The following is a 72,089-nucleotide window of genomic DNA, read 5'->3' on the forward strand; positions in this document are numbered from 1 at the left end:
AAACAACGGACAGCAGTACCGCAGGATCTCCTGGTGCATCAGCCTACTTCCCTACCCAGCAAATGTAACCAGGAAGACACTCAACTAGCAACTGACCAATTTCCTACATGCAACCAGCTCCAGCCAACTGGCACCAGACCGTTTTACACAGTAATCACACCACTGCAACCGTCATCATTGCCAACAGCAACGACTACTTTGCCCTGCTCACCAACGGTGAGGCTACCACCCTTGACCTCTCAACGCCATTCTACACCATGTGCTACCACACTGTCAGCTCACACATCTCCAACACTGGTATCCAGAGGAGGGCCCAGGATTCACTCAGGAAGTAGCTCACCAGCAAGGCCCAGGGAGTCTGCCTCCACCCTGCAACATGTAGTACACTGGGGTCATCTGGCCCATGCCACAGGGCTCTTCTCTCAGCGTGACGATCTTCAATGTCTCCATGACGCCCCTCTCCACCATCACATGCACACTCAACCTCATCATCATCTGGTATGCCATTGACACCCAGCTGCTCCTCAAACTCACCAAAGAGACATCCATTGCCAGATCCAAACTTCAAGAAGGCATGAGATCTGTTGATGAATGGCTGAACATAAGCCATCTGAGGCAGGACTTGGACGGGACAGAGGTCATCATCTGAGCATTGTCCCCTTATGGCTGGGTCAACTCCTTGCGTCCCACTGGTCTGTGCACCGCACCAGCACCCAGTGGCCACGCAGGCAAGCTGGTGTTCATCATGGAGACATCGCTCACAATTAACATGCAACTCACCAACATCTGTACCTCATGCTGCAACACCCTCCACATGCTGCTGATGGCCCCCAGATAGATCCACTCCAAGGCAAGACAGACCGTCCCCCTGGTCCAGGACACCAGCCGGCTCAAATACAGCACCGGCCTCTACAGAGGACAACAGCAAACATGCAGGAGAACTTATCCACATCCAGGGTGCATCCGCACACCTCATCTTCAACATCCCCCGCCCCAGCCACATCACCGTCCACCTGAGAGAGGTACAATGGCTCACTGTGTGCTGCAGGATCACCTTCAGATTCCTCAACCACACTCAGGAGGCAGTCCACAACCCCAGACCCAAACCGACCTTGGACGTGTGTCATCCAACACCCCGTTGGCCCCACTCCATGTAGCCCACCCTGCCCTGGCCACCATTCATCACATCCACATGACCTCTGCATGCAGGAGATAGTTCTCCCACCTCGCAAAACAGACCTGGTACTGCCTCCCCGGGCACATCAACATGACCCATGACCTCTACACCTTCATGTAACTCTACCAAATTGGTCTGTCAGAGCAATATAGCAAGCCCCCCCTCAGCAGCTTGAGGCCATCATGGGTGAGTGTTAGGCACCATGTCTGTATTTTGTGATACATTGTGAGCCATGTGTGTCCTCGACCGGACTCAGATCCAAGTGTATGGATGGCTGGAGTTAGTTCCACACTCAGGCATACTTTAACATATCCCCACACGTAGGTTGTGGACTCATGCTAAATGACTGCAACATGAAATTTCAATTATTAAATTTTTATTTTCGAGCTCTGGGGCGTGATTTGTGCACAGAAAATGGGGAAATGCAGGGACCATAGAATCCAAAGTTCACAGGGGGAGATGGGATCCTTGGCATTTGAAGTCATTAGAGTCAAGCCCACAGTGTTTGGCATCATTGGTCAGACTGTGACCAGCAAGTCCATGTGGCAGATGATGTCAGTCAATGGGGTGATGCTGTCGCACATGAAGGCCAGGTGCCTGGCCAGGTGACCAGGGAGATGTGGATGGCCCGCTGCCTCTCACGGTCTTTTCCGTGGATGACCAACCTTCCTCCGAGGACCCTCAGATGCAGGCCTTGACGATGTTTGGGATGCTCCGTCGGACAAATCCTCCTCCTCCCTCCCTGTGGCTGGTGCTGGTCTGCGCCTGGTGTCACAGGGAGGGTTGCCCATGTTGTTGGCGATCCGACGGAGTGAATGGCTTATGTCTCTTTGCACCGCCAGGAGCTCAGCCAGTCTTGCCTCCATCCGTCCTTGGTGTTGTTGTTGACTGGCGTGTTGCTCGGCCTGCTGGGTTTTGATCTCTGTGAGGGTCACCACTACCTGGCTGATCTCCCTGGTGTCACGCCGGTATGCCTCCATGATGTTGCAGATGTGTGACATACCAGTCCCTTCAGCTGGCTGGTCAGGTTCTCTGCTCCGCCTGCCTCCACTCCCGCCACCCCTGCCCACACGAGCCGGGCCTGCCGTTGTGGGCACATCGGGTCGACGGGACCCCTGAGGGATGGCAGTGGCGGTGTTGTCTGCCTCCTCCTGGGTGCCCGCCGCACCTTGTCCCTCCTGGTCAGACTGGCCCTGTTCACTGTGGGCAGGGCTCCTGGGTGTCTCCTGTGATGTGGCAGGAATGGGGGTGGTGGTTGGCACAGATGTTCCTGAACCAGGTGCTGCAGGGGCTTGGACACCAGAGGGTCCAGGTCGGTCGGGGTCATCCGCGGAGTGTTGAGAGGCATCGCTGCTGGTGGGATCCGGTTCCTCCCGAGCCTGTGACTGTGATTCTTCCCCCCCATTGTTGGGGGGATGTTCATCACGTTGCCCTGTGTGTGAGAGAGGGACAATGTTAAAGCTGTTTAATGCAACATGCATGTTTCATACACATTCAAGTTGGCACAGTTCCTTCAGGTAGTTGTATGTGCCTAGCATTCTCCTCAATGTTCACTTGTGTATGGGTATGTTGCAGGGGACAGATTGATATGTTCACCTGAGTCTTTGACATGTCCATTTGTGGCTTGGGTGCTTCTTCGGCTATGTATTGGTGTTGTTGTGTTACATGTCCATTGTGGCAGTGGGTAAATCCATTGCCTGTCCTGGTGGTGTGTGCTTGTGTAAGTGGTGTGTGTGACAGGGCCTGCTGGTGGGTGTAGTGTGATTTGGCACTGGGGCTCCCAGGTAATGTAGCTGTCCCCCCATGGAGAATGCTGCCATGACAGTGAGTGTGAGTTCCTATCCTAGATATCTGACCTTGTTGTGTTGGTGTTTGTGTTTGCACTGGTCACAGGAGGGCCTTGTGCTGCCTACACCAGGGCCGAGTGTGTGCTATCTTGTCAGTACTTTCCCAATCCCTGGGCATTGCGCATTGTGCATGGGTATGTAGCTAGGCCATATGGGATGAGGGCAATTGTGTCTGATTTGGAATTCAAACATGCGTTTTGGTGCACCCACCACTGGTCTGCGGGGCGCACCACCTCCAGCGATGTTTGTCTGGGCGTGCTCTTCATTCATTTTTCTCTTGACCGCCCTCCGCAGATCGTACCACCTGGCTTGGCATTCATTCCTGGTCCGTCTGATGGGAGCGACAGCATTCACCCTCTCGACTATCCTCTGCCACAGGCGTGATTTTTCAGCTATGCTGGTCTGTCTGACCAATGTTCCAAACAGCTGTGGCTCGACTCTGATGACTTCATTGACAAGGATGTCCAGCTCCTCCCTTGTGAACTTTGGATTCTTGTCGGTGGGCATGGTGTGGGGTGAGGGTGTGGATGGTTGTGGGTGTGTGGGTCTGAATGTGACGGTGTGTGTGTGATTGTGGAGAGGGGGTATGTGTGAAGGGGTGTGTGTGTAGGTGTATATGTTTAAGTGGATGGGTGCAGTGGTTTGTGTGTGCTCTGTAGCAGTGGTGAGTCTGTTGCAAAGGCTCATGGTTTGTGTGTGTGGTCCCTTTTTATTGGTCCATTTGTGGGTGGGGCTCAGTTTGAATTTTTGGTGGGTGTGTTATAAGGGGTGGTTGTGAGGTTGCCCCTCTGTTTGCCTGTTTGGATGTGTCCAGGTCAGTCCTTTTCATTTTTTGTGCAGTGTAGACGTGTTTTGTGGTGTTGTGCGTGTCGAATAGGCCCTCCTTGTGCTGTTTTACAGTGTCCGTGGTTCTGTACGGTACAGGGGTACGAGTCGTACAGCCACACACCCAGATGCGTTGTGTATGTACGGCGTGTACACGGACATTGCTATGTACGGTGGGTACACCCCTTTGCTTCTGTACGGTGCGGGTGCGTAGACCGCCATCGCGTATGTACGGTGTGTATCCGCAACATCGCGTACCCGCAACATCCACCGTACGGTGTGTATCCGCAACATCGCGTACCCGCAACATCCACCGTACATACGCGATGTTGGGGTTACGCACCGTACATTCGCAATGGGGTTACGATGCGTACATATGCGCTGGGGGTACGCACCGTACATACGCGCTGGGGGTACGCACCGTACATTCGCACTGGGGGTATGGTGCGTACCTACGTGCTGGGGGTACGGTGCATACCTACGGGGGGTACGGTGCGTACCTACGCGCTGGGGTTAAGGTGCGTACCTAAGCGCTGGGGGTACGCACCGTACATTCGCCGGGGGAGTACGGTGCGTACCTACGCTCTGGGGGTACGCACCGTACATTCGCACTGGGGGTACGGTGCGTACCTATGCGCTGGGGGTACGGTGCGTACCTATGGGGGGGTACTGTGCGTACCTATGTGCTGGGGGTATGGTGCATACCTACGCGCTGGGGGTACGCACCATACATTCGCGCTGGGGGTACGGTGCGTACAAACTTCGCTTCATAGCAGACAAAGTCATTCCCCGTGTACGGGACGTTTTCCGTACAAATCGTAAATTGTAATACCGGTCCGGATCGTACTAGTACGGTCGGACTTCATTTTTACGATTTGTATGGAGAAGTGTCCGGGTCCGTCTCGTACTAATTTTCCCGCTACGATTCGTACGGATCGGGCCGATCCGTATGTACTTTTTCCCGTACGGATCGTACTTCACGGGTCGGACGTGACTTGTGCGATTCTTACGAAAAAAAATACGGATACGAGTCGTACGGGAAAAAAAAATACAGGATCGGAATCGACCCCTATATAATCTCAATTAAATAAATATTAATAAATAAAAAATAATCATTAATTTATTATAAAATAAATTACTTCCCACCCTATTCCTCTATAAACCCACAACCCGCTATGGAACTAAAAAAACGCAACATTTTATTAAAATAAAATTGATAACTACTAAAAATGTAACTTATATTAAAAAACAAACAATACTTATACAAAAGACATGCATCACATACATTTAGAATATGAACTAAAACACATAACACTAATAAAAAGATCGATATTTTAAACAACTATATTTTTCAAACGATATTAATGACTTCTATATTTTTTTAAACGATATTTCTTACCTTAAATTTGATATTCTTGACCACGATACTCTTGCTGTCGATATTTCTGTGTCATGATATTTCTAACTCGATATTTGTGTAAGTCGACATTTTCAACTCGATATTCTGTATGAATACTGGGCACTTCAATATTACAGAAGGTCTCCACAGACCCTTTACCACTCCTTCTATAATGGTGAAGTTACCACACCCATATTATCCTCATGGGATAGGAAATTCTATTAGTGTTTTTTCCACTGTGAGATAATCCTCGAACAGATAATTTCCAGCATCCTCCAAAAATCAGAGCACCTTCTATTATTACCCAATTCTAAGTTATCTAAATTACCCCCAGATTCTTTGCTTCTTTAGTAAAGGTAATAATATGTAAACATGTAAACTGTTTTCAGGGTCAAACAGGCCTATGTTAAAACCTGTTCAGAGTTCACTAGTGATTGTAAATTCTCCAGTTGATGAGGGAAGTATTAAATCTAGACAAAAATCTACAGGGTGTAATTTCCTCCACCATCTTGATGGCTGTTTGATATATATATATATATATATATACAATAGACTGTGGGAGGACAACGGTTTTAGCCCCATCCGGCATGAGGCGACTCAATTGCATCCATTTAGCCCGTAAAAACCTCAAATGTCCAGGCCTACCTGCATTTCAAAAAGTGAGTATAGTTTACAAGGTCGCTCATTAATCATTTAACAACAAAGGGGCTTATTTATGAGCCCTTGCGTCACTTTTGCACCGCCAGTGTGTCACGCTTTGTGACACACCAGCAGGGTAAAAAATGTGTCATGTTGAGTCATATTTACAAAGTGACGCATCTAGGTAGATGCGTCACTTTGTAAACCCCTGCGCCACATTATACCTGCGCCAGGTATAATGTATGCAGGGTGTGCGTTCTGACGTAAGTAAGCCTCATAGAAGTGACACAGTGAAATCTCTGAGATTTCACTGCGTCACTTCTAGGATGCAAATGTGCCAATATCTTAATAATAAGGAAATAGATGAGGTTGTCGACGTTTCGGTCTTGTTGGTGTATGCATCCGTTAGACCAGCTTCAGGGCAATAAAAATGGGCTGTAGTTTGACCCCTGTGTTAACAAAATATTGATTGAATATACAAGACCGAAAAGTCGACAACCTCATCTATTTCCTTATTATTTAATTTTATCCTTTTGAAAGTGTTTTCTGTTTGAATCAGATTCACTGTTCTGCTTATGTATTCTTGGTTTGCATACAAGAATGACTAGGAGGCACTAACTGTAGTGAATCTTTGTGTAAACCTGGGTCATTTCTTTGTTTTGTTTCAATCTTTTTGTACCCTTTATACTAAGATTATATAAATTTGCTTAATGAAGAATCCACACCTGTTGCATTAGTATCTTTTTGTATATCTTTTAAAAGAAATTGAAAACTGAAGTAGCGATTGTTTAACTGCAGGTTACCGGCTAGAACCTTGTTAAATTATTGTATGAATCATCAAACTAAGGGGGTGATTATGATGGCGGGCGGATCGCCACCACCTGGCCGGCCAGCGGTGGTGATCTGCCCGCCATCACAACCACATTTACCCCCCGCCATATTACCATAGCGGGGGGTACTGCGGCGGACGGCGAACTCGGGCATAATATGGTGGTGGTGCCTGGAAGGCACCGGCATCCATATTATGATGCCTGGTGGTAAAGGCCTTTCCATGGAGGCGATGCAGCCATGGAAAGTCTGGTGGGAATTGCTTTGGGGGCCCGTTGGGGGCCCCCAGGGAGGTGGGAGGATGGGGGCTGCACTTGGGGGGGTACCTATGGTACCCCCGTCATTGCCATGCACAAGGTGGCAGGCACCACGTTGTGCATGGCAATGCACAGCATGCCTCTGTGGCATTGGGGCGGGTGCTACTTACAGCAGTACCCGCCGCAATGCTGTAGATGCAGAATGCAACCGCCAGGATGGCGGTCGCATCCTAATTGGTGGTGCGGGACTGCCACACCGCTAGCAGCCGGTCCCAGCACTGCTAGGGTGGCGGGCGGACTGAGTTCAATAGTGCTAGGAAAAGCCAGTAATGTGCCGTATAATGTTAAATACGACGCATTCCTGCCCTTTCACGCAGTGCAGCAAGGAGGCATGCTGCATTGCATTGCATTAAAAAAATATAAATATGGGCCAGGGTGTTTTAAAAACTGGTGTAAGCATTGCATTATTTTATTGAGTGAGATACCTTCATTGAGTGAGAGGCTTTCCATGTAATTAGAGAAATCTTAATACATTTTGTAACTTCTGGAGCTTCTATTTATGCTAATTCTTTGGGCAACAATTTACATCATGGGTCCGATTTCAGGTTAGTTAGACAGACATTTTTAGCAGCCATTAAATGCAAGAACAGTCTACTTCTGAATCGGAGAACTCCTAACTCGGACCGCTCTCTCTGACGAAGAAGAGGTCCATTCCATGTCAACCATTTGAATCTTTATAATTCTTTGGAGCTAGAACTGGTTGATTGAGTCACAAAATATTATAGTAAAAATGATGCTAGAAGAAAGACACAAAGGTGTGGAAATTACTAAATAATCTTAAGCAGTTCACACAGTAAAAGTGATATGGTTAGCAATACTGTTTGTTTTTCCTGTTAGATGATTTTCCTATATTTTTTATGTGCTCTTAAAATTGTCTTGGGGCTGTGTCTACCCTGTCTACTCCTCACAATATCTATTATGATATAAAGTGCTTTTCAGCGCCAGAGAAAGTTTAGCTAATGCCATGATTACAGTTTCCGTGGAGTAGAAAAGGCTATTTACCACACTTGGCAATGTGTGTGGTTTCCAACTTCGAAATGTGGAATAATATGAAGGGTCTGTATTAAATACTTTGAATTCCTAATGGTTTCCTTTTCTTTAAGCCTTTTTCCCTGATAAAGTTCAGAAGGTTCAACCTGCCAGAATATGAGTGGCAATTGTCACACAGCTCGTAATTCAAATCCCTGTGCATACGTCTGTTTATATGGAGATCAGAATTTAGCCCTGTGCTTGTAATCATGGTACTTTGGTAAGTCCTAGCATGAAGACGTATTACCCAGCGCCTCCAAAAATTCAGAGAGAGCTTCTTTCATACCTGGTGGCAATAATCTCCTTTTGACTCAGAATGTAAAGGCCACCCATATTTTTACTGCTGTGTATGGTCCCATGGTAATTCTTTATCATCTTATATAGTGATGTGGACAAAGCCTACTGGGCCCAAACCTTCTTAAACACCTCACATGACCAACAATTATAAGTCAATAGGTTGACAGGTCTACATTTGCCACTGTAAAGCCACTTACTGTCAGGCCATTTGGACGACCCCTGTAATATGGCAAAATATGCTACACTCATTTCTGAGATGGGCATAATGGCATACAGCATTAGAGATAAGCGGGGCATTCCTACATTCTACATTATTCAATAATCTGAAGTGTCTCAAAATCTTTAGGAAGTTCTAGAAATAAACAAGCACAGCTTATAGAATTTGCATGTACCACTGTATTACAATTATTAAACATGGGCATTTCCCCAGTTATCCACTGGTGGTTAATGAATTGTCAACAACTTGGTTGGGCTTTCTCACAGATTTTTTGGAACACGCTTTGGCTTTAAGTCACACCCTACTTTCAAACATATCTCTGCAACCCACATAAGCTATGGTCAGCTTTTACCTTTTTTCACATGAATTTCTTCTTCCAGCGCACAATGCAGCCACATACTCAAGCAGCAGCTTTCTCAACGTTAACGGTAGCGACTTGCCGCGAACGCCCATGTTGAGAAATCTTGTCGGGAGTCGTTCTAACACCTAAAAATCGTGCTAGGGGATGCAAATTCTCACTTGTATTTGCCAACTTAATGTTGGCGAGCTGTACATAAGAAAAAACTCAACTGTGCAGCAGTTGGTGCAGTTTTGCCGGTTCTCCACAGTCTAAGCAGAATGCGGAGCGGGAAAAACTCTGCGAACTCCAACGGCAGAGCAGACGTTTTCATCCACCCCTAGTGTTGCTAAGAGGACAAGTGCTTGAAAGGCGAAAACTCCATGCATGTAGAGATCAAGTCAGGGTAATGGAAACAAACAATGCCAAATATGCTGTACTTAGATTGAAACAGTGATATGAGGAGGAGGACAATAATGCTGAAAAGTGTTGTTATAGAAATGTAGATCAAGCATTGTGAATGACAGGGTGACATGCATAAGGGACTTCTAAAGGAATTTTAGGAATAGAAACTCAAAGATAGTTTTAGGGTTGTTATTCTTATCTTTTTCAGGCGGAGGATGTGTCCACTACTCAGATTTAGGCATATCTTAACAACGTGAGGGTACAGAAACTATCACTGGAGCACAAAGTACTGCTTGAGCAGCGAAATAGAGTGAAGAAGGTAGTTTTCATTATTGGAATACCTAAACCAGACAGGCGATGGATTTTGATGGTTTCAAACTACAATTCTACAAAAACAAATTGTGTGATGTTGTCACATATTTTGACTCATATTTTTAACACTTTTGACAAAACTTGGTCCTTAGAACCTTCAGTGACTGAGGCTGTGGTTATTTACTCTTTACAAGTAAAACACAAAAGTTGAAGTGTGAAGGTCTGAATTCTGTGGTGCGTGTCTAGATGCCTCTGTAAATCTAAACAGTAACAGTGTATAAGGGTATGCCCATGTTAAGAGGCACCCCTTTCTAGGATACAGGGGTCCTCACCCCCTGAGGTGGTGTGCTTCATCACTGGGGGCCCGATTCACAGAACTAACTTAAGTAAAAATCCGAAACTTACTACCATTTTGGTATTCACAGAAGGCACTTACTCATTTTGGTATTCACAGAAGGCACTTACTCATTTCGGTATTCACAGAAGTTAGGAGTCCTAACTTTAGGACTCCTAAATGCCTTCTGTGAATACCGAAAGTCTTAAAATTAGGATTTTTCTCAGTTTAGTAGTAGTATAGTTAGGACTCCTAACTTTAGGACTCCTAAATGCCTTCTGTGAATACTGAAAGTCTTAAAATTAGGATTTTTCTCAATTTAGTAGTCCTAAATCTAAATTTAGGACTACTAAACTGAGAAAAATCCTAATTTTAAGACTTTCGGTATTCACAGAAGGCATTTAGGAGTCCTAAACTTAGGACTCCTAACTTCTGTGAATACCGAAATGAGTAAGTGCCTTCTGTGAATACCAAAATGAGTAAGTGCCTTCTGTGAATACCAAAATGGTAGTAAGTTTAGGATTTTGTCTTAAGTTAGTTCTGTGAATCGGGCCCTGGGTCTTTACAGAGATCTTTTTATTCTTGGTTCTCTACCCAAAGGGTAGGTCAATTCCCCCACTGTGAGATGGCCACTTATGTGCAGAGGACTCAGTGGTTCAAGATTAGCCCAGTGTGAAATGTGTGAAATAAAGGTGACTGGGAGTGTCACAAGACTCTGATTATAAAGAAATTAAAGACTGATTTTTACATAGGGATTGAAGAATCCTATGTGTTAGACGCTGTTAAAAGGATACTCAATTTACCGACCTCAGAAGGGTGAAATGAGTCCGTTTTGCTGGGTTTCAATATTGTGACTTGCACATCAATCCATATCTGAATGACCAGCGTTTAGTTCACTGGGCCATCGTGCTGAGAGTAGGATCTGATCTCCTCTTTGCACTGTAGTCGCGCTTTACATATTAGGAGTCGCTATGCCACTGGATTGAAGTTAGCCTGATTGATGAGGGGTGTTAACTCAAAACCTGTCCCAGAAGGCTTGTTTTCCAGTCCAGGGAGGACCTGGCCTGGCAGTTCAGGCTGGACTGTTCCCATGAGGAGCAGGGTCAAGACTGATTTGCATATGGCTGGCTACAAACTGGGGTGGAGTAGTGAGCAAAACAACTATGGATTTAACTCAGATCTGTGACTTGAATGAATGTTTGACAATGTTCAGCATTTCTTCCACCATCTTTTTGTGGTCCTATAACAGACGAAACACAATCCTCCTGTCTTATTGTCCTTTCACAGTAGTCCTTCCATGTTCTTGAAAACTAAAGTTTGATTGCTTTGTTGTGGTTTCTGGATTCCACTCCCAGCCAATTTGAAGTAATGCTGCCTTTAACAGTTTTCAAAGGATGTGCTATGCCAAATTGACAGTCTCACTCTGACAAATAACAATCAATGTACATTATTAGAGCATTAGCATGGGTAGAATACCATCCATGTCAAATTGTAATAAGTTAGAATGCAAACCTGTAGGCTCATCTGAGGAACATAGCTCAGCTCCAGACACCTCAGAAGTTCAGAAAAATGCATAAATTATGCACAAATGTTTCGTTTTACTTATAATTCTTTTGTAACGCTAGCATCAGCAGACAACTGCCTCACATGCTTGTGGAAAAGGAGCGAAGTGAACAATGGTGAAAAAAGGAAGACATAACACTGAATCCAGTTCATATGATGGCTCTTAATGCGTTTTTGTATTACTTGAACATGGTCTTGCATAGTTCACAATTATTGGCTTATTAGCCTCCACTTTTCTAATGTAAAGTCACATAGTTTTTCACCCTAATCTCACACTATTTCCTCACAATAGCCACTATTTCCTCAGAAGGGCCATTTGGCAATAAATTGAATATGCCAAATTCTCACAAGTTAACTTCAGCACTGTTTCACTTGCTACTTTACAACTGGTTGGATGATGGCGTTCATATTTTTTGTCACAATTTAAAAGTCCTATTTTCATTATGAAAAACCACATTCAGAAAACTATACGGAAAACAGGTAGACTATATATGCTACTATTTGCAAGAATTGCGGGTGGCTTTTGGGAGAAATACTTTGTAACTTCTCACATCCCTGGTACTTTACTTCACTTTAAAGAGGTAAAGATATTAAGGAGGGAGCATTCCATGTGAAATATAGCAATCTACCACCAGCACTTCAGTTGCAGTTCGCTCAACAACCTTTTTCCATATTAAAAGTGACGCACCAGCGGCGCAAAGGACTTGTAAATAAGGGCCCACATATGCTTAGCCAGAAAATAAAACATGTAACCACAAATGCATGAGAAGCATGAAAGTATTTTGATTAGGAAGATAACATGCCATACCCACCTGAAATAAAGCAGAAGCAATACTTGGGAGCAGTTTCCATCTGACTGGAGCACTGTCCAAAGATGGCGGCTCCTAGTGCAAAGCGGTTCCCAGATAATACATGCAATTGTTTTCTTCCACTTCTTGTCAATTTGACAAGTGAATGTAGATTTCCTTTTGCCTTCGGGGAAGGGTCCTGCTCCTTTCTTGATTAATCTGCAGATTGTTTATCTTAAGAAAGCTGTTAAGGGCATCTAACTGTTCCTTTAATTATTTTTTTAGTTCTGTCGACCAAGATAGCATCCCCTGAATATGTCAATACTGGTATAATTGTTGACCTTATCCTAGGAGATAATACATCCTCTAAATCCAAAGGCTGATCAAAATCAGATACAGTAAATAAAGGTTAAAAAGAAGTAATTCAGCGCAGAGGGTTTAGTCCGCCTTATGACTAAGGATAGCCGCTTGGATTTCTCAACACAGCTGCCCTCAATGCTTCTACACTCTGAAGGGTTTTCACAAGTGATGTGTTAAATTACATGCATAAAAATAAATTGAAATCAATTGTTTTAAAGACTAGTTTGTAAGAGATCTTCGTGTTGGCCATTAATAAGGGAAACACAGTGACTATAGACATTCCTTGTGTTAAGACCGAAATTAATAGAAAAAAAAATATTATATTTCTGTAAAAATAGCTACCAATGAGAAGTGGGTAGATGGGCTATAGTGCTAAGGTTCGGGTACTTGGAACCTTGAGACTGAGTTATAATCCTGGCTATAGCACTTGAAAAACAATTGTGTGATTTTGGGGCAAATCACTTTATTTTTTATATTGTCTCAAAATGTTAAAATGTGTAATATAATATGGAAAACCCAATTCCTGTAGCATTTCAGTTGAATGTTCGGACATGCATGCCAACACAGGCAGGAGTAGTTCCCCACTCGCCCAATGTTGAATGCGAGTAATCTCACATTTGCGTTGCTCCTGTTCCAATTAGATGTTCTCTGAAACATAACATATCTAGGGGTAGTTTTTCCAAAATTTGGCGCTGGGTTAACCATTTCAAAAGTTTTTTTTACCAATTTACCCAGAGAGTAACGCGGAAGCAGCACTAAGCGCTGCTTTGCGTTACTTAGCCTCAAGGGAGCGTTACATGGGTGGTACATGGGCGTTCCATGCGAATACTCATGTCTTTTAACACAAACCCGATCTACAAACAATTGTCGAAAAAGTTTAGCTCTATAAGTTAACACTATCTGAAAAGAGGCGTTAAGAGGAGAAATGTTTTCATTTCTCCATTCATTTCCATATTTGCATGCGTGCTGCACTGCACAACACACATACAAAGAGGGAGAAGTGTTTGAACTTGTCTAGGCATAGTATTTTGTACAGGAAGGCTATCCTTTCTGTACAAAACCTGTGCTAGACTCAGGCATGCACCTTAGGGTTATGGTGCTTAGGTGTGTGCCTGATTCACGGCAGCTGAAATTCGCGCCAGCGCTAGAGAAAGGGGAGGAGAGAGCCATATCGCTGTTTGGCGCTCTCCTGCTCCTTCCCTGTCACGCAACGCAGTGCAGCATCTTTTAGGGCAGCATTGGGTGCATTTTGTTCAAAATCTGCTCACAAATATCTAACAAATAATTAGGACAAAAGCGGCATATTGAATAACATTTCCATGGACTCCAGCACAACACCACTCAAGTTTGCTCTGCATCGTTGACCTCTTTAATGTGAGTAAATAAAAGCTACATTCGCATCGCGTTGTGCTGCGCCAAGCAAGTGCCATGCACACAACCGTGCACACTTAAATGTAATCAAATTTGTCATACAGGATGTCTAGTAAAATATATGTTGTGGCATTGGTGTTCACACCATGGGACCTCATCCATATTTACATCCAATAGTGCTGGAACAATTTTCAGATTGGGGCTGCTGCCATCAATGTTACAAATGCAAAAAGAACAATTGATGGACAGAATGCAGAACAATGTCATAAATTCACCCCAGTACAGAGATCTGGGCCCAAATCCATCTTTTTTTGCTCACGATGCCATTCCAGTTTGAACCAAGCTATATGCAAATCATTCTTGACCCTGCACCCAATGGGAACAGCCCAGCCCGAACTGCCAGGCCTGGTCCTCCCTGGACTTGAGACAAGCATCCTAGGACCGGTTTCGGGGTTTCACCCTCATCAGCCAGGATAGCTTTACTCCAGTGGCATGGAGAGCACGGGACCCACGTCTGGGTATACCTGTCGCACTCGGGGTGACAAATACAAAAAGAACAATTGATGGACAGAATGCAGAACAATGTCATACATTCACCCCAGTACAGAGATCTGGGCCCAAATCCATCTTTTTTGCTCACCATGCCATTCCAGTTTGAACCAAGCCATATGCAAATCAGTCTTGACCCTGCGCCCAATAGGAACAGCCCAGCCCGAACTGCCAGGCCTCGTCCTCCCTGGACTGGAGACAAGCATCCTAGGACTGGTTTCGGGTTTTCACCCCTCATCAGCCAGGATAGCTTGACTCCAATGGCATGGAGAGCACATGACCCATTTCTGGGTATATCCGTCCCACTCGGGGTGACATGTTGAGCAAAAAAACAATGGATTTAGGCCCAGATCTCAGTACTGGGTTGAATGTATGACATTATTAAGAGAACAATTAGAAATTTGTCAGGAGACAGAATGACATTTGACCTCTGTCTTTGAATGCACAGTAAAAGTGACATGGCAACTTGTCAGTGATTCCAGTGTCCAGGTCTTGTGAGAGACCTTGCGGGAGAGCGGGAGAACGTGGAGCGGAGGAGCCAGGAGCAGCGAGTCTGCATCAGGACCCGGGAGCCAGAAGCCGCAGGCAGCCGCGGGGAGCGAGGCGCTGCGAGCTGCATCTGGAGCCGCGTGCCATGTAAGGAGCCGCGAGCCGCATCGTGACTGAGAAATGAGCTGGCATTGGAACTAGAAATAGTTCTACTGAGAGACTGAGGACTGCCGGAAACAACAACCAGAACAGCAGCACAGCGATCAGTGAGTGGTGAGTGGTGAGGGGGCCACAGCACAAAGCATCGGGTGAGGTGAGTGAGTGAGTGAGTGAGGAGACCTGAAAAAACTGAACGCTCACTGCCCCTCCCCCTACCCTCACATCCCTCTCACTCCCTTCACATTCCCCACGTAGCCCGGACCCTGCTCTTCTCTGCTCACCCTCACCGAAATATTGCTGAGAAAGGAGAAAGGAGAGAGACTCTCACTAGGAGGGTCAGAGGAGAGCAGGGCATCTTGCTTGTGGTTTGTGGCTACCAGTTGTTGGTTTGGGGTAAGCTGCATGGCAAGAGAGCAAGCGGGAGTGCACACAAGCACAAAGGGTCAAAGGCGTAAAGGCAGTGCCACAACGGTGAAGGCTGCAGGAGTCAAGGCACTCCGCTTTTGGCTTGGCTTAGCCTAACTGCATGGTGAGGAGCGTGGCCTAGGCAGCGCACGAAGAAGAGTGCACACAGGAAACAGTCCAAAAAAACGAAGGGAGTTATTTTTACAAATCCCTAAATACCTTCTCCCGGTGCGGGGAGGATAATGCTTAAGGGAAAACATATTAAACCAAAGAGGATGGACGCTGACTTGATAAAGATGCCTACAAGTGTCAAACAATTAGGGTCACAAGGAGCACGGCACAGAACTTTAGACAAGAGTCACACACAGTGAGCCCCCTTTAACAACCCCCTCATCAAGGGCTCATCACCCATTATTTTCAGATGCCGGGCAGCTCGCCAACCACTGGTATGCCTGCCGGGGGGACTGAAGAGACGGAAGAGGTCACTGCGAGTAACCCCCAAGCATCGTGATCCGGCCAGGCACTTATCAAGCAGCTCAACATAAAAAAAACCCTATCTGGGGGAGGTAGCCACCTCCTGCCCAACGAAGGGGACCAGGACCGGGCGCGGGAAACATGGATACAGGGAGGTCAAAAATCGCCCCCTTCTAGTGGGCGCAAAGTGCGAGATGCAGAGGAAAACAGCATAATACATAAAAAAAGGATTGGCGATTCTGACCCCGGGTGGCTCGCAACAGTCAAAGGGATCGAAAGGAAGCCCATTGACGCAATACACAGCCTTTCACCGATCAAAGCCTTGATCCATCGGCCCTATGAGGAAGATATGCCGGAAGTCACCGAGGGCAAAGATCCGACGCATACCAGTCCCCGAGACATCTCACGATTAATCTCAATGGCCTCATCTACTGTACGCCGACATCTTGACTCACCAGAGATAGGAGATCTCACCAACGCCTTTTTACAAAAATTAGAACAAACAATTGAAAGGACTTTGGACCTTACCCCCCTCCTTATTGGGAGAGGGGACGTGGTGGCAGATAATCTGGTCAAAGAACGAGTAGGGATGTCTCTATCGACACTCCAGAAGGATCGAGAAGAGCAAGAAGACACCTCCCTTTCGACAACCATCAGAGAAGCACAGAAGTCAATAGCCAAGGCCATGATATGGCAAGCAACTAAAATGGAAGTGAGGAAAATAAAATATCATGAGGCCTATGTGTCCCCGTGTGTTCCCCCACACTCATGTGCACATACATGTCACCTACGTATTTCCCCTCCATGGCCTGTCTATCATGATGCTCATGCTATAACGTGGCCTGCCATAATCCAGTCTCCCATGAGAGAAACGACAAATCTGCTCTGAGGCCTACACGTTTGCATCATGTTTTCCTGCATTTCCATTATTGTGGCCCAGCCAGAGCCGAAAAGAAGCTTCAGGCCTCAGAACGCTCTGAAAGCTGTAGCTGCGTATCCTTGGCCTTGCACACTTGGGCCTCAGCCAAAGGGGCCCTGTCTGAGACAGTATTGAGCACGGTTATCTGCTTACTCCTACAGAAACCACATTCCTGCCTGGAGAAGGAGGGATAAACATGACATCTGCAAAGGAGAAAGCCTAGCCTTTCTGTCTCTTTTTGTGTGATTACAAAGCTCACGTCAGTGAAAAGCCCATAGCCCCCGTGCAAGACTTCAGCAGTAAACGAAGAAATAAATGCCACATTGGCCCTTGGTGATGGGCAACCTATGTCACGAATTAGTCCCTGCTCCAAACTATAGATATCAGATAATACGAGATGTGCTGGTCACCCTGACACTGAAGGTCTCACTTCTAGACTACAGACTCCCCGGTTGCATAGCAACCCTTTTACACGTCAGTTACACGTCATGCTCGAGTTGAGCACAAGTAAGGCAAAGTTCCAGTAAAGTTCCAGCTGATCACGCAACCCCCTCTAGGCATCCACCCACCTATGACACTTACCTATTATCATCAAGTGGACGCCCACCTTCACGCCTACTTACACGCCCACATGCTCTTATCTCATTCTCTCTTGCTCCGCCTGAAGCGCTCTTGCTTACGTATATTATTACAAACATATATATACTGTACTCTGTGAATAAAGTTTGAGAATACCTTTTTGAGAACCCTGGTCCTGATCCCTTGTGGTGATGGAACTATTCTCCCTATAACTCGAGTTATTTGAATAAAGCCCTTTTGAACCTAATACCACGGACTCAGCCTTTTGCTTCATGTATAATTGTATTGATATCTAGAAATTCCGAAACTCGTAATAATTTATTTACGACATAATGGCGCCCGAACAGGGACACATCTCCTTCCCCATGCGCCGGAGATGAAGGTCCAGTTTTGCCCCCTTCCACAGCCGTGACGGACTTCGAGTGTACACGACGCGGGTTTTCCCGCCAACTCCCTCAGGCCAACGAAGGAGACGGACTGCGACCAGGCATCCATACGAGGCGGTGAGGATTGCGGATCGTCCCGACCCAGAGCCCACCTGCGAGAGAGCTGTGTCCGAGGTTTCAAGAGATCCACCTAAGATACGCCATTCCCTGCGCAGCGTCAAGTTTCCGAGGCCTTCAAGTTCAAGTACAAGTTCTGCTTCCCGGTGAGTTTCTCATGGGGGTTGCAATCATGACGGGTTCATTTAATGAACACGGTAAAGACGTGTCTCACTTGTGAGACCGGTATGTTCAAGAGCATGCGTTCAAGAATTAATGTTTCCAGATTTAGAGGCCAAGTTTTCAGGTGCACCGATATAACTGTATGAATGTTATTGTCTTAGTCAGTTAGGTTTAAATGTGTTAGGTTTGTGTGTAAGTTTGCTGCATTGTGATTTTTTTTTTTTTTTTTTTTTTTTGTTCATTGTGATTTTTGTTTTCGGTTACATTCCAACATGCCGTTATTTTCGAAACTGCGTAAGATAGGTACCAGGAAAGGTGTACTAGAGGAACCAGTTAACATTCCGCCTAGAGACACACCTGGACATTTCATGTACTGTAAGCATGGTTTAGATGCCGTGTTGTTTTTAGAACTTTGGGTGGATTACACGAAGGATTTAGAGACAAAGTATAAATGGCCCATTATGGGAACGTGGGATGCGGAATGCATCATGAAGGTAGAGGAAGAGATACGGAAGAGAAAATCTAGACCTGCTCAGAAGGATGCCATTGAGTTATGGCGCAAGGAATCTCATAGAAGAACAGAGAAAGAGTTCCACAAAGCAGAGAGAAGTAGACAGGAGTCCGAAAAAGCAAAGGAAGAAAAGTTACAGGAAGAAGGGGAGCGGGTAAAAAGAGAACAGGCTGAAAGAGAAAGAAATACTGCAGTTGCTGGTATTTATCCCGTCCTTTCAGAGGAACTAGCAAAAGTGGCCCCAGTAGAAAAATTAGTTAGAGTGCCACCGCCAGTACCCCGAAAAATAAAACAAACAGCATCCGACACGTTCATTAACAACTACCTAGAGGAACCCCCACCATCATACGTGGACGGAATTTTCCCTGCACCCCCAACACAAGAACAACTCCAGGAGCTCGAGGACGGCGGGGAGGGAGGATCCGGGGCAACATCAGGAGGGGGACCGACAGTAAAAGTAGCAATCTCCGAATGTATATATGACCCAGATCCAGGAAAGGGCAGAATGCTCGTGTTTTCATTACGGCTTAGACGAGCAGTCGCAGATTTGGAACAATTACCAGATATGGATCTACATCTAAAGAAAATGTACACGTTCATAAGAACAGGGGAAGGTCCTGAATGTATAGCAGAAGCCGTACAAAATAGAAAGGTAATTATTAAGAACTATATCCTTCGCTTCCTAATTAATTGTCTGATCAGAGAAAAAGACAAAGGTGATGGTGATGTAGACCGTTGTTATACTGGTTGGAGTGATCGCATAGATGCCGGTCAGCATGATAAATCAGGCCAAACAGACAACATGTTGACCAAAATCCGGAAGGCAATAATAGCATCACATGAAGGAAGCCCGCATGAAACAGCTGAGTTATCTTCTGATGACGAAGCAGGGGACACAGACAGAATACATTATGTGGGCCGTGCCCGGCGATTCGAAAGGCCCAAGGGCCTCAATCACCGTAAACAGGGAACTGCCATAAAAGAAAGATATTCCCTTGAAAGTTTGTTCCAGATCACCGAAAAAGCGGTGAATAAATGGCTGGGTAATGATCAGCCCCTCACCCCGACCGAAAATGAATTAGCACGATCAGCTACCCTGTGGATATCCCAATATGATACATATAATAATGATATCGTAGCCCAAACGTTCCTGAGCCTCCCACCAAACGAACAGCGCATAGCTGGTGTTTACATGGTCCAACATTTGATCACGCTATATGAGAGTCAATATTCTGGTCCTGGTCTGTTGTATAAATTGCTGGACGACATAATACTAGACAGGTGGATGAACATGGGTACTGAACTGATTAATGTCATTCTGGATCAGCGACACAAGTATATAGTATACGTAACTAGATCCCTGCTTCCCGCTCCACCTCAGGTTAAGGAACAGTCGTACGACAAGCTGAACCCCCTACGAGAGGTTCATCCTGTAAAGGATGCAAACAATGAACTGCAACGGGTGTATGTCTACACCCCCTTGTCAAAATTAGAGATACTGGAAATGAAGAAAATGTTACCATCCCATGATAAAGACCCGGGGGGTTTTCAACGAGAACTAAAGGACATTCTTCGCCTAGGAGAATATACATATGCTGACATTCTAAAGTTATTAAAAGTACTATTGCCCGCTGGTATTTACGAGAAATTGAAAGGACAGGACTGGGAGGTAGGAGACAAAAGACTCAGTTGGGATATACTGGAAAGAGAGGAGGCAGGAAGAGGCCCGGGGGTTGGTCTAGGTCCTCGAGCTAAAGACCTACCTGAACTCCTTGTACAAGTTTTGCCCAGATTACTAATCACCAAGAAGGAAGACTGGGATGCTATTTCGGCCTGTAAACAGAAACCAGACGAAGACACTAGCGATTTTTACTCTAGGTTCGAGAAATGTTTCACTATCAATAGTGGTCTTAAGCCCGGTAGTGATTCATATCCCCATCTTTTCGTGAGCAAACTAGTAGAAAATTCCCTACCAGAAGTGAAGTATAGGGTACTAAAGGTTGAGAGTACTTGGCAAGCAAACAGCCCTTCACAAATGTTACAGATGTTACAATACCACCAGAACAGAATTAAAGAGGAACACGAACAGGATAAGAGACGCATGAGAGACACAAAGATGAAGATGCTGGTGGCCCAATCAACACCGGCAAATACAAACACGAACAAGAATAGCACGAAACAAAATACTGGGACCTGTAATTATTGCAAGAAGCCAGGTCACTTCGTAAATGAATGTGCGGTCCTGAAACACAATATAGCGATAGGTAAAACTAAGCCACGATCTTACCCTCCCAAAGAAAATAACACACATCAGACATCAGACACCTTTCCACCACCGCCGCCGCCTGTCCATGCACCTGCACCAGCCCACGCCACAGCACAAATGTATGAGCACGCTCAGACTAACTATCCAGAATACCAAGCATATTCGTGAAAAAGCCCAGAGAGGGAATTCGACTTGCCCCTTATTCCAGTTCCTGTGGACCAAGCGGGTCCCTATGTGCATGCACGTTTACTAGGACAGAATAAAAAGTTTTTGATTGACACCGGGGCAAGTAGAACTACCATCAGTCATTCTGAGGTTCCAGGGGCACCCCTCTCGGGCTCAAAGAGTATATCCCTGGGCTTTTCAGGAAGGCCTATTATCAATGAGGTTTCAGAACCAGTCTCTTTAGGAGTCGGTCCACTAATACATACAACTGACTTACTGCTTACTAAATCATGTCCAGAAAACTTACTTGGCATAAAAACATTAAAGGAACTGGGAGCAGTTATCTGTTGCTCGCCAGAAGGAGTGCGACTGTATTTACGTGATTTCAAGGGACATTTTGTTATGAAAGACGTTGACATCAGGCTTCAAAATGTACCGCAGCACCTATGGGCACAAGGCCCGACTGACGTAGGTTTCATGAACATTACACCATACCAGGTCACCCTCAAGGAAGGAGTGGTGCTGCCACGGATTCGACAATATAAAATTCCACCTGAAGCTGAAGTAGGGTTGCTGAAAATTATCGATGAACTCATTGCACAAGGGGTGGTGATAGAGACAGAGTCAAACATATGCAATTCACCTGTTCTTCCTATTCTTAAAAGAACTGATCCCAATGCATCACCTATCTATAGATTAGTTGTGGACCTGCGAGAATTAAACAAATGTGTGGTGCCACAGTACCCTGTGGTCCCGGACATTTCTTCATTATTGACTGCCATTGATGAGAAGGCTACGTTCTTTACAGTTATTGATCTAAAGAACGCCTTTTTCAGTATCCCAATACATCCGGACAGCCAATATCTTTTCGGTTTCAGTTTAAAAGGCCGCAGCTTCAGATTCACAAGAGCACCACAGGGCTTCACGGAAAGCCCTAGCATCTACAGTCAGGCGCTCAAAAGACAACTAGACAGTATTCATATGCCTACCACTACAGCACTGATACAGTATGTAGATGACATTCTCATTACCGCACGATCGGAAACTGACTGTGAAAGTGCATCACTCACTGTTTTACATTTCCTGGCTGACAAAGGGCACAAAGTGTCCCCTTCGAAGTTACAATTCTGTGAACAGCAAGTGGCGTACCTTGGGCACTTGCTATCCAAGGAGGGTAGGCGACTAACACCAGACCGTATTCAATTGATTTCTGGTCTTTCACAGCCCAAGACACAAAAGGAGGTACGTGCATTCATTGGCCTCACTTCATATTGCAGACAGTGGATTCCCCAGTATGCTCACATAGCCAAGCCCCTAATACAATTGACGACACAGGAGGTAGCTTCTACTAAAGTCCTCCCTTGGACACAAGAACACACTGTGGCATTTGAAGAATTAAAAAGAGCTTTATGTCAAGCACCAGTTTTAGCAATCCCTGATTACAACAAATCTTTTATGCTTTTTGTGACAGAGCGGGATGGAACAGCACTATCTGTCCTCACACAAGATCATGCAGGAAAACACAAGCCCTGCGCTTATTTTTCTAGTACATTGGACCCAGTAGCACAGGCTTTGCCTGCGTGCCTAAAATCTGTAGCAGCAACAGCCCTAGCCATAAGACAAAGTGACTCGATAGTGCTGGGCCACCCCCTGACAGTACAAGTACCACACGCAGTAGAGGTTCTCTTGAACCGAACACAAACACAACACCTGACTGTAGCGAGACTGACAGGTTATGAGTTGACGCTATTTCAACCACACATAGAGATCAGACGATGCAACATATTGAATCCTGCTACTCTTTTGCCCTCCAGTACAGAAAACGTTTCCCCACATGACTGTGTTGAAGTAATACATACCGTGACGAAACCAAGACAAGACTTGACAGATGTTGCACTCCCAGACCCTGACCTAACACTCTATGTTGACGGCTCATGCCTGAGGACGGGGGCGGGAGAATTAGTGGCAGCATATGCAGTGACCACTGCTACTGAAAACATAGAGACTAAAAGAATAGACATACTGTCAGCACAAGCAGCAGAGCTCATCGCTCTGACTCAAGCGTGCATAAGAGCTAAGCACCTGAGAGTAAATATTTACACTGATTCACAATACGCATATGGGGTAGTTCATGACTTCGGCGTCCTATGGAGGGAAAGAGGGTTCTTGACTTCTCACGGGGCCAAGATACAGCATGGCCCCCTTATTCATGCCCTTCTGGAAGCAATACATTTACCAATAGCCATAGCTATCCTGAAATGCAAAGCACATACTAAAGCCACAGATACCATTTCTCAAGGCAATGATCTGGCAGACCGAACAGCTAAACAGACAGCTCAGACCCCACTAGACATGACGAAATCACAGGTACCATTAAGGTCCAAAGCCATGACAATTAGGGATCCTTCCAAGGATGTACAAGACATACAGACACATGCTACTCTAGACGAATTAAAGAAATGGTCGGACCAAGGAGGGGTACTGACTGATCAGGGTTGGATAACTAAGGGCAAAGAAACATGGTTTCTTCCTGATTCAATGGTACAAGTGATCATAAATACCGCACATAGTCCTGCACACTTAGGAGAGAGAGCAATGCTAGACAGCTTACAGAATATTTGGTTCAACAAGCACCTGCGTGCAGCAGCGAAACAAAAAGTCAGAACATGTATGATCTGTTGCCAATTCAATCCAGGTAAAGGCATTCCGATGGAACAAGGTGGTTTCCATCCACCTGACCATCCTTTCGAAGTCCTTCAAATGGATTATATCCAAATGGACAGATGTAGAGGTTACAAATATGTCCTAGTAGTAGTATGTTCCCTATCAAGATGGACAGAGGCCTATCCAGTCCCTGATTATACTGCTGTGACTACCGCCAGACAACTGGTGAGAGAATTTTTCCCACGTTATGGATTACCGCGTGTCGTATATTCCGACAACGGTCAGCCTTTCTCTTCTGAACTCATGAAACAAGTGTCCCTTCTGTTGGTATACCTGGAAGTTCCATTGTGTACGACATCCTGAGGCAGCAGGCCTTGTAGAAAGACATAATCAGACCTTAAAAATAAAACTAGCAAAGATTTGCGCAGACAAAGGTGTGGATTGGATGGTAGCCCTGCCGGTTGCCCTCTTTTACATGCGAATGGTAGCCCATTCTAGAACAGGCTTATCTCCCTATGAAGTGGTCTTTGGTAGACCACCGAATATGTGGGGCACTCCAATGCCTAAAAAGATCACTGATGTTGATAGTAACATGCTGACAGATTACCTGGCTTCCTTGATGTCTGCACTACTCTCTTGTCGTTCGCAGGTTGCTGCCGCCTTCCCTGACAACACCCAGGTCAAGGAACATTCCCTCGCTCCTGGGGACTTTGTTCTCATAAGGAACTTTGACAGAACGAGCCCTCTTGAGCCAAGGTGGAAGACGCCTAAACTAATATTATTGACTACGAGGACCGCTGTTAAAGTCGAAGGACGAAAAGGATGGGTCCATCTACATCATTGCAAACGCTACTTTGGGAATAACGATTCGTTTAAAAAAGACATAAAGACTTCAGACTTTGAGCCCCCTTTATTAGAGGAGACTCCCCAGCAGACTTACAAAACCAAACTTAGATCTAACAAGTCAGAACCCGTTTGATCAATTAAGTCCACTAGGTGGTGAAGCGGTTGAACATGTATTCTGGCTCGCATAAGATCTTGGATACCGGAGATGAGAAAAAGAGCAAGGTGAAAACCAAATTCTGTAAAATATTACGTGGTAGATGTATAGTGACTCTGATATTTTTATTTCTTCTGTGCATCACGATGATATGTATCAGCTTAATACTACATGCTATTTTTCCTCCTATTGCCTCACTCTTACACTCTACCAATGATACCATGAAGCACACATTCAGTGATCTGCCATCCCATGAGCTATCGTATCGACTTGCCTTACGCAACAATACTTTTATCCAGATGCTGCACCATTCACATCAGACTAGCAATGCTACAGACTGCTGGGTCTGTGGCCGACTTCCCCCGTATCAGAAGGTGAAGGGAGTGTTGCCTCTTTTCCCTTTTCCATTCTCCCATAATGGTTCTTGCGGAGCATGGTTTGCCTTAATGACATCCATCAACGGTGATGCCAAAGAATGTCAAGATAAGGAATGTAGGGGCGACTGGGTATGGGGTAACTTGAACAAAGTCATGAATAAAGCATGTTTCCCAGATGAAGAAGGTCTTCCCCAAAGGAAAGGTACCGATCTAGAAAATGAAGAGTATCTGCAAGGAAATGCGACCCTTCACTTTATAGTGTTGAATGTCAAGCCCATACACAATTTAGGTCCATCCTCAATCACAGTCCTGCCAGTAAAAGGGAACTTGTGTGTCATAAAAGAAGGCTCTGTACAGTTGGGGCACAACGAGTGTAACACTATACTAGTGTTCAAAGACAAAGGAAAGTCTTACTTCAGAGCATCACGACACACCTACTTTATTTGTGGCCAGACAGCCTATGTATAACTGCCCTTAGACTGGGGTGGGATGTGCTATATATCATTTCTCCTACCACCCGTTTTCTTGGCCCCATCGAACTATCATCAAAATCTTCAACTAGCACTTATCAGGCACAGACGAGGGCTCGATGCCTCTGGCATTGACCAGACTGAAACAGCTTGGGAACAATATACAGATTTCAACAAAGGATTCTTTTTCTTCGTAGGTCCCGTCCAGAATAGTAAACTTATCCGCAGACTAACAAGGATTCTAGAAACAGTTGCTAATGAGACTGCATCAGCCCTGGGGAACTTGACCCAGGAACAGTCTGCTATGAGAATGGTCGTTCTTCAGAATCGTCTTGTTCTTGACGTCATCCTAGCGGATAGGGGCAGGGCCTGTAGGGTCATCGGTTCCAGCTGCTGCGTTTTCATACCTACTAACGCACCGTCTGTATACAAAGCAATAACAAGACTCCACAAGATTGCCCAAAGCATACACTAAGACCCAGGCACGTGGACTTGGTCCAGTTGACTCTGGGAAATAATATCAGCATGGGGATGGAAAGTGTTGACGGTCTGTGGACTAATACTACTGATGATATTCAGTTGTTGCCTATGTCTGCAGTGTGACCCGGCCATTTGCGGCCTGTGTGCTACTGCATGTGTCCCACATCCCCATTTACAAAGCATTGAAAATGGAAAAATAATGCTGCAAGAACAGATTGACTGTCTAATGAGAATAGATATGACGTAAGGGTCCACTAGGGGACAAGGAGGGAATGAGGAAAATAAAATATCATGAGGCCTATGTGTCCCCGTGTGTTCCCCACACTCATGTGCACATACAAGTCACCTACGTATTTCCCCTCCATGACCTGTCTATCATGATGCTCATGCTATAACGTGGCCTGCCATAATCCAGTCTCCCATGAGAGAAACGACAAATCTGCTCTGAGGCCTACACGTTTGCATCATGTTTTCCTGCATTTCCATTATTGTGGCCCAGCCAGAGCCGAAAATAAGCTTCAGGCCTCAGAACGCTCTGAAAGCTGTAGCTGCGTATCCTTGGCCTTGCACACTTGGGCCTCAGCCAAAGGGGCCCTGTCCGAGACAGTATTGAGCACGGTTATCTGCTTACTCCTACCGAAACCACATTCCTGCCTGGAGAAGGAGGGATAAACATGACATCTGCAAAGGAGAAAGCCTAGCCTTTCTGTCTCTTTTTGTGTGATTACAAAGCTCACGTCAGTGAAAAGCCCATAGCCCCCGTGCAAGACTTCAGCAGTAAACGAAGAAATAAATGCCACATTGGCCCTTGGTGATGGGCAACCTATGTCATGAATTAGTCCCTGCTCCAAACTATAGATATCAGATAATACGAGATGTGCTGGTCACCCTGACACTGAAGGTCTCACTTCTAGACTACAGACTCCCCGGTTGCATAGCAACCCTTTTACACGTCAGTTACACGTCATGCTCGAGTTGAGCACAAGTAAGGCAAAGTTCCAGTAAAGTTCCAGCTGATCACGCAACCCCCTCTAGGCATCCACCCACCTATGACACTTACCTTTTATCATCAAGTGGACGCCCACCTTCACGCCTATTTACACGCCCACATGCTTTTATCTCATTCTCTCTTGCTCCGCCTGAAGCGCTCTTGCTTACGTATATTATTACAAACATATATATACTGTACTCTGTGAATAAAGTTTGAGAATACCTTTTTGAGAACCCTGGTCCTGATCCCTTGTGGTGATGGAACTATTCTCCCTATAACTCGAGTTATTTGAATAAAGCCCTTTTGAACCTGATACCACGGACTCAGCCTTTTGCTTCATGTATAATTGTATTGATATCTAGAAATTCCGAAACTCGTAATAATTTATTTACGACAGAAGTCCAAATTGACCTTCTTCAATCAATAGCCCAATGCCTTGTGAATCAGGGCTGTAAACTGGATGAATTGGAGGCAACAATTAAATATAATCAGGCAATGATAGCTCGGAAAAACTCATGTGCCGATATAATAGAAAAGTGGGCCAAATTGCCGGAAATATTGGGGAAATTTGTGGCACTAACCAAGAGCAGAGGCGAATCATTAAAGATACCAGGAACAATCGAATCGCTGAAAAAGGGCAATCTCAAAGTGGCCTCCAATGGTGAACACGGGCGAGCGAGGGAAATGGAAATAAAAGCCATAGAGAATGTGAAGAACAGCCAGGAGACTCTGGCACCCCAGACAAAGAGTGATACTAAGGAAGCTCTGGCAAGATCTGTCACAAAGGAAGCCGAAGAGCAGAAAGTGACCATGGAGGGGGAAACTGAAGCCATATCAGAAGCACCCCTAACAAGGAGGGCGAAGAAAAAGTTGAAGAAACAGCTGAAGAGATCAAAAATGAAAAGAAGATCCATCCTACCGGCAATGCTGAACAGCCATAGACCTGACGAGAAAAGTAACTCACTGCCACTCTATCCGATTTTTAACACCAAGCAGAAGATCAAGAGCCAGCGCCCACCGGCAGACATAGAAAAGGCCGAAGAAAGAGAAAGAGATGGTGTAATACAACAGGGCAGGGTTCAAGAAAACCAGGCGGACCAGGTTGACTTACCACACCCAGCACGGCTAGCATCAATGGCCACCCAGGTGACAACAAATAGGGTCAGCATGGGAAAGGAGGACGCCGCCACACAAAAAAGGCTCTATGACCTACTGGAACTAGAGGGTCATAAAGGCCCTATGGAGCACACTACATCCCCACCGATGGAGCAAAAGCAAATAGCTAGCACACTGGGAAACAGCGGAAGATGAACAACATTGGCGAACCTTCATCAACCCCCCCATAGTTTGAGATCAAGCAGTAAGTGCAATGGGGGGGTTTACACAAACAATAAATCTTGCGGAACCTTATACACCATACGAGGTGGCGCTTACCCCCAGGTACCACATGGAAGTGCCGCACGACATCTTAAATAGAACTAATATTCACTGACTTTTTGGCAAATTCCTGTCTCATATCACTTCGGAAAACATAGAATGGGTAAAGTTTAAAAGGTCACAAGGAGACAGCCATGGCAATTCAACTCTCCTGGGCTTTTGCGAACATTCTCTCCAACGGGCAGTTCTTGGTGAAGCCCAACAATTTGCAAGCTGGAGCATAGAAGTAACAGAACCCACTCAACCTAATTATCCCTTCGTCCTCATACCTCAAAAAGAGGGGCCTGGGGCTACATTAATCCTGAAAGGCACCATCCACAACAGGAAAAAAGGAGAACATATCAACAAACGCCCTAAAACACCAATAAATGTTTCTATTTTCCAAAGAGACAACCTGCAAAGAGTGCTAATGGGTCAAACGAAACAGGTTACAAGAGGCGAGACCTGACAACAGCACCCCTAGCCAAAACCAAGTCCTCGTTAGAGAAGGAAGGGCAACGTCGGTGCGGGAAGATCAATACCAAGGCCAAAACTCGGACCCCCCCCTTGAACTAACCCACATATCATGGAACATCGCAGGGTTAAATAAAAAAGCAGGGACCAAGGAAGTACAGGACTACTTTGCAAAAGGGGACATAATTTGCTATCAAAAAACGTTGTCAATGACATCAACACCTATAGTGGGCTTCCATGAACAACGGATAAATGCAACAAAAAAAACCATCTTCGGACGCCCATCTGGGGGTCTTTCTATCTTCATAAGCCATGCGAGAAAACTCAAACCCAAAGAAATAAGAGTAAACTCCCCAGACCTGCAAGCAACGACAATCGCTGGGTTAAGGGAGGGCCACCTGCCATTTAATCTGCTGCTCATAAACTGCTACATCAACCCGGCAAAGACTGCTGCTAGTATGGAATCTTTCACCAACACGCTGGAAGATACATTACTAAAATATGAGCACTACAATGTAATCATCACAGGAGATTTTAATTTGAGAGGTTTGGAAAGTGCCCTGGAAAAACAAAACAAAGGGCACAAGGCAGGCCCATTGCTCTGTCTTCTTAAAAATGTCAAACTCTACTCAACCCACTTCCTGATGAAACTACGGTCACCTGTGTGGTGTCCCAAACCATTGTTTCAGAACATATCCACTATAGACTACATATTAATCAACAAGAAAATGGCTGATAAATTGGAAGAATTCCAGGTCGATGATAGAGGGGAAAGTGACCATAGGCCTCTATGCGCAAGATTCAACTTAGGAATGGAATCAGCAGACCTCCAGAAAATGATGGGTGAAACCACAGGGGTCGAACGTTTCAGAGCCATTAAAAGAATAAAATGGACAACCTCTCTCGAAGGGAAAATGCACGAGTGGGCACTAACGTGGCAGGCTCGAGGACCAGGGGAGAACCACTCAGAGGTGATTGGTCTCTGGGAAGAACTGACAGAAGACCTATGGCGGAAGATGGGCAAAAATCATTATAAAAAACCTCTTTGTCACAAGGCCCCTTCTTCAAAGAACACACAGACACAGAAGAGCTTGAGACACTGCAAAAGCATGCTAATGAAAGCACTCAGAAGAAGGAAGAAAAAAGGAACAGCAGCAGAAGAGGCCTCTATAGTTTTACTGAGAGCCGCCTTCAGGAGGAAAGTAGGCGAGCAGAAGAGGAAAGAGACAAAAATGGCTCACAGTATTTGCCCTGTTAAAGGAAAAGAACAACGCTAAATTATGGAGGTATATCAACCGCCTGAGCTCTCAACCTAGGAGCAAGGAGAACAACATTGCAAGCAACAAGTGACGTGTACGTAAGGGGATTATATACTAGAGGTTCACCAGCTATTGAGTATGCATCTCCAAACAACATCCGGGAAACAGGCACTCAGATAGCCACTCTCCCCAAGCACACAGATGAAGCAGGACAAACGATGCTTGAGGGCGAGGGATTTACAGAAGCTGAAATAATGATGGAAATTTGAAAAATGAGGAACGACGGGGCGCCAGGCCCCAACGGCATTCCAGCCCTGGCTTTTAAATCAGTCACAACATTCTTTACCACAGTCCTCACCCCCTTATACAACTTTTCATATTCAACGGCAATAATTCCATATTCATGGAAAGGATCAATCCTCTTCCCTATTCACAAGAAAGGCGACTACTCCAACCCCGCTAATTACAGGCTAGTAGCCCTGCTGGATGTAGAAACAAAAGCTTTTGCCAAACTACTATTGAGAGATCTAAAGGACTGGGCTAATAACAACGAAATACTACCATTCTACCAGACCGGCTTTAGGAAAACCAGCGCAACAACGGACAACATCATGGCCCTGGACTACCTCTCAAAACGTGCTGTAAAAGTCAGGCACCCGCCGTTGTTCTGCTGTTTTATTGACTACAGCACAGCTTTTGATAAAGTCGATAGGGGCAAACTTTGGGAAAATTTTTCCGCCTGGGGGGTACCATCTAAGCCATTGAAAGCCATTATATCCCTTCATGAGGGGACCTGGATACAAGTTAAGATAAGCCCCACAGCTCTATCAGCAAAAGTTGAAACCAACAACGGACTGAAGCAGGGCTGCATCCTGGCCCCCTTACTATTTAACCTCTACATAGCACACATGGGGGAGCTCTGAAAGAGGCACGTTTAGTTCCACCGAGACTGGGCGCGGCGAGAATGGCAATCCTTCAGTACGCAGACGACACCGTATTGATGGACCACACAAGGGTGGGCCTCCAAAGAGCATTAAAAGAGCTGGGGAAGTACAACAAGGAAAATCACGTGACAGTTATCCAAGGCAAAACAAAGATAATGGTATTTGGCAGATACCCGCACAAAAAACAAGCAGTCTGGAATTTGGGAGATCACCAAATTGGGACCACCACAGCCTATAACTATCTTGGGGTTTGGCTACTCGAGAGGGCAACATCAGCAGATCAAACAAAACATCTAACTGTTAAAATTAACAGTATAATCCTATCAATGAGATGCCTAATTCAACGCTTGACCAGCCCCACAGCAGACCCCATGCTGAAGGTCCTTAGGGCATAACTAATTCCGGCCATTAACTACAGTCACTTGGCATTTCCAGGAGCTTTAGACAAACTTATAGCAGCAGTGCAGGTCAAAGCTCACATGATCGTGCTGCACGTACCCAGGAATGCAAGGAACACAAGATTACGGCTGGAATTAAGGCTCGGCAGACTCGAACTGGTCATCCAGGAGGATCTAATAAAGTACTATATCAGAGTCCTTAAAGCCCCGCATAACTCTCTTAAACATCATCTCGTAACAATTTTCTGAGAAGAGGACTCTCCCTGGCACACCAAGCTGGGCAAAGCAATAGAGACCCTAAACATAGAACCCAATAGTCTGTCCCTAACAGACATCCCGCATAACGCCTGGTCGAACATCATGAGACGGCAGGTCCGCTCCATTTCGTTTGAAAAGGATTTAACCGCACTCCGACATAACACCTACACGAAGGCATTGGACGAATCTTACACCTTGGGGAAAACCCAACCATACCTAAGGGAAGCACTAGGGGCCCAGGCATGCAAGAAAAGTCTTTTCATAAGGCTAATGGCCCTTAGAACTGTGGACTTCAATCCAGCATGGGCACGAGCAGACGGAGCCGTGTCATGCCGCCTATGCAACTACCAACGGGAATCTTGGCTCCATTTATTATGTTGCTGCCCCAAATTTACCAGCGAACGACAGAGGCTGCTTCGTCCCATTTTAAGAGACGTTGGCATCAGAACATGCGAGAAGACATCGGACTGGTGCTTATCGGAAATAAAAACACACCAGCGGCAAAATTCATTTACCAGATTGGACAAGCTCTAGATACTAGTGCATAAATGATTTTCCTCAAGCACTTGAAAATCAGAGTCATATTAATGCGCCAACAAGGTGCTTTCGTAACATCAATGGGCAAAGAAGAGCTTGCCCACCACTCCAAGTGCTTTGACTGGAACACTGCTGCATCAAAATTAAGCTCCCGGATTAAAAGCAGAAAGGACCATGCACCACTAGATTGACTGTCGGAAATGTTTTTTTTAAATCTCACAGGAGGTCTGGGGAGGTGGGTGGAACGGGTGGGTGGGCAAGGGGGTTTGGGCTCTATTTTTAGCCTTTTACTGTAATGGTTTTAAATAATCAAACGGTTAACAATAAATCAATAAACAATCAACAACATGACAACTTTATTACTCATTCACCTTCTGAACTCCAGGATGGTAGTTGTGGGAGCTCTCTCCGCCAAACCCCACACCCTGCACCCCTGCTAGCAGCACCTATGTTTAAATCAGACAATGATAATTGCATGGAGACAAAAAAAGAGAATAGTCTAAAATACTGCAGAGGATAGGAGTATCGTAAATGAGCCCCAAGAACAAGCACTGCTTACATTCCAGTGAGCTGCCCATTTGTTACAATAGAGCTGCAAAGCATGACAGGATACTGAATATCATTATCGGATGACACCATGGGGCCTATTCACAAAGGTATTTTCAGTTGTAAACTTACGCTTACAGAGTTATAACACCTTAATAATACCTGCCAGTAATTCACAAAGGGTTTCCTGGTAGGCTGAAATGCTGTTACTACTGTGGATTTCTTTGCCATACAAGCAGAAGTATTTACAGTTCTACAGCCAATTCAAGGGGCACAGAAGTGGGCACCCCAAGACATGTTTTGCCTTTGAAGTGTATTCCCCAAAACATTTATGTTTGTTGGCATTTCCACACTTTAATCCACCTTTATGTGCCGGGAGAAAACTTCCTGTGAGTCAAGGCCATTTATTTTTTATTATGAGAAAACAAACTCATGTTTACTCATGCTGGAGCTGATGTGCCAGCTTCTGCCTGCTGAGGGTGTTGTCAGCAAAGCTCACAGTTGTGTGTGGTCCTGCAGTGCCTAACAGGAATCAGTCACTCAGTCCCAGGCCTTTTGTCTTGTGTGCAGACAGGCACTCTGACTGAGGAGATCTGGAGGCACACACACTGGAGAGAAGGAGGCTACGCTCCCCCAGTACCATGGGTTGTCAGATGGTTCTTCGCAGGTCGTTCTTCCTCAGAACGAAGCAAAAACCCATCATTAAAACAAAAGTAAAGAGCCCCTCACAGCAGTGATCCAATGAAGGCCAGCAACACCATTTATGTATTGCCAACCTTCCTAACATGCATTGGTTCTAGTTGAGACAACTACATAAGTGTAGTCATATCTTTTGTGGCACCATGCAGGCATAAGCCCTTTGTCTGTTCGCAAGAAGACCATGGGTCGCTGTTGTGATCTCTGGCAACATGAAGACATCACAGGCTCTTCAGTTCTGGTCATGCCGCAGGGGCCTCAGGATTTTAAGGACTTACCACATGGCCTGACAGTTCAAATCCTTTACTAGGTTGGATCACAATGCATTCCTCATGCCTCAACTCCTTGCAGTCCTCTTTTCTAGTTAGCATATACTCCATGCAAAAGCACCTCCAGCAACCCTCCTCACCAGTTAGTCACTCAAGACGTGCTCAAAGTAAGACTTCCTGGCAGGTTGCAGAATTTCTAGGAACCTATTCCCAAACATGCTCAAGGGAAGTTGTCAGTGCTCAAACCCTGAAGCACAGAAGAGTTTCTTGGTCTCCACTGGTGTGGAACCTTGATTCTGCAAGAAAAATCTTGTTGCACTGGCTAGTAGTTTGCTGTCTCATATTTATCCCAAGTTCAGGGAGAGCGCTAATATATTCCACAAGTCCAACTCTGTAGCTAGTTTTGTACAGCTTCTGACTTTTGTGCATTCACCCCTAGACAATGTCTCACAACATCAGCAGGAGATGCAAGTCCACTGTTAGTTGAGACTCAAAAACAAAGGCACAAAGAGGGAGTGGTTTCCCATCAAATTAACTACCATTCATTCTAGTGGGGGAAACACATCTCCGGCACAATGGAGCAAAAAAAGGCAGGACGTTATAACTACATTACAAACTGTTGACTCTCTCAGACCCCGATCAGGCCGAACAAGTGCTGTCCCAGCTTCTTGCGGATCCCCAACAGCTTGACTAACCTGCTCCCTCTGTCTCACTGTAACCACCGGCACATCAAAAACAGGTGCTTTATATCATCAAGCTGACAAGGGACTCTGCGAGCATGAGTGGTGTGTACCCAATTAGGGAGACCTCCACACTTTACAGCAGTTGCGGTGACCAATATTACTTGATACAGCCCACACCACCGAGGCTCCAAGTATGACTTGCACATGTGCATCTTGACCATAACCCAGTCGCTGGGACCGAGGTCTTGGCACTGCTCCTTTTGACCCGGGGCTGTAGCCTCTCCAACCTGGTAAAACACCGAACGCACAACATCAGCCAGTGTTTTGCAGTAATCAAGAATCATGTCATCTGTAACGTTCACAAGCGCATTCGCAAGCACAGCTGCCTTCTCACAATGATTTCATGGGGAGACAATCATGTCCTCCTATCTGGAGTACTGCGTAGACTCTTCAGTACAAGAGGCAAAGCATCAGGCCACGTCAGAGATGTGGAAACACACACTTAAACCAATCTGGATTTCAAAGTCGCATCGACTTGCTTCACAATTCCAGAAGCCTCTGGTCGTTAACTGCAGTGGAGCCTCTGTCCAATTGTAATGCTGCCCATAACATCTTCAGGGCCTCATTATTAAAGTGAGTTCCTTGGTCTGATTCCAAAGAAGTTTAGAAATTGTAACATGGAATTAACTCCCTTAACAACTTAGCCACTGTGAGACTATCATTTCCCCTGGTCAGGTAAGCTTCAACCCACTGTGAAAAGATGCACACAATCACTAGGACATATCTCAACCCATTGCACACCGGAATCTCTATAAAGTCCAGTTGCATACTGTTGAAGTGACCTCCTGATCTCCCTATGTGATTCAGTGTTACTGTTGTTCTTCTGACTACATTCTGCTGTTGGTACACCACACATCTGTGACACAAACTTTAACTGGAGTTAAACTACATTTGCCTAAACAGGCAAATCATGGCATCTCTCCCTATATGAGCACGCCAATGAGAATGTCTCGCGATTGTAGGTAACAAGCTATCTGGCAACACAGGTCTTCCATCTCCTGAAACCCAAATGTCATACTCATTTCTTTTGACACAAGCTGCTCAAGTCTTACTGTTCTGCTTCTAGCACTTCTTCTTATAACCTCTTAACTTCCTCCCAAGTATCAACTGCGGTTAACAACGGATTGCAATTTGTGGCATCCACATTTTCATTGACATATTTCCCATCAAAGGTACAAGAATAGAGAGCACAGTATCACACTGTCTCCTCAGTGTGCCTACTGCCCACTGTCCCATAGTGAGTGCCAACTATTGGTGAGGTGCTGGTTTCTGGTGCATGTTAATAACATGCCCACTCAATGGGGGACAAAAACGGTCAAGGGGTGACTTAAAACAATGATCTCCCATTACTCAATGCTGACACCTGTTGAAGCCATGGCTTGAGACAGCTACAACGGCAGCTACAGGGTCAAGTGTGGCAGAAAACTATGTCACGGGCCTGTGGGCATTCCCATGCATCTGGGTTAGCACTGAGAGAGTGCAGCCCTCCTTCTCACTGCAAAACAAAGCAAAGCATTTATTATAATCAGGCATTCCCAGGCATTCTCCTAGCTCAGAGAAGGCATGCATGCAGCTGTCGTCCCATGGTACCTTACCTGGGTCAGCCTCTGTATAGGCTTGGCCATCAGGGAAAAGTTGGGAATCCACTGTCGACAGTAGCCCACCATTCCCAAGAACATTCTGACTTATTTCTGTGTTGTTGGTAGATTCATTTTCAGAATCACCAAGCTTCTCTTTTATGACACCTTCCTTGCTCCTTTCTTAATGTGATGTCCTAGATACAGAACTTCCTTCTTACAGTATTTCAACTTGGTCGGGACAAAATATGTCCATTCTCAGCTAAGTGGTTCAAAAGAACAATTGTGTCTCATTTTCAAGCCTCCTGCTTATTTGACTCCACCAATAGGTCGTCAATATATTGGAGTAGGACTGAGTGATAGGGCATCACCAAGGACACCAACTTCTTTTTGACTATCTGATTAAAGCTCAAGGGGATTTCCGTATACCCTTGTGGGACTGGGCACCATGCCAGAACACATCTACGGAAAGTGAAAAGAAACTTTCTATCCTCATGCAAAGGTATGGATAATAAGGATTGAAATGAATAACTGATGGAGAACCACTCTGCCTCACATGGAATCTGAAACAAAATCACCTCTGGATTCGGAACCACTGGACAACATGGAACAACAATCAAATTAACCATACTCAAATCTTGCAATATGCCGTACTTGCTATTGGGTTTGTGCAAACCCATAATCAGTGAGGTACATAGACTCTCCATATTTTTTTCAAAATGACTTGCTCAGTCATCGAGTCAGGCACAGAAGTAATACCAGCATTAGATTCAAGGGTCAGATTATATTGTGGGATCCTCAGGTACTCAGTGTGTGGCTTCACTTTGATTTAGACTGGTTTAACCCCTTTGATCAGTCAGATGTCTTTACCTGAAAAATCACAGACTCCAGATAACACTGTGTCTCTTAAGTCTAGGGACAAATCATCTTTCCTCAACATAGGGTACATTTTATTTCTAATCTTTATCTGACGAGTTTAAAGGCAATGTCCTCATCATGAGTTTGAAACTCGATTCCATTTGGGGTACAGTATATAGAACAAGACATCTCGTCGAAGCAGAATTACAGGACTCGAATCAAACACCACAGATTCTCCTCAAAGGACCCTATCTTGATAGGTACCGCTTCTGACACAGGGCTAGTCAGTTATTTATTTGCAACAATCCTCCTCTCCTCTCAGGCCTCGTCATTGCGAAAGGTCTAAGCTAAAATCACCATCTGCCTGAAACATGGAGAACTGTTGAGATGTACCCTGATCCACAAAGGGGTTAGTGTTTCCATTGAGGATATGATTTACATGGTATCTCTGGACATTTACATTTGCTTATGGAATTGGGGCTTGTGGAACCTGCATCACCTGAGCTTGGGATTGTGAATTCTTTGTCTTTGTACTTACTGTGTCCAAACCATATTATTTTCCTTTGATTGCACAGATTCATCATTCTGTACCTGATTCTCATTAACCATGTTACCAGTATTAAACCAACATTCACGTTTCCAATGCCCTAGTCTGCCGCAGACGTGGCAGTGATTAGTCTTCTTTAAAGTCTTTACATCAACACCTTGTATCAATACACACAAGAGGCAATTTGGAGCAACAATTTCTGACATATTCTGACATTCACTTCAAGTGAAATATCGACCAGTGAAATCTCACTCGGATTGATACAGTTCTTCTCTGTGTACTGAGATCAACTATACAAACCACATCTGACAATCATACAAAGATAAAGTCCCTATCTCAATAATGCAGTCAAGAACATCTCAAGGTCAGTACTACAATACAGCATTCAACTAACCTCGTGTCTTCTACACTGAAACTTGACTTGAGTCTCTTACCCCAGGATCTTAGGCCACAACAGACTCAATAACCACTTCAACTTCTCTTCATTAGGCACCACATTCACTTATCAACTTAAATCATCTCAGCAGAACACCACAGAATCACTGGTGGCTCAGTAGACTAATGCGTCCATTGCAGGGGCCTGTGTTTGACCTCATGGTCGGTCACAGGTTCAAATCCTGGCGGGTCCATTCAGCTTTTCCTCCATCTGAGGTCGATAAAATGGGTACCATTGAGTTGGGTAAAAATAAACATCTGTTATTCAATGCCAAGAGACCGACCAATTTAAGCATAAGCAATTGCAACCTTATTAATACCCATACTCCTCTATTGCTACAAGTTGTTTCCAAACTCAGATCTATTGGGACACCACATCCTCTACCTTGCTGTTGAAACCCATTACCACCTTGCATCATCGGAGCTCACTGCTGATATACTCCCTGCATGGAACCAGCATTCTCAATGGACTGTGAATTCTGGCTTCGCTATGCAGCTTTTATTTGTGCTATCATTAATTTTGCCTTCAATTTATTGTGTTTCATCTCCAAAATGTCCCTGCAGTATTTGGTATATCTCAATATCTCACCAATGGGCTTACTCTGCCAACAAAGCAAATGCTGCTGAATCATGGAACTGACCTCTGGTTTCAATCCATACGCAAATCTGTAAACAAAATGTCAAAAGACGTTTGCCTTAATTGCCACTGTCCCACTGAGCTGTTTAAATGTCTGCAGCATTCTCTCATAGTAAGCTCTTTGGATTTTTGGGTCGTTCTGTCAATCTTGACCCTATCAATCCCTTTAGGAGAGATTTTTAATTTCAGAATTGTATTCACATGATTATACTTTTTCATTACTAATGGTGATGGAGCATGTGACTGATAATGTCTCATCGGCTCCACGTCGGGCCAATCCACAAAGACTTTGCATTCAACCCACAGATCAGCTGAAACCACAATTTCATCCAAATCTTTCTATAAAACTTTTGATATTTTTACAAATTGATCAACCTGTCTATACCATTCCACTGGGTTAAATTTCAGAAAATCATTTGCAAATGATGCACGATCAGTCCTGCTCCATGGTAATTTAACATGCCCTCCACCAGGCACTGCTCCAATCCTCATCTTCTTCCTATGTTCCAGACAGAGGCATTTGTAACCTAACTTTCTTCAGTTCCATTTTCTTTGACGATCTACCTTCCCATTTATCTAATTCACCCCACTTTTAAACTTATGCACTTAATTCCTTGATCTGACATTTCCTTTCTGGCGGATGCATGTTTGCAAGATCTCTGTCACTAAAGCTTAAACTATAACTTCATTGTAAGGCTTTCGATTTCTGCAATCAGATTTTATGTCTGTGAGGCAATTTAGATAATCTTTCATGAACCGGTCCTGCAAGTTAGGTAATATAATTACACATTAATAATAATCCTCCTGGTAGGCATTCAGTTGGGACAAATCAAGAGTGCCAATTATCATGTTTTACAATTCTACCTACAACTAAGCCACACCCATTACCCTTTCTCTCTATGGGACCTGAGCATTCATTCCACTCATTCCAGGATTTCAACTACTTGTCAGGGTGTCTATACCTTTGAACCAATCATCAGGTGCTCGGGCAGTAAGGCATGGTTGTTCTGCTGGGGTATGAAAAACTATTTATTCGCTATAGGTACCACTACTTAGACCAGGTGGTGAGTTCAAAAGAGACATGTCAGACGTTGGCGTTCCCTTGGGCACTCCTGCCCTAGGAGTACTGTAGCTCACGTTCTGAGGTACATTTGTGTTGAGCATGAAAAAGGTGAGAATCTCTGAGGGAATCTCCTTGTCAGGTCAAACCCTGTCTGATTTGATGTACTGTCAGCTCTCATGGCACATGGGGTATTTCCTTGTGTCGGAACCATAGGAGCCTGAGGAATGGGTCTCATTATCAAGCCCACTGAATTACTAGCTATAACATTCATTCCAGTAGGAACAACCAAAGTATGTATAGTATTCCCTGCTACTCCAGGTTTATACAAAGTAACTACAGGACCAATTATGACATGAACAGTTAATGCATCTGAGGCACTTAGAGCATGTCGAGACAATTTGGCTGTCATTCTTGAATTCTCCCCCATCGGCTTAGGATACATATTTACTGGTGCCAAAGGTACATCGAAAGTCTCACTCATAGATACATTAATCGCTACACCAGTCTGGGTGTCATTGTATGGAAGTGGACGGTTCAACAGTAATTCAGTTATAAAATCCTCATTTAAGTCGCTGTCACTTTTCTCAACTACGTTCTCTGTGTCTTTTGTCTATTTCTTCTTTTTCTTATCCTTACGTTTACCTTTCCCTTCTTTTTCTCTTGTTAGTGCAGGATGTAGTCTAGCTCCCTCAATGATGTCAGATTCTCCAAGATTTCTGTTCTGCATCCCATTTAGCATAAGCACAAGTGCATATGGCTTTCTAGACTCTCCCTTGAAATTGGTTGCTCTTTTTATTTAAGAAGGTCTGCATGTTCCCAGGCTTTAAGCGCTTTGTCCAGTGTAGGTCTAGGAGGCGGTTTCATTTCATCCATCGTCCTCCTCAAATGCTAAATGATTCTCAAATTAACTGCCCCATAACGAGGAAATGTCAATGGCTATCTTTCTCAGAGAGGTTATGCCATTGTGCGACCCAAACACGTGTGAAGACCAACTCCTATCGCCATCGTATAGCCTGGTGTACCGTTGGTGGTTTCTCTCCCCTCTAACAGGTACAGTCACAAATACCTCCACTAGGCTTTGAAATGCTTTAAAGAATTTCATTTTCAATCACAAATGCAATATTCACAAATGACTTTTCGTTGAAACCAGGAAATGATTTCTCACCCACAATTCTTTTTTCAACAATAACAACTAATCCCAGCACGGCTCTCTATGATGAATTCAACAAATACCAGCGCGGCTCTACACAAACCGACCTATACCAGTGTGGCACACTGTGACATCAATCTCACTCCTTGCAGCAGCTCACCATCCTGTAGAATTTTCGCAAGCGCGTTCTCTAAGCAATTTACGGAAAACAAATGGAAACAATTTCAACAACTAACTTTGTCTGCTTCTCTAATAAAATTAAAGATTGTTCATACACACATCTATTCTGACATTTACTTCAAGTGAAATCTCGACCAGTGAAATATTACTCAGATTGATACGGTTGTTCCCTGTGTACTGTGATCAACTATACTAACCACATCTCACAATCACATAAATATAAAGTCCCTATCTCAATAATTCTGTAAAGTGCTCATGATCAGCCCCACAACACAGCAGACAACTACACCCAGTGTCTTCTACACTGAAACTTGACTTTATTCACTTCACTTATCCCGAGACCTTAGGCCACCACAGACCCTCTTACAGCTTCAACTTCTCTACATTAAGCACCACATTCACACATCAACTTAAAACATCTCCGCAGAACACCACACAATCACTGCACAATACTCCAATCTAAGCATAAGCAATTGCGACACGCACCCTATTAATACTCACACTCTTCAATTGCTACAAGTAATTTCCGATTCAGTGCAACTCCATTAATCCTTCGACCGAAACATGGGCTTTTGGGGTTTGACTGGACTTGGGCAGTTTCTAAATAGGACACCCAAATTCTCAAACATCATTGGAAAACCATAGCCGGTGCTACCAGATTTGATCCAGCTTTTTCTGGGCCCACTTGCTTACTATTGGTCTGCCGACTGGCTTTTTCCCCCGACTGAGAGGTGATGGGAGTTATCATTGACATCAAACAAATTCAATTAACAGTGCAACCCATTTGGCTGCACAATGACTGGTCATGGATTATGCAAAAATACTTTTACTAGGTGACCTTAACTACTGGTGCCAAGATGAATCTGACGGACCCCACGCCACTGAACTGACGGAACTCCTCTCTAACCTTAACTTCACCCACCATATTTCCTCAGCCACACACATTAAAGGTCACACTCTGGACCAGGTGTGGACAACTAATCTTACGGTCTCCACACCCACAATATCACCGTGCATTTGGTCCGACCACAATTTTAATAAAATGTACCGTCTCAATTCCTATTTGTGGCAAGTCCCCTGCGACCCAGGGGGGCCTAATTAGAAAATGGAGCACCCTTAATAAACAGGACTTCTTGGATAGCCTAGCTGGCTCCACCCCTGCAGCCGACCCCGATGTGGATCTCGCTGTAGCAAACATCTCAGCCTGGCTACTAGCAGCCAGCAATAAACATGTCCCGCTCAAAAATAAACTCAAAATCGCCTGCCGGTCTGAAGCCCAGATATTGTTTTCTCCTGAGCTCAGGGCTCAAAAACTAGACCTCGGCCTAAAAGAGAGGAAATGGAGACTCACTTATACCTCGGAAGGAAAACTTCTTTACTTGATTGCCCGCACAATCTATAAAAAAGCCATTATCTCAGCCAAGGCCACCTACTTTTCGGCAAAAATCGCAAAGTCGAATAACAAATCAAAGGACATCTTCGCCATAGTGAACGAGCTATCCAACTCTGAGAGAATGCTCCCCAAGCCCATGGTCACCCAAGACCTGTGTGATTCCCTGAACAAACACTTTTTGGAAAAAATTGTCAAAATCAAAGTCAGTATCTCTATCTCCTGTCCCAAGGAGGACTCCCCGGCCACGATATTCAACTCCCGCACCCTTGACCACTTTCCACTCATAGATGCTCAGTCTCTGCAGGCTCTACTGGCCAGGGTGAAATCTGGTTCACCAAGGGACTGCTGTCCCTCGCAAATCTTAAAGGACGCCTTTTCGGTCCTCTCTCTCCCTATCCTGACCTTCCTAAACGAATCCTTATCTCAGGGTAGGGTCCCCAAACCCTTCAAGGATGCAGTTGAAGTTTTCCTCCTAAAAAAACCAGGAGCGGACCCCCAAAATCTCTCCAACTAAAGGCCCATTTCTCTGCTCCCCTATTTGGCGAAGGTCCTTGAAGCTCATGTAGCAACGTGTCTGTCTAACTTTATCGAGCAGTCTGACTACTTAGACCCCCATCAAGCAGGGTTCCGCCCTGCTCATCCACTGAGACAGTAATTCTTGCAGAATTGGATGCCCTATGAGGAAATGCTGATAAAAGAATTCCTCAGGCCTTGGTCCTTCTGGACCTCTCTGCCGCGTTTGACACGGTCGACCATGCCATCTTAATGGACCGTGTCAAACAGGCCGGCATCCGTGACTCGGCCCACAGTTGGATCAGGTCCTTTCTCAGCGACCACACTCAAGCGGTACGCTTAGCCCCTTTCACTGCTCCTAAGCTACCCACAACATGTGGGGTCCCTCAGGGATCCTCTCTGTCCCCCTTGCTGTTCAACTTGTATCTGATACCCTTGATTCAGTCCTTGAAGGAACGTAAAACTATCACCTTTAACTATGCGGATGATCTCCAGTTGATCTTCACAATAGACAACTCCCCTGAATCAATTTGGGATTTACCATGCTTCACATTCGGCAGTGGATGGACCAAAACCATCTTAAGCCTAACCCCGGTAAGACCGAGCTAGTCCTGAACAGGAACAGCCAAATCCTCTGGGGCCCACACTATTGGCCTACAGAACTTAGCGCTCCCCCCATTCAATCCTCCTCGGTAAAAAGCCTAGGGGTGATCATCAATAATGATCTATCTCTAAAGACCCAGGTAAGCACGGTTGTGTCCTCCTGCTTCTTCTAGCTCCGCAGGATCAGGAAGATCAGTCGCATGTTCACCCACTCTGCCTTGATTCAGGTTGTGATAGCCCTGGTACTGTTACACCTGGACTATGCCAACTCTATATACCTGGGCCTTTCACTCTTCCTCAGCAAACGCCTCCAACTGGTCCAGAACCAGGCGGCTTCCATCAGCAACCACGATGGCAATCTTCTAGACCCCTGCTAAAAAAACTCCACTGGCTCCCCATCCCCCAACGCACTGCATTTAAGATGGCCTGCATCATCTTTAAGTCCCTCCATGGCCGCAGCCCCAAATTCATCAAATGCCTTCTTCCTAGGTACATCCCCTCCCGCAACCTCCGTTCCACCAACCTCCAACTTCTGGCCACACCACCTTTTAAGCTTCAACGCCAGGGCGGACGCAGGTTTGCGACCCTGGCTCCCAGACTATGGAATTCCCTTCTGTTGGAAATCCGTTCCTGCAACAACCTCACAAGCTTTAGGAAAATGCTATAACTCCTGCTTGGTCCCGGCACATGTTAGAGCTAGCGCCATGAAACCTCCCGGTGAACGTACGCTCTACAAGAAATTATTAACATAACATAACATAACAATGAGGACCAGCAATCAGTAGCTAGGGTTAAAAGGGTTTATTACAATTTCAAAAACAGGGTAAGACACACGACTCTTAAAACCATGCCATCAAAGTACAAAATAGCAACAGGTAGACCCAACTTACGGAAGAAATTTAGCCAGACCAATATATGGCAAACAAGCAATTCAGTCACAGCAATACAAAAGATCAAAAGAAGTATCTGGGACTCAGAAAAGAGTTGGAAGTTTTGTTTTCTAGGAATGGATACATCTAAATCGCCTATGGTATAGTTCCAGATAAAAGGATGCTTTTAAAAATCTAAAGTCTCAAAATCAGGCATTTCCATAAAGGAATTTAAAACCAGGCAAGAAAAAAAATAAGTAGGGAAGGTGTCAGCATTTCAGAAGCTCGGTCAAGAGTCTTTTAGGGGTCAGAGAATAAGTGTTAGCCTAAGCCACACTTAGGAAAGAATCAAAAGAACTTAGAGGTCTAAACCTCTCAAAGTACAGGGAAAATACTCTAAGCTTTTAGGGTAAAGTCTCTGAATGAATCTAGAAGGATGTCAAAAAGGATCTGTTCTCCAACAGTGTGAACACTAAGGGGTCGATTCCGATCTCGGTCGAAAGGGCAGAATCTGATTAGACTTTGCCTAAACCAATCCGGAGCCTTTGTTTCTGACCGAATCGTTCCCAGTTCTGAATGACCAAGTACGATGCCTAAAAACCCTTAGCGCTGACTGAATCAGTTCTGAAAGGTATTCAGAGAGATCAAGCCTTTACGGAGCCGATTTGTACAGCTCTATTGACTTAGTTTCCGAGAGAGCAAGTAGGATGACCGATTCGGGCAGCCTTTCTGATTTGGTTTGCCCTGAATGAAAAGGGTGCCAGAATTTATATTTGGGGGCCCATAGCAGGCCCCCCTTCACTCAGGGCCCTCTGGATGGGGCCCGTGCGGGTATCCAAGGGAGCTCCCTTTCCAACCATGCACAGTGTGGCAGGTTCAATGGGGTGCCCGCCACAGGGTGCAAGATTTTCCCCAACCACCACTTTCTTCAATGGGAGCCTGTGTTCTCCTTCGGGAGCCCGACCGAATCGTATCCAGATGCATACAAATGCATCATACTCGTTCGGTCGGACTTCCCCAATCTGAGTCGTATGGAAAGCATTACGGAACCGAGTAATTCGGTATGCTTTCCGAACGAGATCGGAATCGACCCGTTAGTATTAAACACAAAGTCCTCTAGGAAACACCCCCTTGGTGCGCATCATCAGGGGTCCATTGTTCTCATCCATTTTTCATGTTGCAGATTGCAACAATTTCCAAATATCCCACACCGAACATGGGAAGGAAATCTGCTTCTCGTGCGCAAGTTAGATTGCAGCATTGCTGAATAAGCCTTTCAGTTAACGCTCTAGTTCCTAATGTTCTTTCGTCAAGGTCTTCTTCTCAGGCTCTTTCTCCGCTAGTACAGTAATATATCTATTCTCAAATTAACAATGCATGTGAATACCTGCAAGAAATGTCATGTTAGCAGAAAATGGAAAACAGTATTTGTGCAACATGGTGAAAAACAGGCCTAGTCACGACAAGTTTAAAGCATTAACTCAATGGTGCACATTTAATGTGTGCACATTTACATACAAATGAGTATAAGTTTCTAATGCATTAGACTCACATTTCATGTAACATTCAGTCAATCTTTCAAACAATCATGTGTAAGTATGGCAGGAACTACATGTAAATTAAATATATAAAACATTATCACATTCTACATATATGAGGGTGGTTTCTCTTTAGTTTGCTAATCAATAAATGTAATTCAAGGTTCTAAAGCACACATTATGAAAGTTGAAATTCATCTATATAGTAAGCACATTATTTTCTAAGTAAGGGCGGTTTATTTAATAAGACTTCAAGTAATATCTCAATCAGTTATTGAAAAACGCACAACTTAAGCACATCCGCTAATCCTATAGTGGATACATTCTTTAATAGTGATGTCTGAGGCAAGACTTACATTAATTGTTAGACCACACAAGAAGCAGGTGCTAAGTGCGTGTTCATATCATGCATCTGTGAAGTAATGTTAGCATATTTTTGGTGTGCAAAGGGTGGGAAAAATGTTGCTGCACCAATGTACTAACTCATGATGCTTCCTGAAGTGGCTGAATGTAAAATATGTGGTTGGACACTTGAGAACTGAGGTACAACACATCAAAATCCCCACCTAATATGCCATTGATCCAGCGTGTGTTCACCTGCTAATAAGTAGCATTTCTTGCGTGGGATGGAACTCGCGAGAGGATCAGTAACAGATCTATGGTGGAATGGGATTAGAGAGCAGTCTGCTCAGAGTAGAGTCTGTAGTATAAGGAAGTGAAGCAGAGACCACTGAATACAGCGAATAAAGGGTGTATAAGGGGATTTTGGGCATGTTAAGCAATTATATTTTTTAGTGTTTCACAGGTTTTGTGCACTAATAAGAAAAGGTGAATATTATATTTGCAAACAATTCCAGACCCTTTGGGCGAAGTGATGGTTGCAATATCATAACCAAACATTATGTTGTCATATGATGTAAATATTTAGTCTGTTAAATGAATCTCAGACTGTGCCAATATATGAACTCAAATGTGCGGCAAAACTTCAACTCTGTTAAAATTCTTTTTAGTGGGACCATCTGCCCAGGAAGCAACATCACTGGTTTTCTGCCAAAAGCATCCTTAGAAGAAGAAGCCAGGCAAGATAACAAAATTTCCCATCAGCTATCTGCACAAGAAGTTACATTACTGCATTTCCCATTATCTATCTGCACAGGAAGGGACATTAGTGCATTTTTCATCATGCATCTGCAACGAAAGTGACAACATGTCCTGCCTTCTCCCTACTTCAATCAAAACTTGAGGGCATCCCATCACATGGGCGTCTGCAGAAAAGGTCGGACACAGGCAAGGGCATCACCTGTTTAGGCCTCTTATGGTCAGGAGGGGCTTTGCCTAGAACCTCTGTTTCACTAAAACTTATAAGGTACAATGTTATTCATGTGCCACACCCTGCACCCCATATTGCTCATGCCCGCAATCCCACCCAGATGTAATGATCTGGACCCTCATATAGCATAGACATAGGCTCGTACACATCCCACTTACTACGACACACCCTCAAACTACAAAACACATATTCCAAATAATGTTTATTAACATTCGCTCAGCAGTACTCCACGTTCCAGATATTGCAGACATCATCACATATCACAAGGCTGACGCCCTCTTTAACACAGAACCATGAGTCACCCCCACATTCACAGATATCCTAGACATCCTCCTTCACACAGGCTAGAACATCCATCATCTGGACTGCACACATAAAAATTGACTCCCTTTCATAAGTCCTCCACAGCACCCTAAACAAGCAAGAAATACTCAAGTCCATGAGCTGCTAACATACATTTAACACTCTCTGTAACTCAGATCACCACCTTCCATCTCATCGACAGACCTCTTGAGGAGAACAAGACCTTTGTTGATGAATTCTCAGATCTCCTTACTACCTTGTCCATACAAAATGCTTATACCAACCTATTGGAAGACTGCAATCTCGCAGACAACACAAGCTGAAAAAAACAAGAGACACCCTCCTCAACCTAATCGACATAGTCACCATAGTGCAGCATGTCATACAGCAAACACATTTCAAAAGCCACATACTCAACTATGTCTTCTCAATATGAGCAACAATCCTTTGCAAACCACCATACCCCAGGACTAGACCAACCACTTTGTCATCCCTATTTCTGTGCTCAGCGGCCTATTAACAAGACCAAACCTTTACCACCCTCTACATAGACAACTTAATTCTAGAATTCATTTCTAACACTATTAACTCCCCATGCCCCAATTAAAAGACATAAGTGCAGGCCAGATGCTGCCATTCCCTGCTATTCTAAAGACCATGCTGATAATAAACTATTCATCTGTAACCAAGAAACAAAATAGAAGAAAAACAGAACTCTGAATACCTCATGATAGTGCCGCGCAATATGCAGACAGCTCATCACATCAGCCAAAGCAAAGTACTATACTACCAGCAATGAAGTCATCAAAAGAAGCAGCACTCTTTTTAAGACAATCAAGTTTTAAATCAACTCTGAGACAGACCATCCTATTACTCATTCCACAGAAAAGCGCAATGCTATCAACCTCTTCTTCAGTGAAGAAATACAGAAGAACAACAGCACATCAACACCAAGCCTGCTTCATCTCTTATGCTCACACCTTCACAAAGAATCCAGCAATGGTCATCCTTCAAAGCCCTATGTCTTGCCGGCATACTTAACTCCCATAGGGACACTTCTTATGAAGATGATTTCTTGCACCTATTCTTCATAAAAGTACTCTCTGAGAACACTTTGTCACTGTTACTCACCATTGTCAATGCCTTCTTCACTCTAGGCATCTTCTCAAATGCTCTCAACACAAGCCAAATCCTCCCACTGCTAAAGAACTCTACCCTAGACCCTCATGATTGCGCCAACTATCAGCCCGTCACTTAACTACCATTTATCGGCAAGATCATTTAAAAATAGTCTATGTTCAAATCCACATTCATACTAATGCTAACCATCTTAAGCATGACTTCCTGCCTGGCTTCAGATCATGTGACATCAAGGAGATCGCTTACTATGCGCTCTTGACCACAGATGAAGATGACCCCTGCTTTCTGATATTTCTAGATCTCTTTGCTGCCTTCCACACAGTGGAATCCCTACCTTCATAAGCACCCTGAAGTCCTAAATGGGATTTACCAAAAATGTCTTTCACCGTTTCTCCTCCTGCATTTCCAACTGACACCTGTTTGTTCACATGGACATCTCCAGGTCTAAAAACATCACTATACCCTGTGGAGTTCCCCAGGATTCCATACTGTCCCCTTTAATCTACAACTTCTTTGTGGAAACACTTGGTTTTGCTAACAGATAAGTCTCACACCTGGTCTTCTCTTGCAAACGCTTCTCGGTAAAAATAGACAGTTGTTAAAAGTCCCCTTTTATCAAAGAGGTATATGCACCCTTAGGCAGGTGGCGATGCCCTGCTTTTATCCAGGGGACCCACAGCTGAACTGCCATTTTGTTGAATTCTTGCTGAAGGTGGGAAAAAGGATGCCTCACAATACAACTAATTACCTTGCCACACGGGTGCCAGGAATGACTTCAGCTAGAGCAGAATCATATCTCTCATGAGGACGGGCCTGCCGAGGCCAACAGTTAACTAATTATTTGCACTGTTCGGGCGTGATCCATGTAAAAGGTTTTCTTGGCTGTGGCCACTGTGTGAGTGCGATCCTCAGAGGCCTACCTTACCTTTCACGGCTTGTTGGCCCCCTCGGTGGATTCCTTCTGTCTTTGCACTTTAACTTAAGGGACGTCTTGGTCTCTTGCCATCTAACTACTCTGAACAGGTGAGGGACAACACTGGCTGCACCTATGGACTCAGTTTTAATTTGTCTGGATCCCTCATGACAGGTTGCCTAAGGCAGGCCATCCACTTTTAACTTATTGTTTATGGAGCACATCTGTACAGTTGAATTTGTAAGGATTTTATAATCCGCTGTCTCTTATTTAACCCTTTTACTGCTTGTTTTACATATGGGTTCTGTTTGCTTTGCATGGAGCGTTTAACTAAGAATAATTCATTTGATACGTTTATTTGCAACCATAATAGGAAGCGGTAGTTTGTGTTTTATGTTGCTGCATTTTATTGCAAAGGTTTTAGGTAACTGTGCAATTCATAAACAAATTAGCATGCATGACGCATAAAGCCATTCATGACAACCCTCCCAGCTATCTGGCACAGAATCCAGAAGTGCCAATAACCTCTTATTGAAACCACAAAGATACAAGAAGAAGAAAACATACAACCGAGCCTTCTCTAGGATGGCACCCAGGATCTGGACTGCTTTGCCCCCATAAACTAGACTTAATCCCTCTACTGCATCCTTCAAAAAAGAAGTGAAATCCCTTCTCATGACTAAGTTCACTTGAACATGGGTTACAGTGATTATACGACTCTATTCTTGATCTATATGGAAACATATATTATTCACTACCTCTCTATGTATCTTCGTTACTGTGATTATACCATGCTTGATTTGTATGGAACTACACATCATTTACCATATGCCTATGTATCTTTAATATGTTGATTTTATTATCCGTGATTTTTATGGAACTATATGTTACTTACCATATGCCTATGTATCTGCAATATTTACCTTGTAAAGTGCTCTGATACCCGCAAGGGTCTTGTTCGCGCTATATAAAACCTTCAAATAAATAAATAAATAAATCTGAATCCTAAGCACAGGTAACAGGATCAAGATCATCAATATGCACATGATACACAACTGCATTTGAAGGTCTCTATCACTTCAGACGTTTAACACCTCAAACACTTTCTGCACATCATTCAGACCTGAATGTCCAGTGTCCACCTGAAGCTCAGCCCAACTATGACAGCATTCCTGTTATTGTCATGAGCAACAAAACATACAAACCTGGCTCAATGACATGAACCTTGACAACCTTGACAATTTGGAACCCCAACTTTCATTGAATGCCAATTCACTTGGATACATCTTGGATAACAACCTCACTCACATCTATCATTGTGCCAAAAAACAAATATGGTACTAGCTCTCTTCTAAAAAAGTAAAACCACTTCTTTCAGTAAGCAACTTCAGAACTGCTGTTCAAGTCCTCATGCTCTTGCACATGGATGGTGCTAATGATGTACTCCATGGACTCCCAGATTCCACATTAGCACCCCTTAAGAACATCCTACAGACTACGGCGTGTCACATCCAGGGCCTGAAGAAATAACATCTTATGGAACTCTATTGGCTCACCTGCGGCCCTGACAGTGTGTGAGAAATTGAGTTGTTGGTTGACAGCGATATGAACCCTGGTCAAGCAACAGCAACAATCCCTCACAGGGTGAACGACAAAAAGTCACTAGATTTAATGTGCTTATCTCTGGGTAGCTTGACACAAATAGCAGTCAGGATTAACGTAGAGGCAATGTTATAGGTATTTATTTAGCACACAAACAGTAATAAAGGGAAAACACGAAACACGACACAAGAGAAACCTCATATCAATTTAGGAAAATAGAGTACATTTTACAAAATTATTTGACAGCGTAATTACAAAAATCCAATCAATAGAACCCGAGTTATGAATTTTTAAGTTTAAGGTTCAAAATAGCGTCTAAAAGATCAAAGCACCAACCCCGGTCATCTAGTCGCGCGAGACTGGGTCAAAGTCGAAAGTTAAAGCTGACCGCAATGGAGCATGGTTCGTATACAAGAAGTGCATTTGGCCCAGTCTCCGCTTACTTTAGGACTTAGAAAGATTTCTGGAGAAAAATATCTGGAGTTTGAGGAGAAAGTGTCGTTGTGGGATAGCCATGGTTCTGAATTAGTCGCCGAAATGGAAGTCGCTAAACTTCAGCATGACAAAGCAGAGGGCTGTGGCCGAAGACAGTTCCACAAGGTCAGATACCCCTTTGGGGAAGGACCACTGAAACAAATTTGCTGCTGTAGAGAAGAACGCAGGGAGAAAAGCTGCACAGTAAATTTGACAGGTGATGCACCGCTGGTGGATAGGTGAGCAGGTTGGCCCTTGTCTCCTCTTGGTTCACAGAGCACTTTTTGGCCATATGTTGCTCTCAGTTGTGGAAATTGGACATCTGGGCACCTTTAGCACCACAACCAAAAGGGCCCAGGACTGGTGGGACACCCTTTAGGGCTCAGGACTCACTCAGGCTGGGTTCAGGTGATGGTTCAAGATGGTGGGAGCCTGTTATGTCCGTGTGGCTCTGAACAGGAGGCCAGCAAATTTGCTCTTAGACTCACTTCTGGTAGTCCAGTGTGCAGCTGTAGATGCAGGGCTCAACAGCAGGGCTGGCCTCTGAGGGTTCAAGGCAGACTGCAGACAGTAGCAGTCTGGTAGAGTGCACAGCAGGCCACAGCAGGAGGCAGTCCTCTGAGAGTACTTCCGCAGGTCCAGTAGTGAATTGAAGAGTGGGGACTGAAGGTTCTATGTTAATACCCTGGTGCCCTTTTTCTGGAAGGTGGGAGAACCTTCTGGAAAGGTTCTTTGAAGTGCATTGAATTTATTGACTCCCCTGCCTTGGCTCCAAGCTGGCTGCAGTTACAATACAGGGTTGTTAGGCCCTTTTGTGGAGGCAGAGCACAAGCCATTCAGTTGTAAGTGGGGTTGTGCTCATCTCTGCCATCCATCCTGTCAGCAGATGGCCCATTTAGTCACATCTAATACATGTGTTGTGTGACTGTCTGAGAGGAATTCACCAATTCTAACTGTCAGTTACACCCATCATTTGGAACAGTCCAGGCTACAGGCACGTAAGGGCAGGAATATTACACATTTCAAAAAGTAAAAAGAACAAATGATGTACGGAATGCTGAACAAATCAAATATCCACCCCCAGCCACAGATCTAGGTATAGTCCATCATTTTTATGGCCACCACCGCGGTTTTGACCCAGCCATAGGCAAATCAGTTTTGGCCCTCGTTCCCATGGGAGCAGTCCAGCCCAAACTGCCAGGCCAAGTCCTGCCCTGACTGGAAACAATCATCCTGGTACGGGTTTTGGGGTACATGGGAAGGGTATGCCCAGACGTGTATCCCGTGCTCTCCATGCCACTGGGGTCAAGCTATCCTGGCTGATGAGGGGTGATACCATGAAAGTGGTCCTAGGATGCTTGTTTCTGATCCATGGAGGAACTGGCAGGCATTTTGGGCTGGACTGTTCCAATGGGGTGTGGGGTCAAGACTGATTTGAATATGGCTGGGTCCAAACTGGAATTGCATGGTAAGCAAAAAACAATAGATTTAAGCCCAGATCTCTGTACTGGGGTGAATGTTTGACATTGTCCAGCATTTCAATTTAACTTTCTAAAAGTTACATTTTAAAAATTGTAATGAGAAATCTAACTTTAACATTAAAGAGGATTTATCATTATAATTTCAGTCAGTCAGTCAAGCTTTTATTTCGGTAAAATACCATAAAAAGACATGAAAAATTATATACAATAAAACATGATTAAATTAACAATGCATAGAGTATAATCCAACAAGATAAAAATTTCATAAAAACAAATTGTTAAAACTAGATCCAAGGCCCACGGTGTTCTCGCTACACCACAGTTTCTTGGAAGTAGCATCACTAGGATCGGGAGGGTTGTGTGACAGATTGCAGTTTTTTAGACCGGGTAAACCACATAGAAAGAAGGTATTTGGCCGTCGCAAACACTATTAAAGGGGTAGTGTCATACTTCAGTATTCTAAACACCTCCTGATAGTCCCTAAAACCCTTGGACTTGCAGAGCTGAATAATCCACTTCTTCCTTGCCTTGTTATATAGAGGGCAGAAAAGAACAGCATGGAGCTCTGTTTCACAAATATCAATGCATACAGGACACGTGTTTAAGGGATCAGATGCATTAGACCATCTGCAAGTAAGAGCCCTCAATGGTAACGAACCGTGTCTAAACTGAATGTAGAGTTTCTTCGCCAAAGGGGGTTGGATAACATCCAAAAAAACTTCAAACTGGGGGCAAAACTTAATGTCCAAAAAGGTGTCGGTAAGCCTGCCCAGAGAGGAATGCAGTAAAATCTCCCTCCGATACAATTGTAGTGCCTCCCGCAGTGAATTCTTTGAAAGTGAGCGACTAGTCACTTCCGGCGCGGACCATAGGTCCCCCAACCCTATGGAGTAGCAAAGGTTCTTTACATAAGTTAACCAAGGGATTTTTTCCAGATTCCCCCTTGACAGTACGTCACCAAGATCCTGCCTATAGCTTGCAAGCTCGGGAGTTGACCAGAGACGTCTCCAAAACAGGAGTGGGCGGTTCAGGATAATCTCTTCTATAGGAACTAGACCTAAATCCCATCTCAACGGAATTAAAGGGGTACTTGCAGGTAGTTTTAGCAATCGCCTAATAAAGGAATTCTCAGTTGACGTTAAGGTAGCACAAGTGCAATGTCCCCAGAGTTCAGCGCCGTAAAGCGCACCCCCTCTTGCTTGGGATTTGTAAATTTCCATAGGGGGGCCCAGAGGTTTAGAAGAGGTGTTATTGAAAACCTTCAGGATACCCCCCGCTGATTGTGCTAGCTTGAGATTTGCCTTCGCCAAGTGAGACCCCCATTTCATTTTGTCGTTGAGGGTCACCCCCAAATATTCGAAGGTAGAGACCCTGTCCAATGCAACATCTCCCATCTTGGGGTGTGGGCAGTTGGTTGAATTAGAACTGAAGACCATAAATTTTGTTTTAGATAGGTTCAGTTCCAGATCCCTTAATTTACAGAAGGAGCAAAAGGCCTCTAATGTGCGCTGGATGCCCATGTAAGATTTAGACAACAGGAGCGTATCATCCGCGAACATTAGGGCCGGTATCTTACGCCCCGCTAGAAAAGGGGAATCCAAGTTAGCGGCGCTCAAAAGATGCTCGATCAACCCATTGATAAAGAGGGAGAAGAGAGTGGGAGCCAGAACACAGCCCTGCCTCACACCCTTTTCAACCGGGAATGGCCCTGAAATCTCCCCACATCTCCCGAATCTCACCCTTGCATAAGTACCTTCGTGCAGACGTTTAAATAAATGACAAAGGTAGGGGGGAGCGCCCATCTCTAATAATAAGACCCATAGTTTTTCCCTTTGGACCATATCGAATGCGGACCGCAGGTCCACAAAAATCAAATAAAGATTACCAGCGCCCATACTGACTGTCTTCCAATAGATCAACTGTAACCTGAACAATTGGTCGATAGTGGAGACCCTTGCACGAAACCCCGCCTGGAGGGAGGTTAGAATTTGGTGATCCTCCATCCAGGTCTGCAGTCTTGTTAAAAGGACTCGGGCAAACAACTTCTGTAAGACGTCGATCAAGCTTATAGGGCGATAGTTCGCTGGATCCAAAGGGGAAGATTTTTTATGGATGGGTATAATTTCTGCTCCCAGCCAAGTGTCCGGGATCTCAAGGCCCTGCAGAATGGCATTAAAGTATACCCGGATGTAAGGGGCCCAGATTTTTAATTCACTTCTGTAAAGGTCACCAGGGATCCTATCGAGCCCCGGAGCTTTCCCGACTGAAAGGGTACAAAGGGCCAGCTCTATTTCTGGAAGGGAGAAGGATCGACTCACTAAATCTTCCTGGTACACTTGATTCATTACAATAGCATTATGGGGGGTTGCCAGGTCAACACCTCCCCTAGGATTACTAGAAGAGTAAAGGGGTTTAAAATGGGCAAGCCAAACCTCCTCACTGAGGTTAGGGATGATAGCAGGGCTGCATGCTGCCGTACCAGTTCGAACTAGGTTCCAAAAAGCCCTCGAATCACGATCAACTAATGCTTGCTTCATAATTTGCCACCTTAGGTCCTCCCACTCGGATTTTGCCTCCTTAATCAAATTTTTGTAGAAGGTCCTCGCAGCCTGGACACTAGACTGTGTGCCCGTTTTTACCTCTTTAATCAGGGCAGCCTTAGCCCGCCTACAAGAGCCATTATACCAGTGCTCAGGCCTAACAACCCTTGGCCTAGGGGCAGTAGAGGTGTAAAAACAGCCAACCAGGGCGCCGAGGAGTTCCTTGTGAATATTCTGTAGATCAGGGAAATAATTCGGCGGAATATCCCCATTGGGGCTCAAAAGGTGGGAAACCGCCTCCAGGGAACTGGTAACATTGCTATAAAGTGCTGCAAGTTTTGAGTCATCAGTCACAACCCTAGCCCACCTAATCCGTCTGCCTCCTGCCACTAACACCAAGGTCTCACTATTTAGTGGTGTTAGGCCCCGTGGGACTCCACTGCCACCAATATTATTTACCAGTTCCAGTGACAGTAGGTTATGATCACTATCGACCCGCGGAGTAACAGAAAAGGCTGCTAAAAAGCCCCAAAATTCCACATTCACCAGGATGTAGTCGATAGTCGAACAACTCCCAGGTCTGTTAAAGGTGAAAGACCCCGGTACATCAGGACAGAGTCTTCCATTGCAAGCCCTCAAGGAATGTGCAATGGCCAACTTGTTGATCTCAAGGGCTAGTGGAATCAGACGTTTAGCAGGATAGATAGTGGGCTCTGGAATTTTATAGTTTTCGTCCTCATTCCAAGTAGGAGAGGGAATCCCAGGGAGAGGTTCAAAGTGACAATTAAAATCTGCACCTATTAATTTGTGACACGCAGGGGGAAGGAAATGTAGTACATCATCTAGGGCGCCCAAGATCGACAAACCCAGCTGTACCGGATGAGGACGCAGGTAGACATTTAGTACTGCCAGCGAATAACCGGTAGAAAATGTGAGTAATAAACATAGGATATCTGGGGATTTTGAATCTATGAGTTTTACAGAGCAACCTAGATGAGTTGCAACCCAGACAACAAGGCCCCCCGAGGGTCTACCCCTTGCACCTTGGGCCGCAGGAACAAAAAAAGAAGCGTATCCCACCCTCGATGGAATATGCCGCAGCCATGTTTCTTGGAATAAACAGATATCATAATTGTCCATTAACTCTCCCCACTCAGGGTCGGAGAGTTTGGACTCCAATCCAGCCACATTCCAAGACCCTATTAGAGGTCTGCGTGCAGGCATATAGGGGGAACAAGCCACCAGAGGCAAAGAAGTGGGGGAACCCTGTGAAGCAATATGCTCACAGGGGCCCAACTCAGGGCCCCCTTCCGTAGAGCTGTTAAACAGAAGCGGGAAGGAGGAGGAAATAAGACCGCCCCCGGCACCAGGAACAGCCGAGGGGAGGTCCATCTCCACATCATGCCCATCCCCACCCACACTCCCCCCCGTATGCCTATGCCCTCCCATGTTATACCTCAGGGATGATGGTCAATCCACAAACCTAAGCATATCAAAACGGTTGGCAACCAGGACATTGAAGTAGGGATTATGTGAGGCATGATAGAAGTTGGGAAGTTCCACATGGATCGGATCAGAAGAGGGATAGAAATACCCCAGATGACACGTGTCAATAGATCCTATTTTAAACTTCCCGCCCAAATCCAATATATGTCCGACTACTCTGGGGTCCCTAAAGTTGATCAGAACACAATCCCCACCAATATCCTTTGGTCGAGTCCCTAGCCAGGTAACCCTGCGAACAAAAAGAATCTCCCCTCTCCCAACTCCATTCAAAGGTCTATTTTTGGACAGCCAGTGGGTAACTTTATTTTTGAGTTCATAATAGGTCTCCCCCTTAGCATTAGTTAAAGGAGGAACACCTGTAAGCACAACCACATAGGGGGCTGCCTCGGGAGGGAGCTGAACGAGGGGAGAGGAATCGACCAGCTTCCGGAGAGCTAAATTACCACCCGTATCAGAGGGAAGCCTACCCCCACCAGGGCTCCGAGGAATGTAATCCTTATTACTATGAGACTGGGGACCTGCTGATGAAACAGTGGGGACACGGGTGGTAAGCGGAGGCATGGGAAGACCAGCATCAAGGGAAGGAACAATAGGCAGCGCCGAGGGTAGCTGCGCTGAAACAGAAGGGGTAGGATAGGGGAAAGTAGACTGGCCTTGTGAAAAAACATTATTGGTCGAGGCTAGGGTACCCACACCCTCCAGGCTACCTGAATTATGCAGAAGATCGTGGTTTGGCAGCTTTTTCCCACTACCTTTGATGTTAATTAAAGATACCAACCTGTCGATTTTAGATGACAGGGATTTTAAAAGAAGGTTTAGGGAGTGGTCTATATACGACTGCAGATCTATTACTAAATTAGAAGCCCAAACCGGTGGATTAGTAAAGGAAGGGTGTTGGGCCGGGGCTGAAGAGGCAGACCCCGCTGCAGGGGGGGCAGGACGTATGCTCCTGTTTTTGGATTTCGGCTTTTTATACCTTGGCTTTACCTGCTTCTTGGGAGCCACTATAGAAACATATGATGATGATAGTGGGCCAAATTCCGCTTGCACAGACTCGTCTAGAGTCGCCTGTGCACAAGGTAGCTGGGTAAAGGAGGGCAACATAGAGGACATAGCTTCCAGGTCCACCTGATATGAAGACAGATCAGCCAGACCATCAGAAGGGGGTACCAAAGTGAATGCAGGGGTAATGGACAGCCGTCTTTCCGTATTTTCAATGGCTGTGGCGACCACCCCAATGGTTTTCTGCAGCATTTTGTCTATGGCTGTAAGACTTGGAAGCGGGGGATTTACATTAGCGTGTTGTCTAGTCATTGGGCGACTCGATGAAGATTTAGAAGTTTTCCCCATAGTTCGGGTGCAGACTAACAGACTGGAGTAGTGCAAATAGGAACCCGTGTGCAACAATTGGCTAAAAACGAACAATGTCTAATAAAAGATGAAAGACTCTATGCGCAGCTTGAGACTGTAAACTACGTCTTAACACGAGAATAAAATAACCTGTAATGGTTAGGAGTCCACACTAGTCCAGTGTTCACAGTCGAAGAGATATGGCCCAGCCCGGCCTCCTTCGGCCCCGGACGGCCACAGACGGTCCCGCCCTTGTCCCGGGCTTCTCCCGGCGCCGCCCGCGCGCGTCCCGCGACGCTGGGGGAGCCGCGGGCTTTTAGCGCGCCTCCGGGCGCGTGGATGGCGTCAGACGGGCGCTGGGGCGCCTGGGAAGTGTAGTCTCCGGCCGCTGAGTAGAATGGCGGCAGCGAAGGAGACCCGCAGCACAGAAAGCCCAGGAACCCAGGATCAGCCGTAGCAGGGCAGGTGTCCGACCTTGCCAGCAGCAGGGACCCAACAAACAGATCCACAGGTCAGTTTCCAAGTTACCCGCTCCCCCGAGGGAGCCGCGGGCTTTTAGTGCGCCTCCGGGCGCGTGGATGGCGTCAGACGGGCGCTGGGGCGCTGGGGCGCCTGGGAAGTGTAGTCTCCGGCCGCTGAGTAGAATGGCGGCAGCGAAGGAGACCCGCAGCACAGAAAGCCCAGGAACCCAGGATCAGCCGTAGCAGGGCAGGTGTCCAACCTTGCCAGCAGCAGGGACCCAACAAACAGATCCACAGGTCAGTTTCCAAGTTATAATTTCACATGTACTGAACCTGACATATCTACCTCCTCTCAATTAAGAATTGTGGTTTATTAAATGTAATAAAAAATCCCCAATGTTATCCTACAAGTGGGGTACCAGCCAATGACTATGCCACACACAGAGCTTAGTATTATACGTCTTTATTCTGCTACATGTAACTATGAACTCAACATTCTAAAACAAGCTTTCATGGCATTGCGCTTTGACACCTACGTCACAGCTCTAAGGAGTCTGTTAGGAGCCAAAAGGGTCCCGTCATAAAACATTGCAAAACTCTCCATCTCCCCCTCTGTTAGATAATTAAAAAAAAATACAAATCAGTATACACATATAGACATTTACAGCTCTTCAATTAACCTTCTTGGCTCTTTATTTTTTCAACCTGATCTGGTTACAGAAAGCTGGGAGATGTCATCTTCACTGTCAGAGTTTTTTGAAGATGGTGAAGAAGTAACAGCAGTCACTGAGTTTTCAAGTTCAGTCTTTCCTTCACCATCTCGATCAGAAGACCGATTAATCAAATGCCGAAAGTGAGAAGAGTCTCTGATAACAGACTTTCCATGATGGCGTCAGACGGGCGCTGGGGCGCTGGGGCGCCTGGGAAGTGTAGTCTCCGGCCGCTGAGTAGAATGGCGGCAGCGAAGGAGACCCGCAGCACAGAAAGCCCAGGAACCCAGGATCAGCCGTAGCAGGGCAGGTGTCCGACCTTGCCAGCAGCAGGGACCCAACAAACAGATCCACAGGTCAGTTTCCAAGTTATAATTTCATATGTACTGAACCTGACATATCTACCTCCTCTCAATTAAGAATTGTGGTTTATTAAATGTAATAAAAAATCCCCAATGTTATCCTACAAGTGGGGTACCAGCCAATGACTATGCCACACACAGAGTTTAGTATTATACGTCTTTATTCTGCTGCATGTAACTATGAACTCAACATTCTAAAACAAGCTTTCATGGCATTGCGCTTTGACACCTACGTCACAGCTCTAAGGAGTCTGTTAGGAGCCAAAAGGGTCCCGTCATAAAACATTGCAAAACTCCCCATCTCCCCCTCTGTTAGATAATTAAAAAAAAAAATACAAATCAGTATACACATATAGACATTTACAGCTCTTCAATTAACCTTCTTGGCTCTTTATTTTTTCAACCTGATCTGGTTACAGAAAGCTGGGAGATGTCATCTTCACTGTCAGAGTTTTTTGAAGATGGTGAAGAAGTAACAGCAGTCACTGAGTTTTCAAGTTCAGTCTTTCCTTCACCATCTCGATCAGAAGACCGATTAATCAAATGCCGAAAGTGAGAAGAGTCTCTGATAACAGACTTTCCATGATGCTAGGCAGTCACCATATATATGCCTAGGTGGACACTACGTGGATAGGTTCAGCATCATATGGAGCATCAGATTTCCTCCTTCGTATTTGTCGGACAATCACTAAATCTCCTGTCTTAAACTCAATATTCTTAGTATGTCGGCTCTTGTCTGCATAGGCTTCCATTTTGTCTGTGTTAACAAGTCCTTTGTACAAATTGTATTCTCATTTCCTTCTCTTTTGTTGGTCCATTGAGGTATCTTGGTTGTCATTGCTCTCCCAAACATCATACGTCGCAGGACCTTCACCTGTGGTCCAGTGAGGTGTCGAACAATAGACTCCTAGGGTGGAATTCAATACAGTTTTTAAACTGATCATCTCAAAAGTTGCACTCTGTACTACTTTCTTTAGTGTGTTCATAAAATGTGAGTCCATTGGCCTGCAACCACAAAGGTGTACTATTCGGATGCTTTAGTTTCAGATGCTCCGGCAATACCTGACTTCTCAACTATTAAATGGCAGGCCATTCTCAAACTTCAAAATGGTTGTAACGCCCCATGTCGCAAATATGCCGTCTAGTCTCTCAATGACTCACTGGTGAGTTGTGGATGAGAGATCCTCTATTAATAGAAAACATGAATACTCATCCACAATTACCATCAGATGATGTCCATTATCAAGTGGGCCAAATAAATTGATGGCTACTCTTCCATGTATGCCTAGGAAGTTCTGACATGGTAAGAGTATTTTGAGCAATGTTAGTATAAAGGCAATTACGCAATTTACAGGACTTGAGTTCCATTTCAACCCTCTCATCTAAATATGGAAACCAAACCGGATCTTAGAGAGCTCTTATAGTGGCAACATTACCACAATGTTCTTAATGAGACACTTTCATTATTTTCTGTCTCAAACTCTCTGGTATGAGGATTCTTGATCCTAGCAGTATAAATCCTTTCTGATTTACAGACAGTTCATCTTTAACGTTTTTATACTTTTGGTATTCACCATCACTGGTGAGAGGTTGAGTGTGTCGGTTCCGTGACTGATGTGTAATATTATATCTTTCAACGTTAGCATGTCACTATCATGGCTCATGAAATTAATGTCGGCTTCAGCCATCTAAGATGGAGTACTCTGACCTTGTATAGGCCCTCAGGAAAAGTAGTCAGCAGGGTTTTGATCCTTCCTTAGATGAGGCATAATGTTATAATCATACTATTGTAATCATAGTCACTACTGTTCAATGCAAGGAAGCATCTTGGCTTTTGGATTGCCAAAGATAGTCAGTAAAGCTTGAATACTGTTTACCAGTGAAAATATGTTTTCCATACAGGAATACATAGAAATGTTCACATGCCCATACCATGGGCAAACTTTCTTTCTCAGGTAGTAACTATGCATGTTCTATCTGAGACAAACTTCTACTGGCATTTGCACATATGCCTTCGAGTATGTGGGTACCCGCTTTGCTGTGCAAGGATAGTGCCCAACTCGACTGGGTTATCATCAACAACAACCTCAGTATGAAGCTTTGGATTGAAGTAGGAAATTTCAGCAGCAGTTTTGATGGCTTGCTCGATGTTCTTGAAGCTTCTCTCACGTTCTTGTGACAACTTGAATGTAACATTTTTCTTTGTTAACTCTCATAAGGGAGCACTTATAGTAGCAACGTCTCGTATGTATCTTGAACAGTAACTTGCCATGCCAAGAAATGAACGTATCACAGAAACATCATGTGGGGAATCAGCATTTGGCAGGGCTTTTACTTTGGCAGGATCAAGCATCATACCCCCTTCTTAAAAGATATGGCTAAAGAATTTTAACTTTGTGTTGTGGAGCTCACACTAGTCTGCATTTGAAGTCAGGCCTTCATCAGTAAGTAAACAACATACTTTGGTGAGAGCTTTATCATGCTCCTTCTGTGTAGCTCCAAAAGTCAATATTTTATCGCTATAATTGAATGCTGTATGACACTTTGAATGACGTCTTGAAAAATTTCTGCAGCCGATGACACACCAAAATGGAGTCTCTTATATCGAAAAAGATCGACAGGTGTAGGAAAAGTTGTAATATACATGCAATCTATATGATGATGACCTTTATTTAAATGAAGGCGAGAGAAGACATTTGTACCATTTAATTGTGTTAACATGTCAGCAATGTATGGACCCGGATGTAACTCTCTTTCAATTGCCAATGCATATGTGTACCGTTCCTTCACTGTCCATTTGAAGCACTTCCACTATGGGAGAAGCCCTTGGTGATGGACCAGTTGAACGCTCAATCATGTCATGCTTAAGTAATGATTCAGGTTATTTTTGATAAACAAGTTTTATTGTTTTAAACAACACAATAACAGAAACAGTCTGGTATTCCGAATCGGTACTACATAGCAATACATTAGGAAGCACCCCCCGCTCCCCCCCGCCCCCAGAATCCCCCCCCCAGCCCCCGAACCGCCCCATTAAGGTATGTTGCCTAGCCATTTCCCCCAAACCTTTCGGTATTTCTTGGGGCATCCTCGTGCCCGATAGAGAGTCCGCTCCTGCACCGCGCACCAGTCCACCCCAGCGCCCCACTTGGCCACACTTGGCGGCAGCGGCTGCTTCCATGCCGCAGCAATGTCACGCTTGGCCACCATCAAGGCCGTCATGAGAAACAGCTGATCTGAGCGCGTGCCATCTAAGCCATCTGTGATGCCCAGCAGCGAGTGTCGTGGATCATGCGGCACCTCCCACCCCAGGACCTCCGTAAGTTTGGTCTCAATGCCTCTCCAGAACCCCTCCAGGGCCGGGCAGGACCACACCATATGCAGGAAGTCTGCCGGGTCGGAACCACATCGGGGGCAGGCCGCATCCCCGGAGAGGCCCGCACGGTGAAGGCGAGCCGGTGTGAGGTATGCCGCGTGGAGATAATAGATTTGGATGAGTCGCAGCTTAGCGGAGGCCGTCACCAAGCGGGGGGCCATAAGGGCGTCCCGCCAGTCGGCCTCGTCCAGGGGACCCACCCATCCCTCCCAGCGCTCTTTAAGACCCGCAAGGGATGTAGGGGTGCAGTTAATGAGGGAGCGGTAGATCCTGGAAATGCCCCCCCTCCCCAGGTTGCCCAGCAGGACCTGAGCCTCCGGAGGGCTGTGATCTGGCAGCCGGACGTCCAGTGGTGTGTAGGTGCGTATGGCGTGGCGCAGCTGGAGGTACCGGTAAAATTGAGAGGAGTGAAGGGAAAAACGCGCTTGCAGCTCTGAAAAGGAACACATCCGCCCTCCCCGCCAGACGTCTCCCAGCTGGGAAATGCCGATAAGATCCCATGATTTGAAGCCTTCCAGCTTTGTGACCTCCCGCAACCACGTCCCGTGCCACAGGGGAGTGACCCGGGTCAACCGTCCCGTCCATCGGGTGAGGCGGAGCGCCGCTCTCCAGGACAGGAACACAGCCCTGGTGATGTCCGGGCAAGAAGCAGGGATGGGGGCGCCGTACAGGCGGTCTTGGATGTCGGAGAAGCCCAAGCCGTTAAGTTCCACCCTGTAGGCCGGGTCGGACCAACCCCCTCCAAACCAGTCGTGAATGACCAGGAGGCGGGTGGCCATGTAGTAGAGGTAGAGATCAGACATGCCCAGGCCCCCGTCAAAGGTGGGAATGCGGCACGTCGACAGAGCCAGCCGTCGCCTCCCCTCGCCCCAGAGAAATCTCGTCGCCATCCCGTCGAGCTCGCGGAACCACGGGCGCGGAAAGGAGAGGGGGGTGTTTTGCAAAACATACAGAAACCGGGGAAGGATCATCATTTTGTAGAGGGCGACCCTTCCCAGCGGGTTGAGGGGCAGCTGCTGCCACCGCGCCAGATCGACCTTGGCTCTCTTGACCAGGGGGGAGACGTTGAGCGCCCAACTTAGCTCCGGGAGGAGGGAGACCCAGATGCCCAGGTACTGAAATGATAAGCGACGCAGAGGGATGGTCTCCTGCCAGTCAAAGCAGTCCCTGGAGGGGTGCAACGGTACCAGGACCGACTTCCGTGGGTTGAGGGAGAGACCCGACGCCCGGCCGAAGCGGCTCAGAATGGATAGTGCGCGCGGTCCGGAGCGCGCTGGGTCCCCCAGGTAGAGTAGGACATCGTCCGCATAGAGGGCGATTTTGTCGGCTTCCAGGCCGGGCCATTCCCACCCCCGAAGGAGGGGGTCAGATCTAATCAGGGCGGCCAGAGGTTCCATCGCCAGAGCGAAGAGAAGGGGCGACAATGGGCAACCCTGCCTCGTCCCCCGGCCGATCCGGAAGGGCCTTGACAACGCACCATTAACCAGCACTCTGGCACGGGGCCGGGCATAGAGGACTCGCACCATCCCCACGAACCGGGGGCCAAAGCCCATGCGGGACAGGACGTCGAAGAGGTAGGCCCACCCCACCGAATCGAAAGCCTTTTCGAAGTCAACGAGGAGTAGAGCGAGGTACGGGGTCAGTCGATGGCGATGGGCCAAGGCCACATGGAGACGGCGCAGACAGTGGCGCGTGCCCCGAGCGGGCATGAAGCCACATTGATCCGGGTGGACCAAGGTCGACAACATGGGCTTAAGTCGTTGGGCCAGGACCGCCGCATAGAGTTTCACATCAGTGTTGATGAGCGAAATTGGGCGGTAGGCCGCTCTATCAGTGGGCGGCGGCGTGGATTTGGGCAAAACCACAATCGTGGCCAGGTCGGATTCCAGGGGGAAGGAACCCCTCTCAAGCGCCTCCGCATAGTGGGCTCTCAGCCGCGGGACCAGGGTGTCCTTATAGGCCGCAAAGAATTCCTGAGGAAAACCATCCGGTCCCGGTGTCTTCCCCATTGACGTACGCCCGATTGCCTCCCCGATCTCCTCGACGGAGATGGGCGCCTCCAGGCTCTCCATTTCGTCCGGCCGAAGCCGGGCCAGGCAGGTGCTCCCGGACGCGAGCAGGGCGTCCAGAGAAAGGTCCGGTGCACGCGCTCGGTAGAGCTGGGAATAGAACTGGGCAAATGCCTCTGCCATCGCCACGGAGGAGGACTGGAGCACCCCAGAAGAGTCGGCAATCGCCGGAATGATGCGCGACGCCCTGGGGTAAGTGGCCAGGCGGTGCAACAGTGCGCCGTTCTTGTCACCCCAGCCATACACCCTCGCTACCGAGGACTGCCAAAGAAGCTTGGCCGCCTCGAGGGACCGCTGACAAATCTCCTGACGAAGGAGCCGCAATTGTCGGTCCACCGCCGGGTCGTCATGCTCGGAGAGCGACTGCTCCAGCCGCAACGCCCGGGCCTCGCAAGCAGTGAGCTGCTGCAGCTGTGTCTGGCGGTGCCGCACCACCTGTGCCTTGGCCGCCCCCCTGATGGTTGCCTTGCAAGCCTCCCAGAGGGTGCCTGCCGACGAGACAGAGCCCTCATTGGCACCATAGTAATGAGCGAGCTCAGTGCCAACCGCCTCGCGCACTGTCTTATCCTGGAGGAAGCAGGCGTTGAACCTCCACACCGGCCTGGCCGCGTGAGGCGGGGGGCCCAGACCCAGGAGGACTGGTGAGTGGTCCGAGATGCCCCTGGGAAGGATGCGGACATCCTGGACGCTCCCGCACTCGGTGGGAGGGACAAAAATCACATCAATACGAGCGTGAGAGTGGTGAGCGGCTGAAGTGTGGGTGTATTGACGGTCGTGAGGATGCCAAAGCCTCCAGGCGTCGCAGAGGCCCTGGGCCTCCGCCCAACCCGCCAGCTGTCTCGCTCGCGCGGCGCGGGAATCCGAAATCGGTCCCGACGAATCCAGCTGTGGGGCCAGGACCGCATTAAAGTCGCCCCCAAGCACGATATTGCCCACGGGGAGAGATTCCAACAACGAGGCGGCGTGGGATAAAGCCTGCGACAGTCCCGAGGGAGGCACATAGAGTGAAAGGAAGCTGACCGGGCGACCCTCCAGCGTACCACAAATGGCAATCCCGATTCCCAGGGGCGCGCGGGCCACCCTCTGAAGGACGAAGGGGAAGGAACGACGCAGCAGGACCGCCACCCCGCGGGAACCACGGGAGAACCCCGAGTGCCACACCCGGTCGTAGCCATAGCGCGCCAAGAAAGGGCATTTTTCCCCAAGGAGATGGGTCTCCTGAAGGAGGAGGACGTCGGCCCCAACGCGCTGAGCATACTTGAGGACCGCCGTGCGCTTAAGCCTATCCAGCAGGCCGTTCACATTCCAGGACAGGATGTGCAGCTGTGCCCTGGGGGTTACGTCAGCCATGGATACAACGGGTGCATCGGGACACTGCAGGGTCGGAGCCACCGCAGGGGTGTCGGGAGGACATCATGTCGCACCGGCGCGCAGGGAGGAAAGGAGGATCGCCCAGGACCCGTGGGGAAGGCAGGGGGCAGGCAACAGGGGACCAGGGGTGCCCGGCCGGGAGCGAGCGGCAGTAGACCGTGTGCAGGAGCCAGCGCGGAGCGCTGCAATGACGCCCGTGGGAGGAAGCCAAGGGGCGCCAGGACGGGAGCGGGCAGCAGCAGGCCGTGTGTGTGGGCAAGCGCGGGGCTTTGCAGTAACGCTTGCGGGAAGCTGCGATGCGGCGCACCCAGGGAAGACCAGACATGAACGAAAAGGACCACCCCCCCTAGGAGGAATATCCAACAAAACATCCAACAAAACCCACCCCATAACCCCCAACCCCCCACCCTACACTTCGAGAACTGAAGCATCTGTCGCCCTAACTTCAACAACTATTACAAAAGCCCCAAGCGAAACGCTCGGGTGTCAAGAGCGTGGTGGACCCCTCCAGAAGTACGGATGCAAGCGTTCCGGCCTAGACTACTACTCATGAGCGGAGATCCGCTGAGTCCAGGACCATGGCGGCGGCCCCAGCCGCGGGACTGGGCCACCAGAGCTGCTGCCAAGACAGAAGGCCACCCCAAGTCAAATGACCGGGCTGCGGGAGAGATCAGAAAGGTCCACAGGCGCGATGAGGGGGGTCAGGGACGGGTCCGGCGGGCGCGGCGACCGGCTCCGGAGGCCCCCAGCCGCCTGAGAAGATGTCCCGGATGAGGCAGACGAGTCCCTCGGCATCCTGCCCGACATGCTCGTGGACCGAGGCCCAGCTGTCAACCCCCCCCCGGGGCCGCCGGGACTGTGTGCGTCTTCTACGGCGTGGGCGAGGAGGCCTGGTTGTATCCAGGTCCGTAGGCCTCCGGGCCGGGAACGCTCGCCCAGATTGGCGCAGGGGTCGCTCCTCAGTGAGCCAAGTCCAGGCCGCCCGAGGAGTGTCGAAAAACAAGGTCTTATCCTGGAAGACCACACGGAGGCGGGCCGGGAATTGAAGTTGGTATCGAAGACCCAAGGAGCGCATCTTATGTTTCACCTCCAGGTATGATCGGCGTTGCTCTTGAACCTCCCGGGTGTAGTCGGGGAAAACCATGATGGTGTGGTTATTGAAGGACAAAGGAGACTGCGCCCGCGCCTCCTTCAGAATAGCATCCCTGTCTCTGAAGTTGAGGATCCGCAGGATGAAGGGGCACGGTGGGGCCCCCACCGGAGGTTTGGCGGCCAACGACCGGTGCGCTCTTTCCACTTAGAACCAGGTGGACAGGCTGGCCGCCGGCATCCAGGACTTAAACCACTTCTCAAGAAAGTCATCGGTGCGGCCAGATTCCACCCCCTCCGGAAAGCCCACCAGGCGGAGGTTGTTGCGGCGGGCCCGGTTTTCGGCATCCTCTGCCCGCCGATGCAGTTCCTTGGAGTGGGTCGTGAGCTCCCGGACCTGATCTTGGAGCTGCCGGATGTCGTCCTCCGCGGTCGAAATGCGGGACTCCGTCTCGGTGATGCGGGCCGTGGCATTGCGAAGATCTTGTCGGAGGAGCGCCACGTCCACCTTCACCTCCCCGACCATCCCCTCCAAGGACGTGCGGGAGGCGGTGATGGCCTGCAGAATGGCGGCAAGGTCCGTGCCGGGAGTCGGCGCCGCCTCCCCCCCAGCCCCCGGGGGCTCAGAGGTCGTGAAACGGTCAATCTTGGTCTGGTGGGGTGCAGCCGCCGACTTGGCACCCCGTTCCTTGCCCATGACTGCCCTCGGGGCGCGCGCGCCGGTGCTCAGGCGCCGCGTGGCTCGCCGTCCCAGTGTCCCAACTGCCAGCCGGCGCGGATTCGGGGGGCAGGGGTGGTGCCCTCACCCCGCTATGACGGGCCACCGGGGGTGCCGCAGCCCCGCGTAAAGGCGATCCAGTGTGGCAGAGTCCCACCGTTGCTCCAGGCACAGGGCCCGTGACCAATCAGGCCCCCACAGCGGCCTCTCGGGCTTACTCCGGCGGCGCTCCCCGCCGCGATCGGCACTGGAGCCCCTCCCTGAGGAGGGGGGAGGAAATAGGGGGCTCTCTCGTCCAGGCGGCGACGGGGGAAGGGAGCGCACGGACCCCCGTGTGGCGATGGGCCCCCGCCGCCAACCGCCGACGCCGGCACCTGCTGTGGGCACTTCCACGTTGTTCGCACCAGTTCTCGGCCACCACCAGGAAGGAGTCCAGGCCCTCGCGCAGGTGCGTGTCTCTCACCTCTGATCGGCGCTGTCTCGGGGTCCCTGCAGGTCTCAGGCGTCCCGTGGGTATAGCGTGCACCTCTCCACACCGGGAGCAGGGCTCAGCAGCTCCGGGCGGGAACGGGACCCCCCTCCTCGGGTCTCGCGCAGTTGGACCAGCCGCCGTCAGCCACACGGCCCGTGCCCCCTTCGGGCGCCGCGGTCTCGCGTAGCCCCGGGTGCCGACCTCAGATCCGGCCAGCCGCGTCTCCTGCGGCCGCGGAAGCGAAAGGCGGCAGAACTCGGGCCAGGCGGCAGGCAGACGGCCAGGATTGTCACAGATGGAGGAGCCCCGGTCCCGCAGCAGATAGAGACCTCCGGGGCGCCGCTAGGTCGACGGAACACGGAGTAAGTTCGGATGCGAGGGGTCTAGCATCGGGAGCCTCACATCAGTGCGGCCATGTTGCAGTGCGCCACCTAGCGCTCCGATTCAGGTTATTTTTAACAGCTTCTTGTAAATAAAAAGCAATTTGTCTTTGGGCAACAGGACGGACATCTTCATTAATATGTAACTTTACTTTCATAGTCTTAAGCTTTCCTAAACCATGAAACAACAAAGGAAATTGACTTACTATTTTGTGGTGAGCATTCATGTGGTAATTCATGGATACTTGCACCTTCATTTTCTTGTGTTTCTGTGTTGCTACCTTGACATTTAAATGGGTGCAGATGCAGCCCAGGTGTACACTTTGGTTTTCGATGTGGTATGTCGGGCAATGGAGATAATTGTTTGTATTTCTTTTTAGGCATCATATTTATTGATGCACCAGTGTCGATGGTGAAAGGTATTGAGCAATCATTTGTTCTCAATGTAATTATTGGGCAATGTTTGTTGAAATGTGGACTTTTCTTTGACTGATATTTTTCCTCACATGCACATCATGTGACATTATAAATTCCAAAACCTGAGTAGTTTATACAAGTCATCAGAACCATGAGATGGCAATAATGAACCATAATACATATTACCTGTAACACATTTTTTCTTAACATGGCAATTATGGGGTAGTTAGATTGAAAAGGGTGTTTTGAAATGAGAAAAAGTTTATTGAAACTAGGTACATGAAATACTGGACTACACTGTTTGGTTGCCTGCAGTAAAATTAAGAAGACAATACTCATTAAAGCAAAAGTTTAAAAAAAATACCCTTCACATTGTTAAAAAAAATTCACTCCATCTGTAAAAGGGATGGGACTATTGAAGATGCTCTCTTCAAGGTGCAGTTAACAATCGGTACATATTAGAATTAGAATGTCTAGGTTTTATTTACCGTTCATGAATAGGCTGTTGCTAAGATCAGGGCAATTCTTTTGGTGAGGCGTTATCTTAATGAGTATGTATTTACTGCTCTTGCCACAACATTTTCTACATAAGTTGTAGCTTTAACAAAATCCCAGGCAATATTTTATTATTGCATTTAAACTAAAAGCAGCATTTATGTGTAAAATCTGAAAGTTATGCAAATTACTTGGTAAATTACGTAGAATGTGCTATTAATTCATATTCATGTGGAAAAAACTGTGGCTATGGATTTAGAAAAATAAGGCGCTGACCATTGTCCTTTGTTTTATCAACAATTTATTTCTGACAGATAAACAAAATCTAAACATTCTATTTCCATTCATCAGTGCACACTGTCAGCTGCACTGTTAGCCCTGTGGCTTATGATGTCACCAGAATCCCAAAATGGTAAGATTTAATCTCATATTGCACAGTTGTCTATGTTGTATTTTTTCTCTCTTCTCTCTCTCTGATATATATCTGATATATGTCTATCAGTCTGTTTTATGTATGGAGATTTAAGTCTGGTAACTACATAAATGTATATATTCTTATAGTTTATTTACTTTAGGTGCAGATACTGTCAGTTCTCTGGGCTTAAATGTCTTAGTTCAAGAATGTGTACCTTCTGACTGTAAACCTAGGAAGTTAATTTAAGTTTAAGGAGTCAGTTCCCTCCTGTCAAGCACATTTTCAGGAATCTGTTATCTGGCATGTCATGTAACTTCTATCAGTCTAGCCTGGACTTACAGTGGTTATTGTAATTGTTGCAATGTGCACCATATCTTCTTTCGTCCTGCTTTCATGACAGCTCTGCGGTCTTGGGAGCCTGAAATAAGGCTTCCTGGAGCCCTGTATTTAAAAGTAGTTGCCCACTGGCAGTTTTCTAATCAAGACTTTACTATGGCCCTTGTCTCGGCGCAGGTGATTTCCTATCTTCGTTTTTCTAAGTCTATTTATGCTGCTCTCCCTAAATCAATTCTGCAACCTCTGCAATCTGTTCAAAACCACGCTGCCATACTTATCTCTCATCTGGCTCATTATTCTCTTGTTTCACCACTTTCTGCTTCCCTCCTCTGCCTTCCTATTTATCTCTAGTCGCACTTCAACACACCAAATGTCAATGTCGCATTTGCATCGAAGTTGATTTAAACTATATTTTAATACACACATAAAACTATCTGAGTGTATCTAAAAATGCATGTTTTCCTTTATATATTTACCGAAACACCTTTAATAATGATACTTTAAGTCTGCTTGTACATTTTTTGTGAATTCATATTTCTTAACATTACCCATTTCAACAAATTCGTTTAAATATGTGTTTATACAAACCTGCTTGTGTGAACGCATACAAACACTCATGTAAACAGTTTTAGCAGTCATTGCTGATAATAACTAACTATTATCAATGT

The sequence above is a fragment of the Triturus cristatus genome, chromosome 2_2 (genome assembly GCF_964204655.1).
Source record: "Triturus cristatus chromosome 2_2, aTriCri1.1, whole genome shotgun sequence".
NCBI classification, from domain to species: domain Eukaryota; kingdom Metazoa; phylum Chordata; class Amphibia; order Caudata; family Salamandridae; genus Triturus; species Triturus cristatus.